The sequence below is a fragment of the Phyllostomus hastatus genome, unplaced genomic scaffold, assembly GCF_019186645.2.
Source record: "Phyllostomus hastatus isolate PE091 unplaced genomic scaffold, TTU_PhHast_1.1 phas_contig_30, whole genome shotgun sequence".
Taxonomy (NCBI): Eukaryota; Metazoa; Chordata; class Mammalia; order Chiroptera; family Phyllostomidae; genus Phyllostomus; species Phyllostomus hastatus.
Genome location: NW_025333841.1, coordinates 1,199,872 through 1,271,960, shown reverse-complemented (window position 1 = coordinate 1,271,960; position 72,089 = coordinate 1,199,872). Strand labels below are relative to the sequence as shown.

At 39.0% G+C, this 72,089-nt stretch overlaps 1 long non-coding RNA gene and 1 pseudogene across 8 annotated transcripts; one reads left to right on the top strand and one right to left on the bottom strand.

Moving 5' to 3' along the window:
• Positions 1–15,126: 15,126 nt before the first annotated feature.
• Positions 15,127–20,106, bottom strand: LOC123819045 (annotated as a pseudogene).
• A 2,373-nt stretch (positions 20,107–22,479) lies between these two features.
• Positions 22,480–54,156, top strand: LOC123819030. 8 transcript variants are annotated; one of them, XR_006785766.1, is made up of 7 exons: positions 33,088–34,151; positions 34,826–34,904; positions 35,651–35,732; positions 40,809–40,942; positions 42,516–42,722; positions 46,221–46,349; positions 47,542–54,156. It is a non-coding gene; the product is annotated as an uncharacterized LOC123819030 (long non-coding RNA). The 8 variants fall into 8 exon arrangements; XR_006785764.1 differs by lacking the exon at positions 34,826–34,904; XR_006785769.1 differs by lacking the exon at positions 40,809–40,942.
• The last annotated feature ends 17,933 nt before the right edge of the window (positions 54,157–72,089 follow it).

Below are 72,089 nucleotides of genomic sequence, written 5' to 3'. Positions count from 1 at the left end.
ACGTCGCCATCTTAGGTCTTAGAAAAGGGATAGGGAACTCGAAGAGATTAGACTGCCCTGGGCGTCACAGCCAAATAGGCCCGCACTTAACAGCCGTGCACTACCCAAATGGCTCCGTTGGCAACATAACCCAGCAGCTTTGTGGCTCCTCCTTCAGTTTTCCTGACTGCTGGCGCTTCCTGTCACAGCCTTTATCTCCACTGAAATTCCCTTGTTTTTCCTTATCTTCCCCTTAATTTTTTTCTTCTTCCAACCCCAATATTTTTTAACTTTGCCCTGATTTCTTTCTTCTTTTCACATTTCTAGATCTCTTTTTTAAGTGTGTTTTTTCCATTAGCATTTATCACCCTTATACCCTCTACCACCTCCACCCCTCCCCCAATCACCACAGTGTTGTTGGTGTTCTTTTTCACTCAGTCCCACCCCCAACCTCCCCCCAGAGCTGTCAGTCTGCCCTGTATATATGAGTCTGTCTCTATTTCACTAGTTGGTTCACTGTGTGCATTAGATTTTACATATGAGTGAAATCATATGGTATTTTTCTTTCTGACTGGCTTATTTCACTGAGCATAATAATGTTCTCCAGATCCATACATGCTGTTGCAAAAGGTAAAATTTTCTTCTTTTTTACTGCAAGTAGTATTCCATTGTGTAAAGGTACAATGGCTGTTTTATACACTCATTTACTAACAGACACTTGGGCTGGCTGCATATCTTGGCTATTTTAAATAATGCCTCAATGAACATAGCAGGGTATATATTCTTTTGAATTAGTGTTTGGGGTTTCTTCTGATAAGTTCCCAGAAGTGGAATCCATAAAAACCCTAGAAGAAAACATAGGAAGTGAAATCTCAGACATTTCACACAGCAGTATTTTTTCTGATTGATCTCCTCGGGCAAGGGAAACAAAAGAAAAAAATTAACAAATGGAACTACATCAAATAAAAAGTTTTTTCACAAACAAGAAAACCATCAAGAAAATGAAAAGACAACCCACTGAATGGGAGACCATATTCACCTATACATGTGATAAGGGGTTAATATTCAAAATTTATATCCCTGGCTGGTGTGGCTCAATGGATTGAGTGCCGGCCTGCAAACTAAATGGTCGCTGGTTCAATTCCCAGTCAGGGCACATACCTGGGTTGTGGGCCAGGTCCCCAGTTAGGGGCACTTGAAAAGCAAACACACATTGATGTTTCTCTCCCTCTCTTTCTCCCTCCCTTCTTCTCTCTCTAAAAATAAATAAATAAAATCTTTCTTAAAATTTATAAAAAACTCGTAAATCTCAAAACAAAAAATAACAAACAATCCAATTAAAAAATGGGCAAAGGACCTGAAAACACATTTCCCCAAAGAGGACATACAGATGGCCCACAGACATATAAAAAGATGCTCAAAGTTACTAATCATCAGAGAAATGAAAAATTAAAACCACAATAAGGTAACTCCTCACATCAGCCAGAATGGCCATCATAAATAAAGCAATAAATAAAAAGTGCTGGAGTCCTGGCTGGTGTGGCTGAGTGGATTGAGTACCAGCCTGCAAACCAAAAGGCTGCAGGTTTGATTCCCAGTCAGGACATATTCCTGGGTTGTGGGCCAGGTCCCCAGCTGGGGGAGTGTGAGAGGAAACTGATCCACATATCTCTCACACATTAATGTTTCTCTTGCACATGGATGTCTTTCTTCCTCTCTCCCTCCCTCCCTTCCTGTGTCTCTAAAAATAAATAAAGTCTTTTTTTTTAAATGCTAGCTCTAGAGACCTAGGTGTAGAAAAGCTCTGTCCATTAAGTCATAGCCAAACTAAAAACTTTATATCCCTGCCTCAACCCACTCACACTTCCCCTACTCTGCCTTCATTGATTCCAACCAAGAAAAAGGCCTCCAGAAAACACGAGAGAGAGGTTTGTGACCAGGATACAATATTTGCTCTTCAAGGCTGATCCTCTTGGCTTTCTAGACTACTGGTCCAGTCAGAATCTATTTCATTTTCTATGACAGCCCAGTTTTCCCATTTCATAAGTAATTGTTCCAAAAGTAAGAAAACTGTCTCCTTCAAGGGTATAAAATCCAAATAGGCAAAATAAGATCTGGGATTTCACCGTCATCCAGCCATATTTAGCAGGCACTTACAAAGGGCTCTCAGTTGGAGAATTTACAAAGATTACTTCAAAGGCCAATGACCTCTGGGACAAAAGTTTCTGTTACCTTTGCATTCATAATTTAAAACAAATAAATGAGTAATGGACCTATAAATGACAGTCAAAATAATAGATACATATAGAGTTAGACTACAATACATTCATTCAAAACATGAGTTAGGGAAAATTACAATTTCACCTGGCAAATGGCGAAGCAGATCTAACATAGCATTTATTCATTCATTAAGAATTTACAGGTGGTTCTGGCCAGTGTGGCTCATTTGATTGTAGTGTCATCCTGTAACCAAAGGGTTGTGGGTTTGATTCCCCATTAGAGCACGTACCTAGGTTTTGGGTTCAATCCCTAGTCCAGGTACATAGGATCCTGTGTCCGGGCAAGTACAGGAGGCAACCAGTCAGTCGATGCTTCTCTCTCACTTTGATGTTTTTTTTCTCTCCCTATCTCTCTCTAAAAAGCAATGAAGAAAAAAAGTCCTCATCAAGGATTAAAAAAAAAACTTACAGGTGAAGAATAGGGCTACAGAAGGGCATGGTAAAGAATACAAATATTAACAAAACCCAGTTATTGTTCCTCAGAGAGATAACATGCAAGTTGGGTTGTGGAAAATAAGAAGAGTTATAAGCAATATTTTTGTATTGGGCATTGTACTTGATACAAGATGAGAATAAAAGTTAGGTTTGGGTATTGAAAGAGAATATGGGGATGAATCTATTATGATTCTTAGCCTCAGGGAATTTACAACCAATGGGAAAAACTAAAACATGAAAGTTGGGTAAAATTTTATATTAAGGGACTCAAGGACATGAAAAAAGTATTTAATACTTATTTGCCAACAATTTAAAGATTTATTAAGTCATACATTGGCAAGACACTGTACTATGTGATATAGGGAGTAGGAAAACCAACAACAAAATATATGAATGTACCACAAATCAAAGAGAGCAATATATTAGAATGAAAAATGTAAGGACTTCCAGCTAAGATAGAGATGTAGGTAGATACATTGTGCCTCCTCACACCACCAAAAGAAGGAAAACAACAAATTTAAAAACAAAAAACAACCAGAACTGACTGAAAATTGAACTGTATGGAAGTCTGACAACTAAGGAGTGAAAGAAGAAACATTCATCCAGACCATAGGAGGGGCAGACACAGGCTGCCAGATGGAGAAGACTCGAGGCAAGGCAGTGGCTGGAGGAATCAGGCAGGCAAGGCAGCAGCTCAAGGAAAGGGTAGTCCCACATTCGAGTGCAGATAAACCAGGAGGAACAACTGGGGAGCAAGACAGACCACACAACCCAGGGTACCAGTGAGGAGAAATAAAGCCTCAACGCCTCTGACCGAAAACACCTGTGGGGCTTGAGGCGGCAAGAGAAACTCCCAGCCTCACAGGAAAGTTCGTTGGAGAGACCCACAGGGTCCTAGAATGTTCACAAACCCACGCACCCAGGAATCAGCACCAGAAGGAACCAATGTGATTGTGGGTAGCAAGAGAAGTGAATGAAAACCAGCAGAGAGCAGAGCAAGCAGCAGCTTCCTCTCAGACCCCACCCCCACATACATGGTCACGATGCAGCAACGTAGGTTGCCCTGCCCTGGTGAACACCTAAGACTCTGCCCCTTACTACAAAACAGACATGCTGAGACAAAAAAAAAAAATGACCCAAATGAAAGAACAGAAAAAAACCTACAGAAAAAATAGAACTAAGCAATGACGAGATAGCCAACCTATCAGATACACAGTTCAAAACACTGGTAATCAGGATGCTCACAGAATTGCTTGAATATGGTTGCAAATTAGAGGAAAAAATGAAAGCTATGCAAAGTGAAATAAAGGAAAATGTGCCGGGAATCAACAGTGATGGAAAGGAAACTGGGACTCAAATCAACAATTTGGAGCTGAAGGAAAAAAGAAACATTCAATCAAAACAGAATGTAAAGCAAGAATTAAAAAAAAAATGGGGAGAGGCTTAGGAACTTCCAGGACAACTTTAAACATTCCAACATCCAAATCATAGGGGTGCCAGAAGGAAAAGAGGAAGAGCAAAAAAATTAAAAACTTATTTGAAAAAATAATGATGGAGAATTTCCCCAATCTGGCGAAGGAAATAGTCTTTCAGGAAGTTGAAGAAGCTCTGAGAGTCCCAAAGAAGTTGGACCCAAGGAGGAACATACCAAGGCACATCATAATTACATTAGCAAGATTAAAGATAAGGAGAGAATCTTGAAAGTAGCAAGAGAAAATGAGGCAGGAGTTCCTACAAAGGAGTTCCCATCAGACTGTCAGCTGATTTCTCAAAAGAAACCTTACAGGCAAGAAGGGACTGGAAAGAAATATTCAAAATCATGAAAGGCAAGGACCTACATCCAAGGTTATTCTATCCAGCAAAGCTTTCATTTAGAATGGAAGGGCAGATCAAGTGCTTCCCAGATAAGGTAAAGTGAAAAGAGTTCAGCATCACCCAGCCGTTATTATATGAAATGTTAAAGGGACTTGTCTAAGAAAAAAGAAGATAAAAAAATATGAACAGTAAAATGACAACAAACTCACAACTATCAACAACTGAACCTGAAAAACAAAAATGCAAACTAAGAAAACAACTAGAACAGAAATAGAATCACAGGAATGGATTCTACTAAAAACTACTAAACTAGAACTAATAAACCATTTTAATAAGGTTGAACAGTACAAAACCAGTATATAACACTCAATTGTATTTTATATACTTGCAATAAACAATTTGAAAATAAAATTAAGGAAATAATTCCATTTAAAATAGCACCAAAAACACTTAATAAATTTAACAAAAAAGTACAAAATGTCACTGAAAAAAATTTAAGAAGACCTAAGTATATAAGAAAGCATACATTCTGTGTTCATGGACTGGGAGACTTAATATTGTTAAGATGTCAGTACTCCCCACATTTTCTATACATTCAACATTATCTTTATCAAAATCCCAGCTTCATTATTTAAAAAATTGCCATGCTGATTCTTAAATTCATATGGAACTTAAAGGGACCAGAAAAGCTAAAACAATCTGAAAAAAAGAAATAAAGGTGTAGATTCACACTTTATTTTATTTAGTAATTTGAGAGAGAGAGAGAGAGAGAGAGAGAGAGAGAGAGAGAGAGAGAGAGAGAGAGAGAGAAACATTGATTTGTTGCTCCATTTATTTAAACATTCATTCATTGTACCTTTTTCCCTCATTCTCCTCCCTTCCCCTCCCCACTGATAACGCTCCATGTGATCTCCATTCCTGTGATTCTATTTCTGTTCTAGTTGTTTTCTTAGTTTGCATTTTTGTTTTTCAGGTTCAGTTGTTGATAGTTGTGAGTTTGTTGTCATTTTACTGTTCATATTTTTTATCTTCTTTTTCTTAGACAAGTCCCTTTAACATTTCATATAATAACGGCTGGGTGATGCTGAACTCTTTTCACTTTACCTTATCTGGGAAGCACTTGATCTGCCCTTCCATTCTAAATGAAAGCTTTGCTGGATAGAATAACCTTGGATGTAGGTCCTTGCCTTTCATGATTTTGAATATTTCTTTCCAGTCCCTTCTTGCCTATAAGGTTTCTTTTTGAGAAATCAGCTGACAGTCTGATGGGAACTCCTTTGTAGGAACTCCTGCCTCATTTTCTCTTGCTACTTTCAAGATTCTCTCCTTATCTTTAATCTTGCTAATGTAATTATGATGTGCCTTGGTATGTTCCTCCTTGGGTCCAACTTCTTTGGGACTCTCAGAGCTTCTTCAACTTCCTGAAAGACTATTTCCTTCGCCAGATTGGGGAAATTCTCCATCATTATTTTTTCAAATAAGTTTTTAATTTTTTGCTCTTCCTCTTTTCCTTCTGGCACCCCTATGATTTGGATGTTGGAATGTTTAAAGTTGTCCTGGAAGTTCCTAAGCCTCTCCCCATTTTTTTTTTAATTCTTGCTTTACATTCTGTTTTGATTGAATGTTTCTTTTTTCCTTCAGCTCCAAATTGTTGATTTGAGTCCCAGTTTCCTTTCCATCACTGTTGATTCCCGGCACATTTTCCTTTATTTCACTTTGCATAGCTTTCATTTTTTCCTCTAATTTGCAACCATATTCAAGCAATTCTGTGAGCATCCTGATTACCAGTGTTTTGAACTGTGTATCTGATAGGTTGGCTATCTCAGTCATTGCTTAGTTCTATTTTTTCTGTAGGTTTTTTTCTGTTCTTTCATTTGGGTCATTTTTTTTTGTCTCAGCATGTCTGTTTTGTAGTAAGGGGCAGAGTCTTAGGTGTTCACCAGGGCAGGGCAACCTACGTTGCTGCATCGTGACCATGTATGTGGGGGTGGGGTCTGAGAGGAAGCTGCTGCTTGCTCTGCTCTCTGCTGGTTTTCATTCACTTCTCTTGCTACCCACAATCATATTGGTTTCTTCTGGTGCTGATTCCTGGGTGCGTGGGTTTGTGAACATTCTAGGACCCTGTGGGTCTCTCCAACGAACTTTCCTGTGAGGCTGGGAGTTTCTCTTGCCGCCTCAAGCCCCACAGGTGTTTTCGGTCAGAGGCGTTGAGGCTTTATTTCTCCTCACTGGTACCCTGGGTTGTGTGGTCTGTCTTGCTCCCCAGTTGTTCCTCCTGGTTTATCTGCACTCGAATGTGGGACTACCCTGTCCTTTTGGAGTTGTATCTGTTCTTTCCTTTGGGCCGTATTTATTCATCTTGGCGTACCTGTTACATTTTAAGGGCCAGAGCCTGGCCTGGCCTAGCTGGCGTAGCTCAGTGGATTGAGCGCAGGCTGTGAACCAATGTGTCGCAGGTTCGATTCCCACTCAGGGTACATGCCTGAGTTGCAGGCCATGACCCCCAGCAACCACACATTGATTTCTCTCTCTCTCTCTCCCTCCCTTCCCTCTCTAAAAATAAATAAATAAAATCTTTTTAAAAATTTTATTTTAATCATTGTTCAAGTACGGTTTTCTCCCTTTTACTCCCAATCCAATAAATAAAATCTTAAAAAAAAAAAAGGGCCAGAGCCTTAGATATTCACCAAGGTAGGGCAATTAATGTTGCTGCATTGAGATGCTGTATGCGGAGGAGGGGAACATGCGGAGGAGGGGAACATGACGGCTTCCTTAGCTCTTGACCTGCCCTCCGTCACTTCCTGTGGTACCCACAGCAAATTGGGCCCTTCCGGTGCTGATTCTTGGGTGTGTGGGTTTGTGTATTTCTAATACCCTTTGTGTTTCTCCAACATACTCTCCTGTGAGACTTGAAGTTTCTCCCACCACCACTATCCCTATAGGTTTTACAGCCAGAGGTTTTGAAACTTTCTTTTCCCTGCATTGGAACCCTGAGTTGTGTGGTCTGTCTTGCTTCCCAGTTGTTACTTCCGGTTTATCTGTTCGCAAATGTGGGACCAACCAACGTGCTATCCACCACCTAGCCCACCCAGTCCTCTAACCACAGCCTTATTGCATGCCCTCTCCTCTCCAGCTGCTCATCTACTCACCTCCTATCAGTTGAATGAATATTTTGTCTTTAACTCTTTGGTTTTTGAACTTCTATACATTTAGATTTTTTGGCAATTATGGTTATTTTTTGTTTTTAAATTTGTTGTTGTCCTTCTTTTGGTTGTATGAAGAGGCAAAGTGTATCTACCTATGCCTCCACCTTGGCCAGAAATTTTAAAAAGTGTTTCAGAATTGGTGTATTAACTTCCTATTGCCACTATAACAAATTATTGCAAAGTCAGTGACTGAAGATAATGCAAATTTATTTTTCTTATTAATTCAAAAGGTCAGGAATCTGAAATGAGTTCCATTTAGTTAAAATCAAGGTATCAGAAGGCCTGTGTTCCATTTGGTGGTTCTAGGAAAGAATCTGCTTTCTTGCTTTTTCTTATTTTTAGAGGCTGTGTGAATCCCTTGGCTTATGAGCCCCTTTTCCCATCAAGTCTAGCAGTGTAGCATTATACTTCTAATCTCTCACCTCTGCTTCCTGTTTCATATCTCTCTTTAACTCTGATCCTCTGCCTCTACTTATAATGAATGATGTGATTATATTGGGCCTACCCAAATAATCCAGTTTATAATGCCCCCATTTTAAGACCTTAATCACATCTTCTTTTACCACGTAAGGTAACATTGTCACAGGTTTTAGGGATTAAGACAGGGGCCATTATTCAGCCTACCAAAGATGTTCTTTTTCAGTGGGAGTAAATTCCCTTATATTCCTACTTTGTTGAATGTTTATATCATGAAACATTTTGGATTTTGTTAAAGGATTTTTTTTCTACTATCTATTGAGATGATCATGCCATTTTTGTGCTTTCTTCTATTAATAGTATGATTGATTTTCATATGTTTAACCAATCTAGCTTTCTTGCAATGAATCTCACTTGGTCATGAAATGTAATTTTTATATATTTCCAGATTCAATTGGGTGGGATTTTGTTGAAGTTTACGTGTCTATAGTTGTAAGAGATATTGGTCTGTAGTTTTCACTTCTTATGTCTTTTTCTGGTTTTGGTATCAACATAATTCTGGTCTCAGAGAATGAGTTGGAAATTGTTCCGTCCTCATTTTTTTTTGGAAGAGTTTGCAAAGACTGTTAATTTTTCTTTAAACTTGGTAGAATTGAACCCAGGCTTCTCTTTATGGGCTTTTCTTTGACTACTAATTCTATCTCTTCACTTTTAAAAGTCTATTTCTTCTTAAGTAAGTTGCTAATAATTTGTGTTGTTCTAATTTTGCATGCTATTTAAAACTATTTGAGCCCTGACCAGTGTGGCTCAGCTGGTTGAGCTTCATCCCACAAAGTGAAAGGTGGCAGCTGAATTTTTGGTCAGGGCACATGATTTGGTTTCGGGTTAGGTTCCTGGTTGGGGGATTTACTAGAGGCAACCGATTCATGTTTCTCTCTTGCATCAATGTTTCTCTCCCCCTCTTTCTCCAAAAAAGTAAAAAAGAGAACTATTCGAGAAGAAATTTTTATAGGACTTAAGTTATCAAATTTTCGTGAACCAAGTCATTGGCCGCTTTTTGTAAATCAGAAGTGTTCATAGAAAGTAGTTTTTCTGATTAAAAATGAAAATTGTGAAGGTACTTTTATTAATTTTTTGTATCTCCACTTTAAGTGTAAAATTAGGACATCTATAATTTTCTTAATTTCTATTCGATACGTGTGTTCTCCAAAATAATTGATGCTCTCATCTAGTGATTTGTACATTTTTAATTATTTACTTTTATTTTTCATTTATTCTCAAATTTTTGAAGAATATTTGCATCTCTCTTTTTTTTTGCCCATTTGCAGGTAATATTTGTATCTCTTGATAAAGTTTTATATTTATGTAGCATACTTTAGTTTTTTAAAAAGATTTTATTTATTTTTAGAGAGAGGGGAAAGGAGGGAGGAAGACAGGGAGAGAAACATCAATGTGTAGTTGCCTCTCACATACCCCTACTGGAGACCCAGCCTGCAACTCAGGCATGTGCCATGACTGGGAATTGAACTAGCAGCCCTTTGGTTTGTAGGCTGGCACTCAGTCCACTGAGCCACAGAAGTCAGGGCAATAAAACATACTTTCTAAGTTGGTTTCTTTCATTACTATTAAAAATCATAAAAACATGTATATGGGAACACACGGTTCTTTTTGCTTCAGGCTCTAATATGGCTCAGCATAGCACTGCCAGTTTCTGTCTTTATTTAAAATTTTTGTTCATGTTTTTTTTGTATAAAACTTTTAAAAATATTTCACATATAATTTCACACCTATTTGAATGGGTGTAATCAAAAAGAAAAAAGATCATTGGCAAGAATATGGAGAAATTGAAACCCTCATACATTGCTGCTGTGAATGTAAAATTAAGAATAATTTAGCAGTGCCTCAAAAAGTTAAACCCAGAGTTACAATACCACCCAACAGTTCCATTCCTAAATATATGCTCATGGGAATTGAAAACATGTCCACACAGAAACTTGTTCATAACAATGTTATTTATAATAGCTGAAATGTGGAAATAATCAATCAACTGATGAATTGATAAACAAAATGTAGTGTATCCATACAATGAATGAACCTGGAAAACAGTATACTAAAGTAAGCGTATCACAAAAGACCACATATTATATAATTTCGCTTACATAAAATGTCTAGAATAGACAAATGTATAGAGACAGAATATAATTTTGTGGTTGCCTAGAAGTGGGAGGAGAGGAATTGACTGGAATGAGGACTGACCCTTAATGGTTACAAGGTTTCTTTTAGCAGTGATGAAAATGTTCTAAAAATAGATTATGGTGATGGTTGTACAACTCTGTAAATAACTGAAAATCACTGTGTTGTGTACTTTAATAAGTGAAATTTATGACACATATATTAAAACTCAATAAAGTTGTAAAAACTAAATAAGTAATTAAATTAAAATATTATTTATCTTGAATACTGAGGTTTTTATACCCTCTTAAATTTTATATCAAAACAAGTGTCATACTTTACCCTAATCTCGGTTCTGGGACTCAGTGACTTCCAAAAGCTTATTGCAGGAAAGCAGGCATTGCCCAGAGGCTGAAATTCCAATCATTAGAGATTGTTAGTTAGGTTTTCACTCCTATTAAAATGTTAATTCCCCAAGAGGAAGAGAGGCATAGAATATCCGAGTAAGTATTGTTCACCATTGATATCTTGTAAATGAAGTTAATGGTTCTTTTCTCCAGAGCTTTCTTTAGGAGAAAGTAGGAGACCCTAAGGCTCTGAAAGGGAGAAGCTAGTACAGATGGGGGAAATCAAGATAAAAAAGATTGAGTGTCATGGAAGCAAACTCTGCCTTTTTAATATGAATTTCTTATGATCAATCTATCTAATAGTTATTGAATACCTACTCTGTGTCAGGCTTTGAATTTAGTGCAGCGTTATAGCAGTGAAAAGGGCAGACATGTTCCATGCCTTCAATGATTTTACAATCTGGTGAGATGGAACAGTAAAGACCCGATTTTGTATAGAAGGCATGAAATATTACAGAGGCGGTAAAGTATTGGGTTTGCACAGCACTTATAGTTTAGAAAGCACCTTCTTATCCATGATCTCATTAAATCTTTACAACAACCCTTTGAACTTTGTAGAGCAGAGATTATTGGTATTCTCATTTTACACAGGAGAAAACTGAGGTTAAGGTAAATGGTAGTCAGGACTAGAATAAGTTTCATTTTTTCACTACATACTGGACTTGTCTGACAAGGACCTGCCTATTTTCCTTGGCTCATAGTGCTGGAGCTATAAGAGGTGTGAATAAATGAGCTACATTTTCTATCCTTCACATCCTTCAAAATCTACTTTCTTGAATATTTCTAAAAACTCAATAAATACTTTAAAAAAATTAGGGAGGCATGAGTGTATATATTAGCCAAACAATATATACACATTGTACAGGCACATATTAGAGTTCTTCATGAGTCTTTTGCCAGCCCCTTGCTTTAGCCAAGTAAAATAATAAATGGCATTATTGATCACTTCTAATAAAAAAAACTCAGTCTATTCAAATATGAACTAAAGTTCTCTGTTCCTGGGTAATTTCAGGGAAATCCAAAACATGTTTTTGATATACTTGCATTTTTCTCATAAAAATGTTTAGAAAGGGCTATGTGCTGCCCCAATGCCTCTTGTGGCTCCTTTAATAAGCTTTCTAAGTTGTCTTGCTGTTCTTAAAACTAGGCCCTTCTGTGTCAAGGATGGGTATTTGTTTTTCACATGGCAGAGTGCTACCCTTTAGCTCAAATACGCTATAAAATTTCATTAAGTTTGAAAGCTTTATCTAAAGAATGAAAGCAACATTCTAAATTTGGTCATAATAACCTTACTCAGATTTCAGGCTTCTCAATCAGATCACTGTCACACTTTGAATTTAGATTCTAGGCACACCTTTGAGACTGGATTTTAAACTCAAAGCCAGGTTAACTCTCCTTGCCTTTATACTCTTCTACTTAAAACAAACAAATGAAAAAACAATAATTACTCTTCCTTAATGACCTCTTCTTCACACAAGAAGATACTGGGCTTTTTTTTTTTTGTAGTGTATAAGATTTGGTCTAGATTTTTAAAAAGCATCTCAACTTGGCCTTAGAGTGGAGACTCTCTGGGTGGAGTGGTTTAAAGATGACCCTAATATTCCAAGGCTGTAAATGTCTGGATGTTGAAATAACTATAGATTTAGAGATTAACTGATTTAGATGAACTGGTAGGGCTAAGGAAGCTGACAGGCAATAAAGACTATAAGAAAGTTTCTGAGCATTTATAACAGTAGTAACTAACAGATAGTGTACCAGGTATTAGTCTAAGAGCTTTACATATATCTGCTCCTTTATTTGTGCAGCAACCCTAGCATATCAGTACTATTATCTCATTTTATAGATGGAAAACATAAGGCACTGAGAGGTCAACAGCTTGTCCAAAGTCACACAACTGGCAAGTGACAGAGCTAGTATTTAAACATGGACAACTAAGATCTGGATGTATATTACAGTATATAAGCCCTTAATAAGAGACTGGTTCCTTTTTCCCCCTTCTCTCTCCTAAATACCAGTGCTCAGGTACGTGAAACTCTATAGACATATATCCTTTTGGCTTAAGGTTTTATATTCTATTAAAATGAAAACAGATTATAGTCTGTTTTCAGAATGAATGGGTTTTGTTCCAAACATTTGCTTTTAAGTTCTTGGAAACTCAGAATGCATTTTCCCATAGAAACAACATTACACACAGTAATTAAGTTTTCAAATCAAATTGTGGAAATCTATTTAACTTTTGTAAAACTGAAGCATAGAAATAATACGACTGACCTGAGCTTTGGGTCTTAGAAAGGAGGTCCTGTTGTTCATAAGATGTAGCATAAAGGGAGGAAAGGAAGGGTTACCTTCCATTTCTTGACAGAGAACAAGTACATCAGCAAAATACTAAAAGAAATGTGTGTTTTCTAGTCTCTTGCTTTATAGAAACCCTCTCCCCAGACTCTCGAGTGCCAAAACCCTCAGACTTATCTTAGGAGATCACATTTGTACTAGTTTCTATTGCTACATAACAAAATATCACAAACCTAGTGGCTTAAAACAACAGCCATTTGTTAGCTCGCAGTTTCCTTGGTTCAGGAGTCTCCTATATGTTAGCTGGATACTGTGCTAAGGTCTTACAAGGTTAAAATGAAGGCATTGCCCAGGGCTGCATTTCTCATCTGGGCCCCAAGGTCTTCCAGGCTAATTCTGGTTATTTACAAAATTCAGTGCCTTGTATGCATAGGACTGAGGTTCCTGCTTTTTCGCAAACTTCAACCAGGGACCACTCTCAGTTCCAAGAGGCTGCTCACACTCCTTTCCATTTATCCTCCTCCACTTTTAAACCAGCAACACAAAGTTTCTTGTACATCCATCCCACTAGTACCTCAAACCTCTGACTTTCTGTTCTGCCATTAGATGGAGAAAACTTTCTACTTTTAAAGGTCTCTCTGATTAGATCAGTCCCACCCAGATAATCTCTCTATCTTATGGTTTATTTTCAGGCAGTATGACAAATTTATGAGAATAATTCAGGCTACTTAGTAAAAGATTTTTTCAGGGCAACGGACCACCACGTGGTCACACAAGACGTCTTTGGGAGCTTACTTCTATCCGTTTCGATGTCTTCTAAATTGTTCCTATTTATCACAGCTATTCCTCTTCCTCCCACAGATTTTCTGCAAATTAATTTTATTTTCTTCTCAATGGCTCAACTGCCAATGGCATTAGGGGCCTTGGAAAGAGGGAGGTAGGGGAAAGGAAGAGCAGAGATGACAGTAGATGGTTGGATGGAAGTATCATTTGTGAACTAAGCATTAAACATTTTAAGCTAAGGACTGTGAAAAATATAATTGCAGAGGTTTGTCAACCTAAAAATAAAAGGACCTTTCAAAGCAAGAGGCAACCAGCATTTATTGTATCAGTAAGTACAGCTATTCTGATGCAAATGTTCAGGCAGAAGCCCTATTAAGAGACAAAGGCAATGGGTATTTAGGAGAAAGGAAGGGAAACCACTGCATCAATAGAAGGCAGGCATATATGTAGATAATAAAACATGATGTTATTTCTAAGCAACGTTTTTATTTCAGTCCAGTAGTGATAGTATCTGCTTTCATGTTTTCTTTATAAACAGTTCTTTCGCAAGGCACAGGGTTGCTTAGGCCCAGTCCAAAGGTTATCTTGCACTATTTCAACATTCCAAAGCTCTGATGCATAAGACGTGCAGGGCAGTTCTTGTGGAATGGCTACTCCAACTTTGTTTTATGCATTTTTATTTATTTTACCATGCAAAGTATTTTTAAAATATTTTATTTTTATTTATTTTTAGAAAGAGCGTAATGGATGGAGAAAGAGAGGGAGAAAAATATCAATTGGTTGCTTCCTCTGTGCCCCCAAGGGGGAACCTGGTCTGCAACCCAGGCAAGTGCCTTGGCCAGGGATCAAACCTGAGACCTTTCAGCCTACAGGAGGATGCCCAACCCCCTGGGCCACACCAGTCAAGGCCATCTAAAGTATTTGTTTAACAAGGACAACAGAAAACTCTCCTCACGGAACTATTGTAAAACATTCTCAGTGGGTGATCATGGTGATCATTGTAATATACAATACAAAGCAATTTCCTCAGAAATCTGAGAAGCACCAAATGGGACCATTTTTTTTTAAATGTCTGCTTTTCAAACAAAAACCCCCCAATAACATGGTGGGGGAACTTCCCCAAGTCTTAGGTGGCTGATAGCTGTGTAGGGGAAGGTCGGCCTGTCCAGTCAGTTCCCCAGCCCTGGGCCGGATTCAGCCTGAACCCCTGAGCTGCTGATCTCAATTTTGTTCTTCTTTAACCGCAGCGAGGCGCTTGGAAGGACCAGCGAGCACTTACTCCCTCTCACCCCCGGGAGGGCAGGGGTCTGCCGGTCCTGGAAGATCTTGGAAGACAGAGGTTCAGCGATAGAAGATGTGATCTTTCGCTGAAACACAAGCTGCCTCAGCTGCCAGGGCCCTGATCTCATCTTTGAGAATGTGAGCAGAGTCCTTGCAGGGAGCCTCTGGCCCCTGGAAGGGTCCCGACTTGAGATTCTGAATTCACCTCTAATTCCAGGTGCCAGATATAGTCGGAAGATGTGCTGGAGGAACTCCACTAGTTTCATCTTGTGGTTTGGGCACAGGATGGGCACCAACTCCTTAAGGCGCGAGCAGCAGCCTTTCACGGTTTGTGTCGTAGAGCAGCGCATTGACTTGCTGTTCTTGCAACAGGGAGAACCACCTGCACACCGCGAGATGGCCACGCAGTGCTCAGACAGGACAGGCAGCGCAGCACCTCGCCTTGTCGGTGCTGCCCGCAGTCTTGTTGGCCTTAAGTGCTCAGCTGGAACCAGCAGGGATTGCAGCGTTGGCACTGGCAACGTTGATGATTCTGGCGACCAGGTAAGAGAGAGAAGGTAGGACCTGGGTTCGCAGAAGGATATTTAAGTGCTAAAAAAAAACCCAAAACAAAAAAAAACCCCAAAAAGCAGTTGTAGAATGTTCTCCAACTTCATTTTAAAGTGGTGCCGCCAATATTATTGTTTATGGGTTTCAGGTAGGTTCTTTACCTTACAAATGACTTCTAACAGTTCACTAATTGCCCAAGGAGAACAAATCAGGAGAACTCTCTTATCACCTTTAGTTTAGGGCCTTGGGAGCAGAGCTTGAATTCCTCAAAGGCACTAGTCATTCCTTGAAGAGACCTTGATTTCATGCAAATACAAGGAATCTTTCTTGCTCTCTCAAGTTCTACACAAGTTTTCGGTTTTATTCATTTGTTTTTCACTTACCTTGAATTTTCAAGTGGATGGTAGGACCTATTTCTGTTTCACATACTTAACATATGGCCACAAACAAAATGAGGAATTCAATGCATAAACCAAATGCCAACTCCTCCTTTACATTCCTGGTTCTTTCACTTATATTCCTGAACATTCTGGAATTATAAAAATGAGGGATACCAGTCTCACCTTAAAGTAGCTTGCAGTCCAGTAGAGGAGCTGGAACATATAGAAGTAACAGTGATATTGAGGCTGTAAGTACCAAACAGCTGCCATTGCTTCCTGAATAAAGTCCAAGTTCTTTGGCCTAGAAGCCAAACCATCCTCATCTGCCTATGTCTGCTATAGCCTCATCTCTTACCACTCTCCCTACTTCACCTAAAACCACTTTACACATTATCTCATTATACCCATTCTGTGAATATATACTCTTGGCTGGCCTTTGCTGGCACCCCTCCTTCTTCTTCACCACTCTAAATTTTACCCATCCTTCAAGGCCTTGCTCCTGAATGAAATCTTTTCTGACCACAGCAATCTTTTCCCTTTTCTGCACTATAATGTTGACTATCAGTACTGTTCATTTTGCCCTTAGAGTACAACTTCTTTGTGTGAAACCTGTTTTTTATTCACTTTAGTCTTTTTTCTCCCATCAAGACCAGAAGGGGTTTAAGGAGTCTAAAAATTTAAATCTCTGTATTTCCCATAAGGCCTGGCTCAGTACTCAGTTCAGATTTGGTTAATCTACTGATCAGGGTCAGGAAAGGGAGGGAGAGTGGTGTGAAATGACTTTGTAAAGGACACTCAGGCCTCTTAGAGAAGAATGTATTCACAGTTCACTCTAGCTAGCTATTTCATGCATTCATTCATTCATCCTTTTCAATAGGAGAACCACAACAGAGTCAAATTTTCCTCTCAAAAGAGTAAAGCCAATTTCTATAGTAAATCTGGCCAAGTTGTTTCTAGGAGGCTACACCACCAACTTGAGATCATGTCTTTTTTTTTCTTCCTTCCCTTCTGGTCCCCACCCCACCAACCCTATGTGGTCACTAATATTTTTGTCTGTCTCTGTCGATTTTCCCATTCTGAAATTTTTAATTTATTTAAAAAATTATATATATATTGGAGACCAAGTCTTCTCTTAAACTCCCACTTCCAACCCAGTGGAAAGAAAAAGCCTAAATTTTAAAAAGAGCTCATTTATGGAAATAGAAAGGCAATTTTAATAGAAATTCAATACTTTTTCTGCAATCAGAATAACTGGCAGAAATGGGTCCAACCTGATACTTGGGATGAAGGAGAGAGAACACGTTCCAAGAGCCTTCCCTGTGCATATAGAGAACTCTTGCCCTTCTCGTACTGTGTTACTTTGTGGGGTTGCTGCTTGCCACACTTCTTACAGAAAGTCTGGCAGGTTTTAGGAACGTTCACCATGTTTGTGAGAGCACTGTTGGCATGGAAATCTGTAGCTTTCTTTTATTTGTAGTATTTTTGTGTGGCTTTGGTATCATAGAATGAGTTAGAAGATGTTTTCTACTCTTTTATTTTTTGAAAGAGTTTGAAAACTATTGATGTTAATTCTTTTTCAAATTTTTGGTAGATTTCACTAGTGAAGTCATATATGGTTCTGGAGCTTTCTTGTTGGGAGGTTTTATGTTATTGACTCAATCTCCTTAATTTGTAAAGGCTTGTTAAGGTTTTCTGTTTCTTTTTGGGTCAGATTTGGTAGTTTGTATGTTTCTTGTAATTTGTCCATTTCATCTAGGTTATCAAATTTTTTGGCTTTCAATTGACCATAATAGTACTGCATCTGTGAAGTTGTAGTAATGTCTGTAACTTTTTAAAAAAATTACAGAACAATGTCAATAATTGTCTCCTCTTGCACCAGTAAAACCACAATAGGAGTGCAGGTTGCCATCCACAAAGCGGCAGCTCAGCTAGGAAATGAGGAGTGGTAGGTTGGTAAGCAAAAACACCAAGTCTTTCAGCAGTCTTTCTTCATTAAGCTCTCCTCTGCTTGCTCTAGTTATTTTTTATTAGTTTGAAGAGTTCTGAAAATGTTGATTCTGACAGTTTATTCCAGCTTAATGTTTGCTTCAGTGGATGATGAATCCTTGGAACCCCTCTTTCTTCATTCTCAGTGATGTCACCTGCCCCCAACATTTCATTTTGATTAGGGAAATTTTAAGTCCTGCAGTAAGGATGAAAGAATAATGCAGTGAGGACCCACCACATAAGTTCTACCATTAACATGCTATTATACTTGTTCTTAATCATATAGCCATTTATCTATCAGTTAACCTTATTCTTCGATGCATTTCAAAGTGAATTTCAGACTTCCATATACATTTTGACACTTCCATTTGTATATCATGAATAGAATTCAATATTTCTTTATAAGATTTTAAACTTTGATTTAATTATATATTATGCATAGGGAAATTCACAATTCAGAAGTATATGCTCACTGAGCTTTGACATGTATAACTCCGTGTTCTTTTTTTATAAGCATAAAAACCTCTCCCAACATTTTAATATATCCTTGAAGGACACCATAAATATGTGTGTGCTGGGGCAGCATTAGAGGAATTCTCCAAATACTCTAAGGAAGTTCATAAGACCTTGAGCTAAATAGAAGATTGTTACAGAGCATGTAGGCCAACTTTACTATTTGATGATAATCTCCATAGCATCCCCACAAAATCTACCACTGGCTTGCATACTTTAAGGCATTGGCCTCTCACCAGTTCTGAAGGTAGGCTGCTAAAACTTTGGATAGCTTAGAGTATTCAGAAACCCTTAGTTATATAGAGATACACACAACCAGGGTAATCATCTCTTTCTGCATTGCAGACTGTCCTTACGTTTGTAAATAGCCCTTCCTCAAGTATTTTTTTTTCCATAATGTCTTTGTTCCTTTAACTGCATTTCACTGATAATCACCGCCATTAGCTGCTAATGTGATTTTGAATGCTTTATCAAAGCCCTCTTTAAATGGCACTGTGTTGAAACCAAAGACAAACTTTCAGTGAGGGGAAGGGGGGTGTTCAAATTAGAGGAAGGTGAGTACTTTTTGTTCTTCTGGTGCTGAATTTGTGTTAAGGCCTTGGATTCTTCCCCACAGGCTGACTAGTTTCTTTAATAATTTCATGCTGCCATCTGGTGACTAAATCAGGTAATTCTTACCATTTGTTTTGAACTCCAGCAGAAAGGAAGCAGAGGTTAACAAAGTGACAAACTGGAGGTAAAGTAACTGGAATCTTCAACAGAGGACTTGATTTTTCTTCCTCCCACATATGCCATGCATTTTGGTTAAGTAAAGCCGAAGGCAATAAATGGCAGGAGAAGGCAGAGTTGCTCCAAGATATGATACAGAGTCCTAAGGAAATATTCTTTGGGAATCCCTTTCTGTGTAAGTAACCTGATTAAAATACAGTCATGGCTTGATACTCGTCGGCTTCAGAACTCATCAAATCCTGTATTTGTCATGTTTTGATGAAAAAAAAAAAGTTTCAGCACTCAACGCTTTGCTTGGATCACACTTGATACAAGTTGGAAGAGTCACCATGCTGCCCTGCAAGAGAAAATGCTTCATCCTTTGATACTCATGGGTTTTGGCACTTGTCGCAAGTTCCAGAACAAATTAACAAGGAGTACTGAGGTACCGCTGTATATTATGAAGTTCATGGGCCCATGTGAAGTGAGGTAATTTAACAATGAACATTTAGAATAATGAACTGAGAAGAGATACTTTATATATTTCTTTATTCAACAGTTCATGTGAAAATTATTTTGTTTTACAAAAGCACCTGTGATCATTTAATGAACTTTCCTCCATGTGGCTTTTCAAGCTACCAAGACACAAGCCCTATGAACACCCTTCATCTTCTCCTCAGCTCCTTCCTGAAGAACTTGGTCTTCATGATAATAGGCTGCTTTAAGAACTTTCCCTTCCCCAGAACTTTGTAGTAGCTTGATCGCACCACATCAATGATGGGAGCTGCTCCAGTCTGGATTTTGGCAGCATTTACTTTTGTGGCTGCTCACTGACCGAGGTCCACAGTTTATCAAGACTGACAGAAAGGCAGATCTGGTTCCTCTGTAAGTGGTAATGGTTCATACCGACTTCCCCTGAAGTAACCCGAATGATACACATCAAAGTTGATTCTGAGATGAAGCGTGCAACCAGTGCTACCTTGATCTCCTGGATGCTTTCTGTGCTTGCCAATGTGGCTGTGGCTGTTGCTCATATGGCCCCGATGTTTCCAGGCCTTCCTCAGTCTGGATGACTTATTGGTGGCAGAGATTCAAGAGCTATAATTCCTCATAATGTCCATATACCATCTCTTCCTCTGCAGTTCCGTTTGACTAGTTTATCGGCAGTAGACCGTGGTAACTAGAGCCCAAAAACGTATGTCCGAAGTAAGTGGGAATCACCCGAAATCGTCGTGTTATCATTTCGGTAGCTTAATCTTACTCGATCTCATAGAAGATATTATTGTGATAATCAATGGAAGTGATTTGCTACCCTGGCTGTTGAACCCTGGGACAACCTGTTTATAGCTCTTGTCTTTTCACCTTTTATGATGTTTTTGACAAACAATGTTTTAACTTCATAAAATAAAAAGTTTTTGGCAGTTGATTCTTTTTGAGTGTTGATATTTTCCATAACTTACAGTCTAAAAGTATAGAATTGTAGAAAATTCTATTCGACAGAGCTATGTTTGGCAGACCTAGTTACCTTAACAATTGGTAGCCTGTGTTAAAGACACAATAAGCTGAAATAGGTTAAATTCTATAGTGGGGTCAGATTCCTAGTGATACTATTATTTCATAGCCTAGAGAGGAGGAGTTTAAGACTGGTGCGGTGGCCTGATAGTATTGCTGCTGGCGGTAATCAGTTTGCTTTTTAGGTCTTCCTGGTTAATCTAGGCTGAGATCTCAGGTGTTGATGGAATACTACATATACATAATGATTTTTTATTGATGACTTAGTGATATCAAAGTAGTCGTAGCTACTACCTTTTACAGGTATCGTTGTTATTCTTCAAATACACCATGATCATTGCAGTGACTTAATATTCCATACAAATCCCACAGTTCTCACCAGAGAGATGTAACACACAAAGTAGTCTTGTCAACCAAGTTATTTCACTAAAGTACAGTTATCTGAATCCAAATATTTCTACTCCGGGATCCTCATGCTGCTACTAGCTTTTTAAAGCAAAATGAAAGAAATCAACACCCCTCAATGTCAGTTTACCAATCTATACAATGGAATAATTCTTTCCCTCTATTTGTTTCACTAGGAACTTGTAAAAGCTTAAATTGGGATAAAATCTTATAGCAAGGGTTGTTTATAAGCTTTTGCTCTCTAGTTTATTTTTTGGGTGTTCAGGAAGTCTCCTGTAGACAATTATCTTTCAGAATGACAATCTATTATTAACTTCTCTTTGTGTTAAGCATTGTCTTCTCAAGAGTACCACTTTTGTAACAAAATATCCTTCCTTTGGCAAGACAAGTCAGATTACTCTTTTGTGTGAACTGAGAGCACTTAGAAAATGGAGTATACCCTTTAAGAAAGAATATTTGCATACTTTATTATTTATCTGGAGACCGGAGGAAGTGTTTGCTTCATAGTATCATTTTCCAGTTCAGCTAGTGGGAGGGCAATGTATCCTTTGACTATCTAGGAGTTACTGTGTGATACTGATCACAAATAGTACTCCTTGATTATTTAGGAACCAAATAGGCATTCTGTGAGATTCCTTTCTTTCCATTCTCTCTCTTGCTCTCCATCTGACTTATAAGCACTTCCAGTATCTTATGATCAGGGACCATACAAAGACAGAGTACTGGATCAAGAAATACATTGACTCTGAATCATGGTGTGTGACCTCACGCACATCATGTAACATTTATGGGTGTCTTTCATAATCCATAAACAGGAATAAACCCTCACACTCACATTAGATAATGGAAGAGAAAGTCCCTTGAAGAGGGTTCTAATCTTCTAGCCCCTTCTTAGTTTCTTTGGTTCAGAAGTTTGGTGGGGAGTTTTACATTCTGGCTGAAGAGGGTATTTGGATACTTCATTAACATATCAAAGCTCTACCCCTCCCTATCTTCTTTTTCAAAACCAAACTAAAGTAAAACGTTTTCTTTTGTTATGTTGTTTATGGAGAATTTCAGCATCCGTTATGTAATTTTATTTATTCAACATCCCTATTTTATGGGTAACGCATTGAAGTGGTGGTCCCTAGAGTATTCATGAAGACTATTTACAGCCTATTCTTTTGGATATGTGTCTGTTTTCTTGTAATCTCCCTTTTTGTCATTTGTGAATAAATTTTAAGCTATCTAAACCACAGAAATGTCTGGCTTTCAATCTTCTAGGCCACGCCTCTTCCACTCCCTCCGCCTTCACTCTCCACCTCCCTTACTTTTTAAAGCGCTGCAGTTTGCTGCTGACGCCATTATTTCTTCTTCTTCTCTTGAGGTGGAATGGACTCTTGCTTATTAGCAGATGTCCTCACCCATGAGGTTCTTCTCTCTGGAACATTTTCCAGCTTGTACTGTTCTTTATGGCACATTTCTTTGAAAACAAAACAAAACAAAACACCGAGATTCTATAGAATACTTTAAAAATTCTAGGTTTTCTTCCAGTATTTTCTTGACAGTTCCCTATTTTTCATGTATTTGGAGTCTTTTTAGGCCACTCTCTATTTTAGAGGAATTTTTCTTTGCAACAATCTTTGGTTGAAGCTTTTTTTTTGGTCTGTTTTTTTTTTGTTTTGTTTTTCTCTTCCGTTTTCTATTCCTTCCACTTTTGTATGTTTTGCCTGTCAGGGTGGCGGACACCTGGTGGTATTTATTCGTTTTTAAAAGCTTGCCCATCGGGGCGGTGGATACCTGCTTTTAATTTTTTACCCCCCTTAGCCCATCGGGGCCTCGGATACCTGCTGTGTACCTTTCTCCCCCAAATATTCTGGCCCATCGGGGCAACGGATACCAGCTATTCAAAAATATTCTTTTTTGGCTCATCGGGGCCTCGGATACCTGCTTTTATTATTTTTTTTTTCCCTTGCCCATCGGGGCCTCGGATACCTGCTTCAATTTTTTTTCTTGCCCATCGGGGTCGTGGATACCTGCTTAGATTTTTTTTTTTTTACTCGCTCAAAAACTGATTGTTTTCTGTGGTTTGTCATACTATCTGGAATGTCTACAGATTTTTGCTGCTAATCGTTTGGTGTTGTGTGAGTGGATCTACGGCTTTGGCTGGGAGATGACTTTGCAGTTAGGCTAAGGGGCTAGTTAGGCTGTGGAGGAAATATGGCGACCTGCCACTTTAGGATTGCTATGTGGTTCGGCTTATGGTTGAGCTCAGTATCAACTAGGGAGGCAATAGGGAGACTGGGACAGGCAGAGGTAGTTAAATGTATTGCATATGCTAAATATTCTGAATGAACTGATTTGGGGCTTCTTTGGAGCTTAGCGTGAATAAGAATAGGGTCGTCCCGTGTCAGATTACAAGGGGCTAGTGAAAGTGAGGGAAAAGACCCGAGGGCAGGGTTTAAAATGGCGACTTGACTTTGCAGTATTGCTCAGCATGGCTGCCAGCTTTGTTAGTGTCCAAAATGGCGTGTGCAATTTTGCCGCAGTGCTCCAGTGGCGGGAAGGCCACATCATGGTGGTGTCTTTGTTCTAGTGCGCAGCGTGGTGGTAGAAATGCTCTGTTACAAGTTGTAAAATGGCGGCGCAAATATGTGCTGAAGTGTAAAATATGGCGGGACTGGATTTTTGCTGCATGCATTTCCTGACAGGTTTTGTCTCAGTGACAATATGGCATGTAGATATAATGGCAGTTTGTCACGTGGACATCCTGGCGGGGTTTTTTTTGCGCGGTACATTCTTGGCGGGCTTTCTCCAGGTGGGCCTGCAGCATTGTTAAAGATGGCGAACATTTCTGCATTTGCTGCAAAAAGTGAAAGTGGGATGGTCAGTGTTGGATTGTCACGTGACCCACCCAATCAGATAGGGTGGTACAGTTGGATACAGCTAATGAATGGAGGATGGAATTAAACCAATTTAGCGTGACTCCTCGAGGGCCATCTGTATTTAGCCAATCAGGAGGTAGAAGCAAAGGTGCCACTTTCTTAAGTCCGCTCCCAGCGGGTGGTGCCCAAGGTCTTTCGAAGGACATTTGGCCTTTCCAGCTCCCTCCCTTCTTACCAGCTCCCTCCCCTCTTACCAGCTCTCTCCCCTCCAGCACTGCCACTTGCCATGCTGGGTAAATAGTTGTACGTGTTGAGCCTCATCCCACTCCTCGGCATTGGTACTGTGGCCTAAGGCTAGTCTACTCCCTCTGGCCTCTGCTCATAACACTATAGGAGCAGTGCTCCATGCCTGCCAAGTGTGAATATGGCGGAGAGTCGTGGCAAGGACCAAAATGGATCTCAAATGATCATTGGCCAACAGGTGGCAGAAGAGGAATCCCTGCTTTCTTCAAGAGGAACACCTACCCCGTGGCTAATGCTGGGGTTGGAATTTGATTTCTACTTACTTTTTGGATGTCAGTCATAAATAGTTCCATTATGTGTTTTGCTATGTTTAGATTTAAGCCTCAAGAGACTATTATGGCTTTATTTGTAGAATTTATTTCAATTACATTTAATATGTAATTGTTCTTTAAAATTTTCAATTTCTTTAAATGTCAAACTTTTCCTTCTAATGATTTAATATATCCAAAGTCAAATAATTTGGCATTAAAATTTCTTCAATAATTTTTCTTTTACTTTAAAGTTGACTTAAACTATTTAACTTTGGATTTTTGAACAGTCTTATAGCACATAGTTAATTAAAAGTTAACTTTATGACCGAATACAAAACTTTATGACCGAATACAAAAAAAAACATTTGAAAGCCCATTCCAGTTTAGGCCTTGCTTTGTTCCCATCTTTAACGCTGCACAAATTGACTAACAACCAACCTATCAGGCAGGAAACTAGAATTGCTCTAGACTTGTTTCCTCTATTCAAACCTATGTTGGAGCATTAAATGTCCACATTTTCAATTTTCTGTGATGACCTGCCTCCAGAGTCCCGAGCCATGCCCCCAGAACTACTCCATCTAGCCTTAGTCTTTCCAAATCTGCCCCCACCAACCCCGGCCCCAGCCCCAGCCCCGGCCCCGGCCCCGGCCCCGGCCCCAGCCCCCGGCCCCGGCCCCAGCCCCCGGCCCCGGCCCCAGCCCCCGGCCCCGGCCCCGACCCCGGCCCCGACCCCTACCCGTCCCCGGCCCCAGCCCCGGCCCCGGCCCCAGCCCCGGCCCCAGCCCCGGCCCCAGACACGGCCCCAGACACGGCCCCAGACACGGCCCCAGACCCACCCCGACCCGGCCCCGGTCCCGGCCCCGGCCCCCTACCTCTCTCTAAATCCATTCCAATTATTGATTCAGTACTAAAAATAAGTCATCTGTCATCCATCCCTTGCTCATCCGTTAGAGTATGATGCCTTACCTGCCTCTAGTATTGCCGATCAGTGCTGACTGAGTCATCACTTTCAATTAATGTACAAAATTCCACTTGTCCATTGTCCCATGTTAGAACAAGGAGTCTATGCACCATTACATTAGGAAATGTTAATTAATCAAGAGTTTCATACTAGACAATTGCCCTTAATTCTAGTTACTACTCATCTTCTCGATCCTCTGCCCTTTAAGAGAGGAGAAACCATTCCTCTGTCATTGCTGCGGTAGTCACAGTACCAATTCTTTTGGCAGCGTTTATATACTGTGCTGACCACATAAACTCTTTGCACTGAGTGAAATTATAATTATCCTAATCGTGCCTGTCAGATTACATTCCAATTCGAAAAACTTGCATACTGCAGTGAACGCAGAAAACCCGTCTTTGCTCAACAGTTAACATGCTCAGTCCTAGTTGCCATAGCCTTGTCCAAAACCACCCTACTCACCATCTTTGCCCTGTGCCTGAGGAGTCCTGCTGCTCTAAGACAATTAAAAAACCAAAATGTAATTTTACATTGTCTCACCTGCAATCAGCGATCCTCCATACCTTTTGTATTGCAACGAGGCAGTGCCATCTGAGACCACGTTCCGTGAATAAGTAATCAGTAGAATTCCAGTTGGCCGTGTCGCTGGTAATTACAGAAATCCTTTGCAACTTCGGGCTATTGCAGAGATGTTAATGCTCAAGGCCGTTTACTTTGGAATATTAATGGATACAATTGTTCATGGTCTTGCCTAATAGGTAAGACCCACCCATGCTCTTTTCATTACTTACAAGCTTTAAGAATATGTAAAACACTCATTGCTCATAGTCCCTCCCACCCATTAGTTTAGGATATCCCTAATCTCTGTAGCATTGTATTTTCTCTTAAAGAGTTGATATGCATAATTGCATATATTCATACTCTTGTGCAATAAAAAAACAGGAATCCTACCCCATCACACCATCTAGGATATTACTAAGGAGTGATTTATTCAAGAAATTAGCACTTGAACAGTAAAATTTCAGTTACAGTTATCCAAAGTACTATTCATTTGAAAGGTCCACTGTATCCCATTTGGTAGCTATAATGTGGGCCCAAAACTCAAGGACCCTTCGCTTGAGTTAATAATATCCATAATTGCTTTTGCCCGTGTCTGAACTAGCCACAGCAACTCCCTTAGAATTCCAGCAGGAATTCTCAAAAACAATGTACGAGGAGGACAGATTACGTGCACAATTCTAATTGATTAGTAGTGACCATTGTATCAGGAATGAAGCACCAACTTTACATCTGAAAAGTGATACTTAAGGCTCTTACCACAAATTATGCACAGAATTGTCGGTCCCCGATTTCTCCTGTTAACTTCAATCCATTGTATACCTAACTCTCTTACATTACCACAGAGGGTACTTGGAACTGTTAATGTGCTCAAATGCCACTGCTGTACTCAATGTTACTAAAGAATCCACCCGTGATGACTTTGTACTAAAAGAGAAGGTCCTTGGGGCAGTTAATGTGTATAAATGCCACTGCTGTTCTTTTGTTACTTAGAACCCGCTAATCCTCGCTTTGCATTAAAACCGGGTCCTTGGAACAATAAATGTGCTTAACTGGTACTGCTGTACTTTATTGTTTTTTTATCCCTATGCAAAGACATTTTTTTGAATTGCTTTGAAAAAGAAAAGGAAAGAGAAACATCCCATGTGAGAGGAAAACATCAATTGGGTCCCTCCTGCACAGGCTCCAACAAGGGATCAAATACACAACCCCAGTATATATGCCCTGACTGGAGATGGAACCAGCAATCTTTTGGTTTAAGGGACTAAGCTCCAATTCACTGAGCCACACCATCCAGACACCGCTGCTGCTCTTATGATAGTACAAAGCCCACTCATCCTCACTTTGCATTAAAACAGGGTCCTTGGGACAGTTAATGTGCTTAAATGCCACTGCTGCACTTTATTCTTTTTTCTTTATCCCCGCTTGAGGACATTTTTTCATTGCTTTGAAAGTAAGAGGAAGGGAGAGGAAGGGAAACATCTATGTGAGAGAGAAACATTGATCAGCTGTCTCCTGCACACTCTCGGACAAGGGATTGAATACACAATTCAGGTATATATGCTCTGACCCGAGATGGAACCAGCAACATTTCTGAACCTCCAAACTAGTGAGCCACACCGGCCAGGGCGCCATTGCTGCTCTTAAGATACTGCAGAATCCATCCATCTTCATTTCGCATTAAAACAGGGTCCTTTGGGGCAGTTAATGTGCTTAATTTCACTGCTTCTCTTATGTAACTATGGACCCACCCGTCCTCACTTTGCATTAAAACAGGGCTCTTGGTGCAGTTAATGTGCCTAATGTCACTGCCTCTTATGTAACTATGGACCCACCCAATCCTCACTTTGCATTAAAACAGGGTCCATTAGGCAGTTAATGTGCCTAATGCCATTGCCTCTCTTATTACTATAGAACACGTATCCTCATTTTGTATTAAAATAGAGGGTCCTTAAAGCAGGTAATGTGCCTTCTGCCACTGCCGCTCTTATTTTACTATGGATGCTAGTCATCCTTGCTTTGCATTAAAATAGGGCTCTTGGGGCAGTTAATGTGCCTTATGCCATTGCCTCTCTTAAGTAACTATGGACCCAGCCATCTTCACTGTGCATTAAAACAGGGTCCTTTGGGTAATCAATGTGCCTTCTGCCATTGCCTCTCTTACATGTAACTATGGATTCACCCATCCTCACTGTGCATTAAAACAGGGTCCTTTAAATAGTTAATGTGCCTAATGCCATTGCCGCTGTTATTACTATAGAACACACATATCTTTACTTTGTATTAAAATAGAGGATCCTTGGGGCAGGTACTGTGCCTTCTGCCACTGCCACTCTTATTTTACTACGGACCCAAGCCATCCTCACTTTGCATTAAAACAAGGCTCTTGGGGTAGATAATGTGCCTTATGCCATTGCCTCTTATGTAACTATGGACCCACCCATCCTCACTTTGCATTAAAACAGGGTCCATTCAGCAGTTAATGTGCCTAATGCCAATGCCACTGTTATACTATAGAACACACATATCCTCATTTTGTATTAAAATAGAGGGTACTTAAAGCAGGTAATGTGCCTAGTGCCACTGCCACTCTTATTACACACATATCCTCACTTTGTATTAAAATAAAGGGTCCTTCAGGCAGTTAGTGTGCCTTCTGCCACTGCTGCTTTTACTATACACAGATCCTCACTTTGTATTAAAATAGAGGGTCCTTGGGGCAGTTAATGTGCTTTCTGCTACTGCAGATCTTATTTTACTATGGACCCAGCCGTCCTCACTTTGCATTAAAACCAGGGACCTTGAGGCACTTAATGTGCTTTCTGCTACTGCAGATCTTATTTTACTATGGACCCAGCCGTCCTCACTTTGCATTAAAACCAGGGACCTTGAGGCACTTAATGTGCTTTCTGCTACTGCAGATCTTATTTTACTATGGACCCAGCCGTCCTCACTTTGCATTAAAACCAGGGACCTGAGGCAGTTAATGTGCCTTCTGCTACTGCCGCTCTTAGTTTACTATGGACCTAGCCATCCTCACTTTGCATTAAAACAGGGTCCTTGAGGCAGTTAATGTGCCTAATGCCACTGCTGCTCTTACTACACACAGATCCTCACTTTGTATTAAAATAGAGGGTCCTTCGGACAGTGCTGCCGCTCTTATTTTACTATGGACCCAGCCATCCTCACTTTGCATTAAAACAGGGTCCTTTGTGCAGTTAATGTGCCGAATGCCACTGCTACTCTTACTACACACATCTTCACTTTCTATTAAAATAGAGGGTCCTTGGGGCAGTTAATGTGCCTTCTGCCACTGCCGCTGGGAGCCATCCTCACTTTGCATTAAAACAGGGTCTTTTGTGCAGTTAATGTGCCTAATGCCACTGCTACTCTTACACACACAGATCCTCACTTTCTATTAAAATAGAGGGTCCTTGGGGCAGTTAATGTGCCTTCTGCTATTGCCTCTCTTATGTAACCATGGACCCACCCATCCTTTGCATTGAAACAGGGTCCTTGAGGCAGTTAATGTGCCTAATGCCACTGCTGCTCTTACTACACACAGATCCTCACTTTGTATTAAAATAGAGGGTGCTTTGGGCACTTAATGTGCCTTCTGCTACTGCCACTCTTATTTTACTATGGACCCAGTCATCCTCACTTTGCATTAAAACCAGGGACCTTGAGGTAGTTAATATGCCTTCTGCTACTGCCGCTCTTATTTTACTATGGCTCTTATTTTACTAAGGACGAGCCATCCTCACTTTGCATTAAAACAGGGTCCTTAGTGCAGTTAATGTGCCTAATGCCACTGCTGCTCTTACTACACACAGACCCTCACTTTGTATTAAAATAGAGGGTCCTTGGGGCAGGTAATGTGCCTTCTCCTCACTTTGCATTAAAACAGGGTCCTTGAAGCAGTTAATGTGCCTTCTGCTACTGCCTCTCTTATGTAACTATGGAGCCCACCCATCCTCACTTTGCATTAAAACAGAGTCCTTGGGGCAGTCATTGTGCTTAAATGTCACTTTCCTGATGTTATTACAGAACCCACCATCTTGACTTTGCATTAAAACAGGATATTTGGGGCAGTTAATATAAGTAGTGCCTCTATGTCTTTTAGTTACTATAGAACCTACATATCTTTACTTTTTATTAAAGCAGGTGATATACTAATAAGTACTATAAAATAACATAGCAATGATTTATATCCTGAAAAAAAAAAAAAAAGAAAAAGAGGATCCTTGGGACAGTGAATGTGCTTATATGCCACTGTCGGCCGTTTTCTTAGTCTGGGACCTCATTTGTTTCCTGTATGTGCTTTATCACAGAAGGTACTTGGGACTGTTAATGTGCTTACATATGGTTACTGTCCCTTTTGTTACTCTGAAACCCTGTCTCCCATCTCTGTGTAGCCTGGGAGCAGAATTATTACTGAAATGTGCTTAATTGCAGCTGTGGTGCCTTCTGTTGTTGTCTTTTTTCCAGCCCTTTCCACTCTGCCTACAGCAGGGGATGCTTAGGCGTGTTAACAGGCTTCATTGCAGCTACTGTCCTTTCTGTTAATCTAGGGTCCCATACCTTCCAAGTCCATTTACATTTACTGGGAGTATATTTGCTTTTGTGAAGTAACTTAATTGCAGCAGTGGTCTCTGTTCTTTGTCTAGGTTCCCATCTACCTCCTACTCCTTTACAATACCTGGATGGGCATTTGGGACTGTTAATGTGCTTAATCGGAGCTGTGATCCCTTCCGTAATTCCAAGATCACATTGTGTCCTTTTCCCTTTACCTTACCAAGGAAGGTTTTTGGGACTGTTAAAAGTGATCAGTTGGAGCTGCTTTCCCTTCTGTTAGTCTAGGATCCCACCCCCTCCAACTCACTTTGCATTACTACAGTAAGTAGTTGGGACTGTTAATGTGCTTAAAGGCAGCTACAGTCCGAAGTCAATGCTCTTAAACATCTTTTGGTTAAATGCAGGTATAGTGTCTTGTTAGTTTAGCAACATATTACCTTTAACTTCCATCGTTTGGGACTTACAATTTTAATTGTAGCTGTGGTCCCTTCTGTTAATCTAAGATTCCTTTTCCTCCTACCATGTTTCCTTTACAATACAGGGTACTTGGGACTGTGAAGGTCTATCCCTCCCTGTTACATCTGTTATCCTTACAGAAGAGGATCTGAACACCAAGACTCCTACTTTTGCACTGTTGATGTGCAATATTGCTTTTGTCCGTCCTCCTCTGCAGGGGATATAGACCTAACTCATTTTCCTTGTGTTCAGCAGTGGATGCCCTTCACTAAGGACCTTTGTACTACCATAGTTAAAGTGAATCTTGATAACTGGCCACAACTATGTCTTTCATTTATGACCTCTGTACCCTCTTCATTGTACAAGAGAGTGTGTTAATTACCTGTTACTTTTTTCTGGGACTATTTATGTGCAAAATTTCAATGCTTGGAAAGTTTATGTGCACAAATGTAATTTTGTAAGCATGTCTTATACCAGATTGACTGGACCCTCTTTGCTTTAGCACAGTGAGATGTTCAGCTAATAACCCCTCTTTTTGGACTTCAGTGTTCAAAATTGCAATTGTCCTTCTCTTGTGTTGGAGTACAGTTATGTCCCCTTATTCCCCCTTTGCATTAGGGGCACATTAACCATGAATGAGCTCTTCTCTTGAGATTATTAATGTGCATAATTAACTGTATTTGTCTGTGGACTTTGGCAGTAGGAAAGGATGCTCTGTGCCGCTACCACTGCCTTTGAATTACTGCCGAGGAGTGGTATTATGACATCAGCTCTTGAACAGTTATCCAAAGTACTGATTATTATGTAGGACCCTATACCTTTGTATACATCAGGGATACTGACTCACCAAGGCCCCTTTTTTGGACTGTTAATTTGAATATTGGCAATTACCTATGCCTTTTTCTATTAGAGTAGGATACCATTCCCTTATACTCTCTGCATTACTGCAGGGGCTGCTGACCCCACAAAACTTCTAGGAATATTAATAGGCACATAGCAATTAGCAATGGGTTTTTCCTCCCTGGCCTTGTTAGGAAAGCACCCCCAGCCCCAATTTCCCATGGCACCATAAAGTATAAACATTACAGTATGCTCTGAACTTGTCCTTCAAACAGCAATCCAGACTCCCCCTCCTTTTACATTGTTCCAGAGCATAAAATTCCTAGTAGTCCTGATGTTACCCTTCCTCTCCTGACCTCTTGCCTGTCCTTGGACCCTAATGGACTATTAACCAGTTTCAGGTGTCCAGGCATCCAGCCATTACATAATATTGTGGGCCCTGCCCCACCCCACCCCGCCCCACCCCACCCTAGCCCACCCCACCCCATCCTGCCCTGCCCCATCCCTCCCCTCCCCGCCCTGCCCTGCTCCTTTTGTATTATTGGTGAGGATTGTTGACTGGTCAAAGCCCTTTCACTTGGACTTAGATGTATGTTGACAATCCCAGATGTCATTGGTTTACCCAGTTTATATTTCTCTGGTGCTTCAGTTGCACTTTCCTTGGTTCCACCCATCTGACATGAACCCCTCCACTTCCTTTTTTGCATTGCTTCTAAGCAATGCTGACTACCTCAAGGCTCTTCTGTGTTGTTAATTAACACAGTAATGATTGCCCCATTTTTTCAGCCCATCAGCCCAAGCTCTCCCTACCACTTTGATGTTTTGTTTGTGCAGTGTTGATTACCAAAAGCAGGCCTGAACTAGGTACTAGGTGGGCCTTCACACCTTTTCTTGCATTTGTTAATGATCTGAATTCCAATTATTATCCCATTCTTGGGGACAGGAGCTATCCCTGCCCACCTCTGTTACTGGTTTACTGGGCAAAATGTTCAAGGCAAATCAGGCCCAGGGAGCTGGATGGCCACCCTTTATATTTTTGATTTTTAAAAAAATTAAAAGATTTTATTTATTTGTAGAGAGGGGAAGGGAGGGATAAACAGAGGGAGAGAAATATCAATGCGTGGTTGCCTCTTGTGCGTCCCCTACTGGGGACCTGGCCTGCAACTCAGGCATGTGCCCTGACTGGGAATCCAACTGCTGACCCCTTGGTTCACAGGCTGGCACTCAATCCGCTGAGCCACACCAGCCAGGGCTATATATTCTTTATTTTGTATATATATGTAAGTATTAGTTGAGAGTTGTCTGCCCAGGAAGGAACGTTAGTGCTTTCTGCATTCTTTGTTCCAAAGCAGGTTGTGTGGCTAAGATTCTCTACTCTCCCATTGTATGTTGTTGTTCTGCAGAGTCAATTGCCAGGGTACAATAAAAAAGTTCCTGTTAATTTTTTATTAAGAAAGACATATGGATTGCAAAGTGGCATTGATAACCTGGTCATTAAATTTTTGAAGTTAAAAACATATCATGTACCTAATGACCAGTGTCTCTCATTTTACTAAGGGTGGTGGGTCTGTGGATAGACCACTATGACACTTAAGACCAGTATTTTTGGGCTCTACCACCATTTTTAAAACATGCCTTGTTTGGGCTACACAACCATTCACTTGTAGAAAAACTACCTAAATTTTCAAATCCTTTAATTTCTTCATCTGAAACACCAACCAGCCCCTACTTATTTCAAGAAGATCAGTGTAAAAGAATGAAATGAGACAACACATATTGAAGTGCTTTTGAAAACCATCGATAACCTTATTTGATTAACATATTACATGAAATACACCCTGTTTAATTGTGTTCATGTAAAGTATTCTTAAGCACCACACTGAAGAGAGGACTTAAAAATGATGGCACCTGTTTCCCTGTTTTATATCACAAGAAAAATAAGCCAAGATGTAATCAGTCTTGTGGATGTAAATTTCAACAGTGAGCCGCCTGGTAAAAGTGAGTAGCCTAGCCTCTAGTGTGCAGGTTGTGGTGGCAGAGAAGTATTTAATAAGGAACTGCTGAAGCAAATAACTAGTTATTGCAACAGCAGTTCTTTGTAATTACTGAAAAAGGGTACATTCCTCTGAAAAGGATGTCGAATGGTCAGACCAGGTTAGGGTGCAGTTTGCACTACTAGCTCCTTGGACAGCTGTAAGAAGAGTCCCTGGCTCTTTAGAATACTGTAAGTACTACTTTGTAGTTACGAAGTAATCTTTTCCCTATTCTGTTCTCTTTCTCTTAGATGCTACCCATTAGAAAAGTCAGAAGTTTCCTGTTAAGTTTCCTTTCCCAGTTCTCACGTCATCTTCTATAAATATGTATCTTACCATATGAGTTAACCAACAGAATTATAGCATTACTGTTGTGTACCTGGCTCTATGCTAGGTTACACTTAAGTGATGTAGTGCTATATTTAATCTCATCCCCTACATAGTTGTATTGTTGAGGTAATACAAGCACATTTGAAATAATTTTAGGAAATGATAATCATGTGCTGTCTTGTATGAATTATAAATTAAAATTTAATAAAGGGAGCCCACCAAGGTTTGAAGTTTATAAGATAAACTTAAGAAGTTGGCTTTATTTTTTCTCTTTGGTCCAAGATGTGATTAATATTGCAGCCATCTGGGTAGTCCAGTTGGTTTATTTAATGCCATTTGTTTTTTCCCTCTTTTGGAGGCATGGAAATCGATTAAAGAGATAAGGCTTAGTCATTGTGTTTGGCTACATGCCAGGGCTGGCAAATTATTGATTGTTAAATCTCATTATAAGCTTGAGCTTTACAGGGTTTGTGGATTTGGGATATAAATCTGATACATTGGCTCTTTGTACATTTTTATTCTATCTCTACCCAAGAACAAATGAGAGTGGTGATGATGCCTTTATAGTCTGAAATATTTGTGGAACCTGTTTGACAAGAGGGCAATGGAGAAATGTAAGTTTTATAAGAAAACCGTGACCATGCCCACTTTATGAAGTTAATATACCCTCTTCCCCTTTGCCTTTTTCAACAGGTACCTTGGCAAGCAAAAAAGCTTAGCCTCCCTGGTAAAGGTACAGCTAAAAATATGAATATCAAATTTGAAACATTTTTGTGTACATCAGTGCATCCTTACAAGGAACAAGAAGCACAATAATGAGCTGGGCTTCTTTTACTGGCCCCTTTTACTTGATATCCATACTTCTTCACAGCTTGTCGTGTGTCCCCACCCATCCCCACCAAGTGCCTAATGACATTATTTGTCTGACTGACTGGGTAATATACAAATGGTCCTGAGCCTTCTTAGAAACATGTTCTGTGCCATTGTTTCTCAAACCAAAGTAATTTGTCAAAATGAAACACTTTTTACAGGAACAAAATTCTTTGAGATCCTAAAGAACATGTGTTTTGAGGACCATTGACTTAATAAAGTTATTTGAAATATAAACATGTTTCCCAATTTCAGTATATCTCTGTGAAAGATATATATATATAATATATATATAAAATATACGTAATGTTTTATATAATTTACATAGGACTTGGGGACCATGAAAATATATCCACAAACCTCTAAGGTTCTTATCACCCCAATTTGAGAAACACTGGTCTATACTCATGAGATCTTTTATTGCTATTAATGAAAATGTTATTCATTGTTAACATACAACTCTAACTATTTATTGGAATTTGTTTTAAAGGGATGAATTTAGAGCCAGTTCTGAATCCCCAGCACAAGTCAATTTTAGGTGGATTGAAGTCTGCACTAGAAAGCATCCAAAGGTGAATTTGGGAGTTGTATTTCAATTCCTTGCTCAAAATAAAATCTCTAGCAGGTGTAAAAACAGGTACTCTGGAAATGTTGGCCTCCTCAAAATCAAGATATCTTTTGTTAACTCAGCAAATAGTTATTGGGCCAGGTACTAGAATAAATAGCAATACCAAAGACATGATTCAAGTGAAAGAATTTGCTCTCTCATGGAGGATGCAGAAGTGAGCAAGTCATGGTATTGGGCAATTTGATGAGTCCCATAAAAACTTTGGGAAGTTCTGTGGTATATGCAGAAAGAAGAGTGGATGGAAACACTCTTACTGAGCCAAGTGATGTCAAGGGGAAAATGTAAGGTGTTCCTAGGGAGTATCTTGGTCAGTAGGCTCAGGGAATGTGTAAGCTGAAGGCTTACAGGGCACTGCTCCATTATTACTTCTTGCAAGTGTGTTTTAATAAAGCACGTGTTCTACATCAGGTAGATTGCTGTTTTTCACAGGTTTTGGGGCAGAAGAAGTGAGATGGTGGTAAAATTATTTTTAAAAAGTTGTGAACTGGGAATAAGAACAGCTAAGCTTTGGTCCTGTCTCTAACCTTGGATTGGATCACCATCCATGTCAATCTCAGTGTCTAAGGACTAGTGATGAATTAAGACAGGGACTTGAATTGGATCCCTCAACCCCTGAAAATATTTTTGTCATTTGCAAAATTTTCAAAGGATCAAAAAAGAAAGCACTTAAAATTCTCTTGCCATTTCTCTAAATGGTTATTCTGATTTTCCCCCCTGACTTTCCTCCTTATAGAACCTTAATATATAGGATTGGAGGAAGTTTCCTGACCCCAATTTTATGCATCTTTTTCCATATTCCCCTTTAGTTTTTCCACCTATCTTTCTGTGAGTTATTTCTCTAATCACACCCTGATTCAACATAATTTCTTTTCAGGGTATCTGGGCCCTGGTTTTCAAATGTACATCTGGATGGGAGTTTGTTACTTGAAGTAAAATAATTAAATGTTGATCTGTGGTGGCTGCTAAGATATTCTTATTTTTGAAGGCATTCTGAAAAATATTTTACTGGCTTTAAGAGGAGTAAACTGTTATTAGAACTGAGCTGTTTCCCCAAACCTTATATTCTTGGATGGCAAAGAGACTGCCATGTATGGTTACACAGAGGTGATACCTTCCTCTGCCTCAAATATTACAAACTGAGTTGGAAGAAAACTTTAGTTTCCCACTAACATATTCTTGACTACAGACAAGTAGCACTTAACACTGGCTGCCTTCCAAATCCAACTCAATTTGGATCTCAAGTATTTGAGACTTAGCTAACCTGCTGAGTTAGCAAATGAAACTTCAATGGCCATGTACTGTATGTATCATTGTATTGGTGCCATTAAGAAAGAGAGAAACACATCAGTTGGTTGCCTCCTGTACTTGCTTCCAACACACAACCTTTTGGTGCACGGGATGATGCTTTAACCAACTGAGCCACCCAGCCAGGACCAGTTAATTAGCTATATTTTTATTGGTAATTTATATTATATTTTACTCGATTGCTCTTCCTAGACGGCTCCAAATTAGAGCTCTGAGACATAGAATGTTAGTTAGGTTCCTTGTGCATCCTATAGAATTAAGTTCAATAAAGAACTCTTCACTGTTTTGATGCCTACTTTGGAAATGACTTTGATTTCCTGAAAAAGTTAAGATGTGAAATTGAAGCAAAATTTAAATTTGACCAGTGCTAGATTTCTTTTTCTTGAAGATTTTATTTATTTATTTTTAGAGAGGGGAAGGGAGGGAGAAATAGAGGGATAGAAACATCAATGTGTGGTTGCCTCTTGTGCCCCCCTACTGGGGACCTGGCTCACAGCCTAGGCATGTGCTCTGACTGGTAATTGAACCGGCAACGCTTTGGTTCACAGGCTGGCACTGAATCTACTGAGCCACACCAGCCAAGGGTATTGCTAGATTTCTTAGATAATGTGTAGGCTTAAAGTATTTTCTTTGACCAACTAGAATACCATTCTTTTGGTCTGTCCAGAAATATTTGAGGCTATGAAACAGAGTAAAGTAATACCCTCTTATTGCATAAACTAATCACATGCTTTTAATAAAATAAGGATATGACTGGCAGATCACTGTACATTATGAGATTCATAAAACATATACCTGACTTTAAGCCACGGCTTTGAAAAATTTTGGCATACTGTATTTTATGCTGTATTTGTTAGTATGACCGCCATTGTACAGTGTTGGTGTGCAATTACTCTATGATCTGTACATCATTAAAATTTTCCAGCCTTATATACTCCCTTTGATTGAAAATTAGTTATTAACGCACTACTTTTTTTTTTATAATGGATTGACTAAGTCTTTCCAGGAAATCTGTTGAGTAATAATAGGAAGAACTTAATTGCTAAAGTCTTTTAAAATAATGTTTTGATATTATGGATAATTGAATGGGCCTTATGTATTTCAACTTTAAAACAAATCCTTATAAAGAGAAACGAAAGAGCAAGTCTATTGGCCAGATTTACAAACAATGATTGTACAAATGAAATTCCATTTTGCTTGCTTTTTAAAAACTGTGCATTTTATAAGCCTTCAGCATCTGGTTGGGAGAGTTAAGAAAAACCCCAAAACTTATTTTAGAACAGCTTTAGAGTTTTATAGAATAATTCTAAAGCTATTACAGAGAGGTCCTATGTACCCCATACCCAGTTTACTCTATCAACATCTTACAGTACTATGGTATGTTTGTCATAATTAGTAAGCAATATTGAAACATTATTAGGGAAATCTCATACCTCATTCACTTTTCTTCTATTTTCCTCTAATGCCTTTTTGATGTTCCAGGACTTTATCAGAATACCACACTGCATTTAGTAGTCATATCCTTCTTGGGCTCTTACAAGGTTTGAGGACTAATGGTCAAGTATTCTACAGTGTCCTATTGAGACTTGTCTGATGTTCTTCTCATGGCTAGACTGGGTTTGTGAATTTTGGGGAGGAAGACCACAGAAATAAACTGCCACTATTATTTCTTAGGAGTTTATACCATCAACATAAGACATGACATACCACTGTTGATGTTGATTGTGATTACTTAGATTCTACAATTAATATTTTTGTTATATTTGATTAAACTCTTGAGAAAATTCATATGCATACTTTAAATTCATGGAAGTAATTTTTAAGTTAAAGGGTATGAAAAAATAACTTTTTGGCTTAGATCTATAATAAAACTATAACACACAGCAAGTGTACAGAATAGTAGTGAATGAATGGCTATTAATATGTAAAAATAGTACTACTCTTATGGTGTTGCTCCTTTGCAGCATGGTATGTTTCCACTGTTAAATGCTGTGATAATGCACTTAACCAAATTGCTTTTATCAAGCTGCTACAAAATCTTATTATTATAGCACACAGCAATAGTATTTGTTTTTTATTAGGCACAAAACACATTGTTTTCCTCTGTTATGTTCTTTATGCTCCAGGCAACAAAACTAGTTCCATTTGCCAGCAGTCTGGCAGTGCAATCCTCCATTATGAGGCAGTCATCTAGCTGATTCATGATATACTTATGGTGAAATAAATATAGTAAAAATTCTGTAGAAATCTGTATCTCTGAGAATACTTGCCCAGACTCCAGAGTGAAAATACCTTTGAATTGAGAGAAGATACGGGTTTACTTATCACTCTACCACCCATTAGTTGTATAACATTGAGGTTGTCTCATCTATTGCCCTTCCAGTTTCTTTGTGTGGAGAATGGAAAAGTACTGGAATACATGATTAGTAATATTCTTTCTAATGGTGATAATTCTGTGATTTGTCTAGTGTTGGAATATCTGAACCAGGTGGCTGCCTATGCCACTTATTTTTTATGTCTCAAGTACCTTGACATTTTACCGGGCTAACGAATAATGGATCAAGAATCTAAAAATTCTTTTCAGTGAATATTGAACCCTAATGAAATGTATGGTTCTGTACTAAATCGAAAATGTAACTACTTTCTCTGGTCTTAGAGTCCCTTTAAGGGAAAGGGAATTCTCCTTGTACATGTCATCACTATAATAGCATAGAAAACTATAAGCTTTTGATGCTAAAACAGCTACACTCAATAAATATGGTTAGAGTAGCTCAGAGATCTTGGGAGATGAGTAAAGTTGTTTCCTTTCAGGTACCTTAAGTAGACAGTGTATAAATGAATTTGATCTTGGATCCATTTAAAAGTTCTTTGGGGAATTTTGCTTTCACATGGTGTCCATTTATCATCACTCCTGGAGTCTCAGGAGGGAGCACAGTAAATATGTGTAATGTTTAACTGGAAGCCTGTATTTAGGGATGAAGTATCTAATCTTAGGTTAAATAAGGATGGGGAAAGATTTGCCAAGAGAATTTTAGCATGTTCTGCTTTTATTGAGAAAATCATACAATACCAGTTTGGCTTCACTGGACATTATCTAGAGAATCCAGTGCTGAGTAAGTGATCTTTCACATACTACTATGAGATTTTGTTTTTGATATTGACATAAAGCCCCTTATAAATAATATGGTAATTCCTGATCAGAAATCTGTACTCCATATCTGGTTCTCTCCATACCATACCATACCATACCATACCATACCATACCATACCATGTAAAGTGCTTTCAAGATTGCAAACCTGGCTTAGACTTGCTTCAGTGAGCTCCTGTACTATACTTATACTATACTATTGCAGCTCACCAAATAGTAAAAATGGTCAAGGCAATTGTAATTTCAGGAAGTAGTAGCAATTGCTCTGTTACCTTGAGTATCTTAAAATATTTGACCTTTAGGCCACAAATTTAATTAGCCCTTAACATGGGTATTTGTTTGATCCATATTTTTATTTAGTTCTTTTCTTATACACTTGCCTAACCTTCTGTGATAGTGCCAGTGCTTGACATCATAGGACTTAGGGGAGACTGGACAGGCTAGAAATAAGAGGCAGGACATACTTATACCTAATGATTTAGGTTAATGCTTCCTAGTTTTTGTTGTTGAAGTTTCCTCAATAGTTTTGGTATCCTATCCTACTGAGCCTTGTGTTTCTCCTCAAGGACATTAAGAGCATGTAAGACCTGAGAAATTCAAGCAGTTTTAAGAAGCTGTATATTCAGCAGATCCTTCTTCTGAGAATCTGGATAAGCTTCATCTAATCTAAAGGTGCCTTGTAGGTCACCTGGAGAAAAAGGTAGTTTGGGGAGTTTGTTTTGTTGTGGGAATTCTGTCTTTGGCATTAAGGACTTTCAACTTCTTGTAGGTCTCTTTTTAAAAACAGAACAAAAGCCGCTTTTCATTGATTCTTACAGTTTTTTTCCCCATATATACGTGCATTTTAACTTTCCAGAATGAATTTGGCTTATTATTTTATTTATCCTTTAGAGCTAGGTTACAGTGAGGTCTATAAGGGCAAGCATACTTGATCCCCATTTCATAAGTGAAGAATTAGAGATACAAAACAATAAATTACTTACTTTTAAATCTCATAGCTATTTAGGAGAGAGAACAAACTTATGCCTTCTGATTAACAGCCCTTGACAATTATTTCTACTTTCCTTTGGCATACTGGTAGTAAGTCCTGAGGATTCGTTGTGAATAGTACCAACTTGATCTGTGTCATAGTCTTATTTTGGCAGGCTTAATTATATTGTCACTGTCATTCCTTTACTATCTTATGAAGTTGAAAGTTTGTTAGTTTGAAAAGTCATGAAATTGCTAAAAGTAAAATAACAGATATCCAAGGGCCTGTGTTACGCTATTTACTGGATTCCTAACCTTCTATATTTTGTTTTTCCTTTTTAAAAAATATTTTATTTATTTATTTAGAGAGAGGGGAAGGGAGGGAGAAAGAGATGGAGAGAAACATCAATGCATGGTTGCCTCTCACATGGCCCCCACTGGGGACCTGGTCCTCAACCCGGGCATGTGCCCTGACTGGGAATCGAACCGGCAACCCTGAGGTTCACAGCCCGAGCTCAAGCCACTGAGCTACACCAGCCAGATGTTTTTCCTTTTGTGTAGATTTGCTTAGCTGTCACAATAACTGTCACTGTAAAGATTCTCAATTTGAATATGGTAGTGTCCCATCTATGAAAGTTGTTTAAGGAATATACCATGCGGATTGAGTAGAAAGCAATTCTGTTTACCATGGCAGTGCTCTAGCATATGACTACTTAACATACAAATTAAAATCAAGGAATGCTACAAAACTAGCATTATACCATTGTGGTATAATGTTCTGCCATTAAAACAGTGATTTATAAAAGAAACCTGAGGCAATGTGAAGAAGAGTTCTTATAGAACTCAATAAGATCAGACCATACTGGAGCTTTTCTAAGTAGCTTGATAGCTCTTTTGGTTAAGAAATCTTTAGCTTTCCCGTCTATTAATTTCTTGACCAGTCACTATATTTTATGGTGGGAACACCAGAACATAAATAATTAACACTATAGAAGATTGTTCATTAGTAGAGACTGGAAAATAAAGCACAGTAGGGGAATTTTGGTAATTATTCAGCTCTAAATTTCTCTTTGAGATAGATGAAGAGAAATTCAAGGAATGGAGCTGGAATGAGTAGAAAAAAAATTTTTTTTAAAGGCTGGTATCTAGAATATAGAACTCTCTACAGTTCTCAATCTTTACCCCTCAATCCATATGAAAAAAGGGGTAGACATCATTTAATTTAGCCACAAGTTGCTGTTTGAGACAGACTTTCATAGTATACTGCATTAAAGTAATTTATTTTTCTCTCATCTCTTCTCCAGATCTTCCTCAGAAGAATAGGCTTGTTGCTTTACAGTGTTAGTGACCCATTCCCTTTGACGATCCCTAGGTGGAGATGGGGCATGAGGATCCTCCAAGGGAAAAGCTCACTACCACTGGGCAACAATCCTAGGCTAGGAGTTTCTATCAAGATTCTTTCTTGTGCCCAGATAAGAAGGTGGAAACTCAAGATATCCTCCACGTTAGAGGTGAGTAAGCTGTCTCCAAAAGCACAATAAGGATACCATCTTTAATTTTTCAGTATACATTGTTTTTAGCTTTCCACTGAGATTGTTTTTATCATTATCAACTGTCTCTGCTTTGGTAAAAACAGCTTCCTAACTAACCTGGGTAGTGACTGTGTATGTGATAGGTGAAAATGATGTGAAGAGAGTAGCAGGCTGCAAAACTTAGGGTGTTTAGACTAGGACTATAGTATGTTGTATAGGTTTACAGCTAAATTGTTCCTTTAGGAGAACATGGACAACAGCTGCTACATCTGCAATATTGATCATAGGCAATTCATCATTCTGGACCCTGTGGTCCTCAAAGTCCCCCTGAGGCTGTGTTGTGGAATTTTGGAAATCATTCACATACTTCAGGGTGCCTTGGGATGTCTGTTGGATAAAACAAAAAAGAAACTGTTTGAGAAGATAAGTAAGAGTTGTATCTTTTTATTTTGTGTTTGATTGATGGAAGCTTCCGAAGTACAAATAAGAACCTGACCAGAAATTGCACAAAGTCATCTATTGTGAGGCAAATCTAAAAAACCAGAACCCTGCATATACTCTAGGTCAGTGAAGTGAGAGGCTGATTAGGGGGCTGCAGGTTGAGAGATGGAAGTAACTATTCAGTGTACTAAGTCCTGATTGTAGAACTTCTGGTCAAGATGGCCATGTAGGTAAACATGGCTCACCTCCTCAAATAACCACATCAAAATTACAACTAAGCTATGGAACAACCATCATTCAGAACCATCTGAAATCAGGCTGAATGGAAGTCCTAAATTATAGAATTAAAGGAGAAACCAACTATGGAATTAAAGAAGAAGCCACATTGAGATTGGTAGAAGGGGCGGAGACACTGAACAGCTGGTGCCACATCCATATGTGGCAGATAAAAATCAGGAGGGATACCTCAGGAGCAAGGGATCCCAGCCTCACACTAAACTCCTCAGTCTAGGGTTACAGTGCCAGGAAGATAAGTCTCCATAACTTCTGGCTGTAAAAACCAGCAGGGATTGAGGCCGTGGAAAACAGAAACTGCTGGAGTCTTAGGCAGTTCCTCTCAGGTCCTATGCACAGACTTATTTAGATACATTTCCACTGAGTTCCAGTGTTGGGGCAGCAGACTGAAAGGCATCAGAGACATATGAGGAGGAATGGAATTGTCGGGCATCAGGGTGAGAGCTGGGAGGCAGCTCTTTCCTAGACAGAAGTGCTGGTAGAGGCCACTATTCCTTTTCTGAGCTCTCCCCCAACAGAGCTGGCAGGCGGGTGCCATGTCTTGAGTCTCCGTCAGCCTGGCTCATACTGTTTACCCCACCAAGATGATTCCCTGAGGCCCTGCCCCATCCAAAGTTCAGGCCCACCCAAGCTGTTGCCAGTAGTTTTTCCATACAAATGGCTTATCTCTGCCCATGTTTAAGATTTTCCTACATTCTTCCAGACAAACAGAATCTGGCTTTAGTGAACCCTGTATCTCTCGCTGAGTAACCCCAGGCTTGGCACTACCAGCCGCTGGCCTTGGTTCATAGCTTGGCATCTCCTGGGCACCTCTAAGCCGAGCATAAGTAACAGCCATCTGCAGATCACTTTGTAGCTTATGCTGTGTGATCCCGGATGAAACACAGTTGGTGGCTGACCTTGGACATGCCAACAGTGATTGAGGCTCAACCGCAATAAGAGGGTATACACAGTCAGCTGGTGGGTGCATCTTGAGTGCTCAGCTTGGGTAATAGGGGAGGGGGCCTGTGGCACTGGACTCTACAGGACACCTACTACATTAACCACTATACCAAGCCTGGGAGACATAGCAGCTCTGTCTAATACATAGAAACAAACACAGGGAGGCTGCCAAAATGAGGAGACAAAGAAACATGGCCCAAATGAAAGAACAGATCAAAACTCCAAAAAAAAAGAACTAATCAAAAATGGAGATAAGCAATATATCAGATGCAGAGGTCAAAACATTGGTTATAAGGATGCTCAGTGAACTTAGGGGAACAGTAGATGAACCCAAAGAGAACTTTGACAACATGAAAAAGGACATGGAAACCATAAAAATGAACTAGACAGAAACAAAGGGTACACTAATTGAAACGAACAATTTACAGGGAATCGACAGAAGAGTAGATGAAATTGAGAATCAAATCAGTGATTTGGTATATAAAGAAGCAAAAAACAACCAATCAGAACAGCAAGAAAAAAGAATCCCCCTCCAAAAATGAAGAAGACATTGTAAGGAGTCTCTGGGACAACTGCAAGCAGACCAACATTCATATATCATAGGGGTGCCAGAAGGAGAAGAGAGCAAGAAATTGGAGACTTAATTGAAATAATAATGACAGAAAACTTCCCTAACATGTTCAAGGAAATAAACATGTAAGTCCAGGAAGCTCAGAGTCCTAAACAAAATGAAACCAAAGAAGCTCACTCCAAAGCACAGCATAATTAAAATGCCAAAGATTAAAGACAAAGAGAATCTTAAAAGCAGCAAGAGAAAAGCAGTTAGTTACTTACAAAGAAGCCCCCATAAGGCTGTCAGCTGATTTCTCTGAAGAAACTTTGCAGGCTAGAAAAGATTGGCAAGAAATATTCAAATTGATGAAAAGCAAGGACCTGCAACCAAGATTACTGTACCCAGAAAAGTTGTCATTTAGAATTGAAGGACAGATAAAGAGTTTCCAAGAGAAGAAAAAGTTAAAGGAGTTCAGCACCACCAAACCAGTATTATATGAAATGTTAAAGGGTCTTCTTTAATAAGATAAAAAATATGAACAATAAAATCGCAATACATATATATCTATAAACAATTGAATTTAAAAAACAAACAAGCAGAACAGAAACAGAATTATAGATACAGAGAACATATTGATGGTTGCCAAATGGGAGAGTGGTCAGGAGGCTGGATAAAAAAGGTAAAGGGATTAAGAAGTACACGGAGTTACAGAATGGTCATGGGGATATAAAGGACAACATAGGAAATGGAGTAACCAAAGAACATATATGAATGACCCATGGACATGAATAATGGTGTGGGGATTGCCTGAGGGAGTGGGTGGGCTATATGGAGAGGGGGCAAAGAGGGAAAAATTGGGACAACTGTAATAGCATAATCAATAAATGATCATTTAAACATTTTTAAAAAATATAAAAAGTAAAAAAAAGTCTTGATTGTAAAGGCTTTGTACAGATTAGTATTCAACTAAAGAAATAAGGCTGTGGTTAATGGTGGTATTTCCAGCGTCTGACCAAATATTTTTATGCAAGACACTTTCCTATTTATGCCATAGTTTCTCATTTTGTTGAATGAGGAAATTGTATTAATTTTATCTCTACAGACCTAAAAGCTTGAACTTTATACATTTCTAAGTTCTATAAAGACAGTTTCTTTAACTCATTAATTTGAATCTTTCCATAACTTTAGCAAGTACTCGATTAATGTTTTTTATGGCATTTATATAGTTTCTCTCTCATTTTTTGTAGCTCCTGATTGTTTCCTTCATATCTACCAAGTTATCTTTCTCAAAAGCAAGGCAGAGGACAAGAAATTGGAACACACCAAAAGAAGATCAACATGCCTGGCACTCGAACACTTTAGAACAGCAGAATGAAGTAAGTTGTTGGTGGTGTAATTTCGTGAGGATTACTTTAGAGATAATAGCTGGTTTTTGGTGTTTTTTTTTTTGAGATAGGGTATGGCAGTCTTATGAAGGGAAGGGGCCCGAATGTGAGATGGAAAGATGACCAGTAACCTGTACAGGCATACTTTGGAGATAATGCAGTTTGGTTTCACACCACCGAAGTAAAGCAAGTATCACAATAAAGTGAGCTGTAAGCTTTTTGTTGGTAGAGGATGCTGCTTTTAATTTGTTTAAAAAAATGCAACCTCTGTGAAGCACAATAAAACCAACTGAAATAAAATGAGGTATCCCTTTATTACCAACTGGGTTTACTGAAGCAACTCAAACATATTAGTCACCACCAATATGGTCAAGGTTATTGTCACCATATCTATTATTTATCGTAACTGCATGAATTCTTTGCCATTCTTAGAAGTCTAAACATTTAGAAACTTAAAAAAGTTTTTGTTTTTTTGCTGAAAGGATGACTCTTTTTTTATCTCCCTGTGGGAGAACCTATCTGTAGTTAACGTTTAGTGTTACAGGAAAAGCCAGTGTTATAATTGTTAAGGGTGCAAAAATCAAGCCAGTTCCCTAAATGCATGGGGAAAGGTGAAGATATAAAATGAGGGCATTGACTCGAGCCTCTTAAAGAGCCCTTTATAATAATCACTCATCTGTGGCATCTTGTTTGGCTCTTGGAAATTCTTACAAACAGTGGTAGTAGAATGTTAAAGAAGCACACATATTCTGTGTTTAAATCTTTTGCCACTCATTAAGTGTATGGCCTTTGACAATTTAGAGTTTCTGATTACACTTGTCTGTTTATGAAGGTTAAGTGAAATACTGTATGTAAAGTGCTTAGTATGGTGCATGGTACAGGGTAAGTACCATGTACCAAGTAGTTTGTTTCTTAAGTTTATTTAACCAATATGAGTAACAACTACTACCATTTAGTGGCAAGTAGAGTTGGCACGTTTCGGTTGTATGTAAGAAATTTCTAAGGTAAAAAAAGTCTGTCAGTAGAAGAACATCTATGTTGGTGGGTGGTTGTTGTTATTATAATCATTATTATTCATAATGATATAAGTAGTATTGCTACCAATAACAGGTTATTAATAGTTATTAATGTACTTTCTGGTTTTCTTTTGTTCTCTTTTGTTCTCTTGTGATGTTTCTCATAGCTCTTGTGCCCCTCAGTGTATGTTTGCTCTTTTACTTCTTACCCATTTCTTCTAAATGTCTGCCTTGGCTTATCTCTTTCATTTATAAGTGTGTATTTCTTTGCTTGTCTATTTCTTCCTTGACTGTCCTTGGTCTTTGCTCTCTGAAGTGTGTCTTACCCACTTCCATGTTCATCTTGCTTGTTTGTTCTCTGTGTATCTTTGTCTGATTTTCCTTTTTGTCATAACTTGTTTGTGTCTTGTCTTAGATCTCTCATTTTTTCAATTTGTTACCGATTATTTTCACTCTCCCAGATCAGGTTCTTTCATTGTTCTTACCATTGTGTCTGAGTCACATGCTGTGTGCTTTTTTCTCATTCCTTGTCCTATCTACCTCTGTCTCTTTTTTCCTCTTTGTGAATTGTTATTGTTTGTCGCCTTCTCCCCTTTTGTTGGTTTGACATTTTACCTTTTTCTGATTCTGGTCTCCCTTCTACTGTTTCTACTCTTTATCGTGGATTTCTCTTTTCTATATATTCTTTCTGCCTCTCTTGGCTCATTTTCATTCTTTTGTCCTGCTCTGGGTGCCTCGGTGTCTCTTTGTTCTTTGTGATCTTCCATTTCAGTGCCTTTCCTCTCTTTGTTCTCCTGTTTTATTGCTTTTCTTCTTCTACTCACTCTTGGGTTTTTCAGCATCTTCATGAGTCTGTGTCTCCCTTTTTCATATCCTGCAATCATCTTTCCTTGCATATTTTTTGTGAACATGTGCATATATACCCATGTGTGCATGTTTGTGTATGTTTGTGACAAAGGGGTGTCCTAACCCCTTCCCAGTAGGTGCAGAGTATCTGCTATCAAAATAAGCATTGCAGAGCTGTTCCTGATGCCAGGCTCTCCTGTGAAATAATCCAAAATTAATAGAAGGCCCAAGGATCCAAAGACCTAAGGGCAGAAAATGGAAGGCCCATAATGGATAGAGGTCCCAAAGTAGAAGACAAGTGAGCTTGAGACTTGAGACCTGTGAACTACAATGGAAAACCGGTGTCCCAAAGTAGATGGAAACCTCAGGCTCAAGACCATCAGAAGGCCTGAGAGTCATGACATACATACAGAAGATGGCCCTCTGTTGGAGAGAAGACCTGACTCAATTGGATAGACGTCTTATGTCTTCAGTCAGACAGAGGGCTGAAGACCCAGGATGAGTGGCTGAAGGCCTAGGAGCAGGGACACATGGAAGACCTGAGATTTGAGACACAATGCTCAATGACAGAGGAAATGCCAATATGAGAACCCTAAACCTCAACTCTTTTCTACTCCTATCATCCATACTCGTGAACATTTCAGTTCTCTCTTTCTAGTTTTTATATCTCCATTTAAGCTCATTTTGAGATGCCCTTTTTGATGTTATTATCTTGAAGAGCTATCTTTAGATTGGAAATATTATGTTGGGGCCAGTGTAAGCCAGGATTTATCACAGTTTTGAGTCATTTGTTAAGGTCGATATATATTTTTAACTTCCATTACTCTTGGCATTCACTCCATTTGGGAGAGACTTATTGATGAAATTGTATTTCAGTCTTACTTTTTCCTCAGAAGCTCTAGGCTGATGAAAAGAGGAAAGCATCAGGCTACTGAGGAAAACATGCCAGACTATGTAAAGAAAATGTAACGGGATGCTCCTGGGCAATGAGAACGATTAGAGAAGAAATACACAGATGTGCCAGCCTGTTCAGAAGCACTAGCCTGTAAACACCTGACTTCTTTGAGCTTGGGTGAGCAGGATTCCTGGGGTTTGGAATTCCTAGTGATGGTTACAAAAAAAAAAAAGAATAAGTGGGCCTGGAACAGAGTGTGGCCCCAAGGAGATAGCCTGAACTCTCTGCTCATAGTAGTGGCCTAATAATTTGGTAGTCTGCACTGATCCTGCCTTTGGGTTTAATACCAACCTGTAGGCTTAAAGGTGAGAGAATTTAGACGTATTTAGGAGGCTTAATCCTTTCCTTCATTTCCCCCCACCCTCTTACCACGAGGGAAGATCATTTAAATGATTGAGATTATATATGAAAGCAAGGTATTATCATTAATACTGTATTGGCAGCCATGCATTGCCAATATTTGAAAGAGCACTGTCAGTTGTGAAGCATTATGTACTTCGGGGGTTATCATACCCTTTCTGTAAAGGGTCAGATGTTAAATATTTTAGTCTTTGCAGGCCATATGGTCTCTACATTTTTTTTACAATCCTGTAGAAAGGAAAAACTATCCTTAGCTTCTGAACCAAATTGATTTGGCCTGTGGGCCACAGTTACCTCTGATATAAATGCCAGGCTCTGTGCTGAATAATATTAATTTCCTTGTGTGAGCCTGTCCTTGTGCTTGGCACTGAGGAATTAATGATTATTTCTGATCACATCCAGGTGACCTGAATAAAAATGCGTGAATATGGTTTTAAACTATGACAGTGCTTAAAGACTTAACAAATTTCAGAGTTGATGAATGAATATTGATTACGTAGTATATTCATTCCACGGCATAGGCACTGGATGCAAGGATTAGAAGAAGCATGAATAAAGTGTTTTGTCAAAAGTATGTAATACTATGCAAATATTAGAAATTAAGTGATTGATAAATGAAAAATTGATATATTTGTATCCATGATGTTTCTGCTCCTTTGATGATTTTGAGTAAAAATATAGTATTCCAGGTAGCAGAAAAGAAAACACATGGAAACTGCTTTTAAAGTTATAAAATACACAGCGAACACAGGGACTAATCTATTGTGATGACTTATAATGTGCCAGATAACATGCTAGGCACTATGGATAACAAAGGGGGGAAAAAGTATATTCTCAATATAGAATTAAAAGTTTTAGATGAGGAGTACATTTTAAAGTGCTTTGTAAACTAAAGCACTAAAAACCAATGGGTTAAATGTTTATGAATGAATAAATATTAATAGCCTTTTATGGGCCAGCTATTGTTTGGGGCTCTGTGAAATCTAGAATAATGCTCTCAAGTAATAAGGGGAGCTCTGCATTATTAGATGTAAGGAATTAGATACTGCTTATTTTAATCAGTCAAGACTTAACTGGTGATGTCAAGTTATTTCCAGTATATTTTCCCATGTAACAGGAAAATGTAATGAATGAGATTGAGGCTTCTAAACTATAAAATGTTACATAAACACAAGAAATTAAATGTTATATGTGTGAATAAAACTGTGAGATAAACATTGTCTATAAAATTCTCACTGTGTGCTTGACCCACTATGAGAAAGCTAGTATAAATAATTATACAAACTGAAGGTTTCAATTCTTGTTAAGTGAATGAATCTCAGTTGCCTACTATGTGAGCTCACTGTTGTAGGCACTAAAGAGATACACACATTGTCATTTCGTTGTGCCTACAGTTGAGATAAAGGCAATACATGTTAGCATTTTGCAAAGTCTAAAGCACCATATAAATGTAACTACTGATTTTCTTATTTGTTGCTGATACTAGACTTATAAAATTGTATCACAGCTACAATGCTGTGAAAAAAGTTGGAAAAAATTTGAGGAAGTATTGTTAAGTATTGAATACTTTGAATATAATATGTAAAAGATTATGTTTATGATGAATGCAAGACTGGATAATAATTATCTATTATGTGCCAGTCTTTTTGCTAGGCATTGGGGGTCTGAAGATGAACCATCTTTATTGCAATTCATAAGTCTTAAACAGCCGTGCATATATAAGCAATATCTGCTGAATGAATAAGGATGATTTACTCCCTTCATTCCCAGAGATAGCAACTAGTAATGCAAAAATTCATTACCCTTATTACTGAACCTGTTACAGAGACTTGTGTGTAAATATAGAAAACCTAGTATTCTATACAGATATAAGGAATTAACTTGGCTTAATTAATAATGACTGATTACTTTCTATGAGGCTCAAAATTACATATGCCCTAGTATATAAAAATCATTTTATCCTTATGGAATGTTCACAGGAGGAAATAAAGTAATATGTGTGAGATCCACGCTAAAAGGCACTTAACCACTGCTAGGCATATTTAATGATGAAAACATGGGAAAAACAGAATTACGCAATGCAGTATGCAGTAAAGGCCGGGCTAGGTGGAAAAATACAATCCAGACTGAAGTGCTATTTACTCCTTGTTAGCCTGAGTGAAGAGATGGGAATTCTTTTCGAAAAAAGCAAGGCATCTTGGTTCTCCATCAGTTTTTTTAAATGCTGAATGCTGAAGATGGAGGTGAATTAGATCCACCCCGGCCTTGCTTAGACATTTAAGGATTAAAAATACATGACTCAGGTTTGCTTTTAGATTCATTTGACAAACATGTCATGTTTTATGTGGAATATATAATTCTAAGTCCTGAACACAAAAAGTGAAATGGGCCTGGTCAAAAGGTCTTTAGATCACAGGTCATAGTTGAAAATATGAAAACATCTTTGATTTTGAGTAAGTATTTGTGGGCCTGTTTTCTGGGAAGTACTATGCTTACTTAATTAGTTGTGTAAGTATAGTTCAGAAAAACTATTGACTTGCCTTGGGAATTAAAAAATAGCAAAAAAAGGGACATGGTTCTTTTAATATAAAATGAAGACATGTTCTCTAGGCCTAGTCACAACTTCACTTGCTCATTGGCCTAAGTTGAAGCCAGAAAACTTATTAAAAGGCTCATGGTTTGTCCTTTAATTCATTAATTTAAGATTGTGCTTTTATTATAAACAGTTTAAGATGAGAATTGAGATAAAACAAGTGGTTTTGTAACTATTTGCTCATTGGATTGGCTTAAAATGAGGAAACCTTTTGAGCAATAAAATTGTTCTAGTTTTTCCATATATTTTAAACACTTATTTACTCTGATTAAAGTACTGTCCTTAAGTGTTGAGGAGAATGAATAGATTCAAAAGACCAAAATGTACTTGAATCTCACTTGCTTATGGTTGAAATATAAGAATAAATTTTATGACTGCAGGTCTTTTCACTAGCTAAAAATTCATTGAACAGCTGTGATAGTAAGATATACCAAGAAGGAATGATTAAATAGATCACCTTTTTGGCATCTTTTATAGAGTGGGAATGAGAGCTTTTTATTTATTCATTCATACAAACATTGGAGAAGGTGATGCTAAATGAAATAGATCTGGCACAAAAGGCACTTTGTCTTGGAGATGCAATAAAAAACAAGGAATGGAATGAAAACTCATTAAACAGAAGTGTCTATTTCAAGGCAATGTGCTATTTACCAGACAAATCAAAAAAGCTCTTAACTGAAAGTAATTTCTTTTTAACTGGTTTGGAGACTACATATAAAAGAGTTTCCATTCACTTTTCATTTGTTCATTCATTCTACAAGTGTATTTGAGGACCTATTGTATATATGATTCTTTGCTCTGTACTCAGTTGACCCCAGAAACATAAAAACATGAATGTTTTCCGAGAGAAATTTTAAAACTTTACTTTCGGGTTTTCTTTTTAGGAGTATGACTTAGCCCTTGAATAACATTGTGTGGTTTAATTCCTACTCCATATTTCTTCTCTCACTCTGGCCACTACAATAAGCAGGGTTTTCCACTGAGCTTCCTCCTTAAGTTGCATGAACCCTTCTTATAGGCACTTCATTTTTCCTCTCTTGTCTCATGAAAATGGCTGTGGCCACTGCTAGGCAGAAGGAGGGGTGACAACTAATTCCCAAACCCCAGTCTCAATGGTACCAGCCTTGGTGAACCACTCATACTCAAGTTACTACCTTTACCATTTAGTCTATGTTCAATTCTTTACATTTTACATTCTGATAAGTATATACTGCCTAAAGAAATCTCTGAAGAACAATCCCCAGGTAGTACATAGCAAGATTGGAGATGGAGACATGATTTCTCTTGCAACAGATTTTATACTTAAACCTTAGGTACTGCCTTATCAGCATCAAAACTGGCTCATGATTAATTAAATTATTGTAAATGATAAGAAAAAAACCCTGCTCATGAAAGGACTTGTTATGATAGAATAATGTCGGAATGAAAATGGCTTAACAATTTTTACATTGCTTAAATTTTAAGAATAATAAGAATTGGAAGTAATTGGCAAACAAATCTATGCCCAAATGGGCTTTGACCTTTTCTATTTTGAAATCACTCACAGAGGGTGGGATAGGAGGAAGAGTGAAAGAGAAGGTCAAACCTGTTTACAAGGGCACCCTGCCTTTGTTTTAGATTGGTTAAGAAACACTCCTTTTTAAGTGGGGATTGGGTGCATTATTGGAAAATGCAGTGGAGAAAGTAACTACAAGCCTTCTTTTCGCAGTCGCTGGTATCCTAAGACTACCTACCACTACTGATAAAACAAGAATAAGAGAACATGGTACCATCATCTGATTTTTGTGACATAATGAAGTAGTGAACAAATTCGTTTTTGTAAGAAATGGCTTCATCTCTATTCTACCGCAAAGGGAATATATATGCCAAAATGGAAGAAACACTTGGACTGGTGAACTGATGTGAATTGTAAAATCTCTGAGCTTTGACTGTTGAAAATGTACAAATCATGCTCAGCATGGGTGACCATCACAACTAAGATTAGGGAGTATGTTTTCTAATGTCAAATAAAATGTACTGTTTTGAAAACTTGGTATTTTGGTGTAATAAGTTCTACCTCATTGTCTGTTATACACTAGTTATTTCTGGGCTTCTTTTTTTTGTTTTGTTTTTACTACCTTAATCACCCAGCATGGGTAAATCATTTGCTGTCTCATTTGTTTCTAACTTCATTTGCTTTGGTGAGGAATACTGAGAAACAAAGCCAATAAAATTGAGAAGCAAAAAACATTTCAAGAAAAAAGCAAGATGTGAATAGGGCATGAAAACTATTCCTAAGTTTTTGGTAAGTAGGATATATTCAGGAAGGAAATCACTATAATTAAAGAAGTGAACAACCCCAATCCCTCTGTTGGTGATAAGATCATTGGTGTCCTTAGAATTCTGGATGAATAAATACCCAAATTTTAGACTGGTGACTTTACAGACATATGAGTTAGTGCAGTATTTAAAGGCAAGAGTTTCTGTTCCTTTCCTGGCAATTATACTAGCATGTATTGCTTTTAGAAGAAAGACTAAAGCTATTGTGGGCCAAGTGATTATCCAGTACACGTGCTTTTAGTACTGGTGTCCAAAGAACTCTTGCCTTACATGTTACAATCAAATCTTGTTATTATAAATGTGTAGAATATGATGTGATACAACTGCCTTATGATCTGGTGTGTTGCTTCTAAAAGGGAATGGGCCTATGTTCCCATTGCTACTTATTTCCTTTTTTTTTTTTTTTGCAAGGGTAGGTGTGGGACAGGAGTATAGCCCATGAGGAGAGAGGGTAGAGAGGTTAGGAAAGAGTTCTTAAGTTATTTTTGGGTGTCCTCCATACCTCTGATTCTTGACAGCTTGTTTCCTTGGGTGGAGTTCCAGTCTTGTCATTTTATGCTTATTCTTGGGTTTGTGGTACCTGTGGTCCTCAAAATTCTCATTCAGTTGTAATCCTGAAATGGAGAACAAATGAAAAGTACCATGTTTTCTGTTTAATGAGGAAAGATCAGATAATGGAAATTTTTAAAGGGCAGCAGGAATAATTAGAAAATATTTGATAGTACTTTTTAGCTTTTGTATTTTCTGTGGGGTAAGGATAGGGTGACCATCACTTCTAGTTAGGATGTTTTCTCCATGCCAAGCTACCACCACAGATTAATTTGTGCTTCCTGTCAGATTACTATTCTACCCTTGGTCATGGAAGGTTTTTCCCTGGTTTCATTGGGAAAGGTAATGTTAATGGTACTAGCAGAGTTAGGCAAGCTAATACAATTTGAATTTGAAAGTTGTGTAATATAAATTGGGTCTAAGATTGAGCCAGCCATTTTGTTAGCTGGGCATCTGCTAGGTGTAGATGTAACTTCTAAAAATGATGAAGGGTGTCAGGAAAACAACTGAAAGACCTTAAGACAATTTCTAGAGTTCCTACCAAATCAGGGAGCACCAAGACAGTTACATGGTGCCCTGGTAACCATATGAGTATGTCTCATACCTTTAACCGTTCAGCTGTACTGCTTCCCTTAGCTTGGTAAAAGTGAGTTTTTGAGGGGTTCTTAGTGACAGTAGTTTCTGTGTTTGCCATAGTGTTTCTCCCAGTTACCAGTATTCCTAATGATCTTCCATTTACACAATCTAGTTTCTTTCACATATGTACTCTGAATCAAAATCATAACTCCACTGGAGCGAAAGCCCTCATTTGAATGCGTAAATAAAGATCAAAGCAATGTGTAAAGTACGTTGGAAAAGAGAGTTGGATTTGAGAGTACTTGGAAATAGATTACTACTTAGTGCTTGTCACTTTGGTAAGCTCAGTGATGAAGCAGAATTTGCAGGTAGGATGAAAAACGAGGGAAAATGTGGAAGAGGAATGTTAAAGGTAGGGTGGGTTGTGAAGACTTCACTTTATAAGAACTATTTAGATACATCTTCCAGGCCTAACATAAATCCCCCCCTTTCACAAGTTGTTTGTTTTTTTTTTTAAACAGTCAATGATTCTGACAATACCTCTAGAAGGTGAATGGCATTATAATGAGAATAGAGAAAGTTATGCGATCCACATATGGCAATGAGCTATTGTGCCCTCCCCCTACTCCCAGAGGGCATTTGGCAGTAGTTGTGGAGCTTAACAAATTGCTCTTCAATTACTATGCAGGTGGTCTCATCTGCATAGTGTGATTTTACTACAGTTAAATTCCATTGGACTTCGTTTTGGTGCATATAGATGTTAGCCATGTACTTCTTATTAGGGTAATTAGAATTATGTATGTAAATATACATGATACAGATGAGGCACATGAAGTCTGTAGAACATGACTTGCTCAAGTGTCACAGTGCAAACATTGCTGAGGTGAACCCATATCTAAGATCACTTAGTTTCAAAACTGCTTTTTTCACTATAGTCTATAGCCTCTTTTATAAGACAGGGTACATGCTTATCAGGAAGGAGTGGGTTATGAGTACCTGTTATTTGGGAATACCTCTAATCATAGATAACCTTCAGGAGACTACTTCATATTATGCTTATGGAATGTGCAAAGGCATGGATTATAATTGCAAGAACAGCCTTGGGAATCACTGACTGAGATTCTATATTGCTATCACCACTTAAAAAAATATTAAGTCACCGAATCTCTTTGTTTTTGTTTCCCAGTAGTAAGTGGGGATATTGACTATCTCCTAGAGTTGTACTGGGTTTTAAAATAGAATATACAGGTAAACACAATAGTGTTTGTCACATAGTGAACAAATTAATGGTAGATATAATTGCTAGTTATGTGGTTGAAGTAAGGCCACCTTTTGGTGATTTACCCTGGCTCATTATAAATGAGTTTCTTGGGGATTTGGGGTTAGAAGACATGTGGTTTGCATTTTCCTAAAGAATTGGCCAGGCCTTGACCAGTGTGGCTCACTTGGTTAGTCGTCCTGCAAACCAAAAGGTCTCCAGTTTGATTCCAGGTCAGGACACATGCTTGGGTTGAGGGCCACATCCCTGGTTGGGGGTGTGCGAGAGGCAACTAATTGATGTTTCTCACATCAGTGCTTCTCTACCTTTCTCTCTCCCTTTGCCCTCTCTAAAATTAATTAATTTAAAAAAGGATTGGCCAGAAAGCTTTGGGGAAGTGACAGTTTGTCCATAATCTTAAGACTATTTTTGTGCTGATGGTCATCATGGACCTGTAAGGAAGAACTTACCATCATTATTGTAACTACATGGTTCCAAGGGAACAGAATCTATTCAAGTGAGAGAATTATGAAAAATATGTGATTATTCCTATCAAGAGCAAGATTTGACTCATGGAATTTTTAATACGCCTCCATATGTGAATAACATTTTATCTCAACTCAAAGCAGATGCAAGGGGCTGCTTAATAAATCCTGTATGCCTTGTCTGGCACAGTAACCCATAGTATTTAGTGTGTGGACATAGGATAGTTGAAACCTGAGTCTGCAGGGAGGTAGTAAGACCATGAGAGGCAGTTGTCAGGGTACTTTGAATGCTACTATTTTATTCCAAATCCATCTTCTCACTGTCACCCCTTTGTTGATTGAATAATCATTGGACAGAATGCATCTTACCTGGGAATTCAGTCTTGAGCTGAGAGAAGGGAAAAGATATAGAAAATCAGTGATCCCTCACCTATTACAGGAGTTATGTTCCAGAGACCCCCATGATAGGTGAAAATCCGAGAAGTAGCGGCATTATATTTATTTTATTATTTATATTTTAAGGCTTTATAAACCCTTCCCACACTCCTATAAACCTTTCCCAGACTCTTATTAACCTTTCCTACACTCTTATAAACACTTCATATGCTCTTAAACACTTTCTATACTCTTAAACCTATGTAATTTTAACAACATAAAAAGTTGTATATGGGTGCCCACCAGTGAAGTATACAGTCGTCCCTCACTATATCGTAGTTCACTTATTGCGGCTTCACTGTATCCCGGGTTTTAACTGCAATACAGTTCAATAAATGAACCGTGATATAGTGAGGGACAACTGTAGATTTGAGGTGTCCTCTCTTATACTAAGCTGTTGCCTTCAAAAGGAAGAGAATAAAAAATAATGTAGCTGGCACTGACTAGTATTGGCTCAACTACACCCCGTCAGAAGAGATTTTCTGTAAAAGGTACTACCTATTCTTTGGTATATTAATTAGACATCTATTTGGGGGTTTTAAGACAAGAGCTCTAGCCATGGGTGTTAGAAATGCATGAGAGATTGAGGCGGGAGAAACTGATGATCTAATTCAAGTGCCTTTATTTGATGCTGTGCTTGCAGGCAGGCTGAGTTGGGGACAGACTGAAGCCCTGGGGTGGGTGGGGAAGGCAAGAGTGGGGTTCTTAAAAAAAGCACCAGGTTTGGGGGGATATGGGGGTGGTGCTAGTCTCTTGTTCTGGGGTCTCAGGGTTTCAGAGCCAAGACAATAAGTTAGGTAAAGGGCCTGACTGTTCCCAGGTACTGGAGGTTCAGTCTGACCACCAGCCATTGTGGTGCCAGATGTCTGCTGTGGGAATTGGGAGAGTTTCAGTGGAGCTGCGGGCTATCAATTGACTTGGGATAACTGAGTCATGGGTAGTCCAGCGGGTTAGAAGACTGGCCTGACCCTTTCATCAGGCATCTAAGGGGTTGAGAAGCAGGGCCTAATATATAGAACTTACTTTAACTGTAGCCAAGTGGAAATGATCACTGGTTACTGTGGATGGCATTTGGCTTTGGAAAGAACCCAGAATAAATCATAAATACCACAGTTTCCAGCACAAAGGGAGTATGCTGGAATTGTACAATGTTCACAGAAAATAGCTCTAGAAGCAACAGCCTCATTAGGCACTAGATTGGTTACCAGTTCCAAAAGGTACAATAATCATACCATCAGCTATTCTGGAAAGGCTAACTGAGCAAAAGCCAAAGAAAAATCCCAACCAACTATGAGTTTCTTTCCAAATCTAGTCTGGAATCAGTCCCTTTATTTCTTCTCTTCTATCTTTTATCTTTTCACTACATTGCTAGGAGAATATATTGGACAGAATAGAGCACAGGTGGCAAACACAAGGCCCATAGGCCGAATCTAGCCCTCCACCTTGTTTTATCTGGCCTGGCACCTTGTTTCTACCCAGTGGCAGTGCCGAGCTCCTTACCCCTGGTTAAGGAGTAGTTACATTTATACAGTCCTAAAATTACATTCAGCCCTTTGAAGGCAACCACGAGGCTGATGTGGCTCCCGGTAAAAATGAGTTTGACACCCCTGCAATAGAGTCTGGATGATCTATGAACAGCTCATAGATTAAGTAGTAAACAAATATAGCACATTGAAAAAAAGATAATTAGAATAACCCCTTCTAGTAATAGCAGGATTATGCTAAGTCAAGCACTTGAGCCATTTCATGCCATTTTTTTCTTTATTGTTTATAAAGAACAGAAATTTCTTTCTCACAGTTCTAGAGTCTGGAAGTCTGAGATCAGGATGCCAACATGTGGTGTTGTGCTGAGAGCCCTCTTCTGTGTTCTAGGCTGTCAACTTCTAGTTGTAATCACATGGTGGAAGGGGAGAGGAAGTTTTCTGGGGTCTTTTACCTTGAGCCATTGAGCCACTCAACTCCCTCTTTCCAATGCTGATCCTTGTGCACTTTTTCCTCCATCAAAAATATTTTACCTGTCAATCTTCAGAATGAGACAGGCTGGATGAGTAGCCAGTGTTAGAGGAAATAAAACTCTAAGAGAAGGCAAAGAAGAGGCCACAGGATTTAGGATAACAAAAGTAGGGTTTTATTAACCTAAAATAATACAGTAACTAATAAATACTACAATAAACTTTTACATACTCACAACTGTAAACCTACTTTTGCCAAACCCTGTGTGTGTGTGTACTGAGAGAGAAAAAGAAGAGCTGTATAGTGCTTGTGTGGTGCGATTTCCCAGGTACAAGAAAATCTTAATTGTCAGACCTGTATTTCTGTTTCTTAGTAGCTATTGTCTTAAATTACATTATCTAGAGTTGAGTCTTTAATTCTTTAATGTGTGAAAAAAACAAGGATTATGTTTATTTTATTTTTGTACTTGCACAGAACTTAACAACAGTTCCTTACCCATAGGAAATGCTGAACAAATATCTGTTGACCTGGATGTAAACTTCAGAACCCTCTATAAGAGAAAACATGACTTTCATTCCACACATAAGACTAAATCAGATTAGCTCATACATCACAGTCTCTTTCAACCCAATGCAGATAGTATTAGACAATCCCAGCACTCATTTTTGCTAAGGGTAGTCCTTAGAGACTGCTAGTTGCCGCCCATCATCTCTTCTTTAACACGTGTCTGCCCAGCTAGACTATATTTCCCAATCTCTTTTGCAGTTATGTAGCCAGATGATTGATATAGCCAATGAAATATAAAGGGAAATGATGTGTGCCATTTCTGGGACTGGCTCCTAAGACTTTGGATATGATCACCTCTCTACTCTCTTACCCCTTTCCAGCACCTACAATCTAGATGTAATAGCTACCCATATTCAACAGCACAGATGACAGTAATTCACTATGAGATAGAAATACAATGACTTGGAAAGAAACCAATTCTCTCAATAAGTGTAAAACAGAGTTACCCCTCTGTCCTCAACTTTTTACATTAAGGTGGTCAGGTAAGAAAGAAATAATATTTCTTTTTTTTTTAATTTGAGAAGTTTTATCAAATTTCTTTTTTTTAATTTTAATCATTGTTCAAATACAGTTTTCTCCTTTTTACTCCCAATCCAGTCCACCCTCCCACCCTCCCCACTTCCCTCCCATTACCACCCTCCTCTTAGTTTATGACCATGTGTCCTTTAAGTTTGTTCCTGTGAACCCTTCCCACTGTCCCCTTAAATTCCCTCTTCTCTCCTCTATGGTCACCGTCAGCCTGTCCTCTATTTCAGTGTCTTTGGTTATATTTTGCTTGTTTCTTTGTTTTGTTATTTAGGTTCCTGTTAAAGGTGAGATCATATGGTATTTGTCTTTCACTGCCTGGCTTGTTTCCCTAAGCATAATGTTTTCCAGCTCCATCCACGCTGTTGCAAAGGGTAGGAGCTCCTTCTTTCTTTCTGCTGCATAGAATTCCATTGTGTAAATGTACCATAGTTTTTTGATCCATTCATTTACTGATGGGCATCTTGGTTGCTTCCAGCATCTAGCTATTGTAAATTGTGCTGCTATGAACATTGGGATGCATAGGTTCTTTTGGATTCGTGTTTTAGTATTCTTAGGATAGAGTCCCAGCAGTGGAATTGCAGGGTCAAAAGGCAGATCCATTTTCAGTTTTTGGAGGAAGTTCCATACTGCTTTCCATAGTGGTTGTACCAGTCTGCAGTCCCACCAGCAGTGCACTAGGGTCCCCTTTTCTCCACAACCTCTCCAACACTTGTTGTTTGTTGCTTTGTTTATGATGGCCATTCTGTCTGGTGTGAAGTGGTATCTCATTGTGGTTTTAATTTGCATCTCTCTGATAGCTAGCGATATTGAACATCGTTTCATGTGTCTTTGGATTTTCTGTATGTCCTCCTTGGAGAAGTGTCTGTTCAAGTCCTTTGCCCACTTTTTTAATTGGATTCCTTGTCTTCTTAGAGTGCAGTCTTGTAAGTTCTTTATATATTTTGGAGATTAAACCCTTGTCTGAGGTATCATTGGCAAATATGTTTTCCCATACAGTTGGTTCTCTTTTAATTTTGATATTGTTTTCTTTAGCTGTGCAGAAGCTTTTAATTTTGATGAGGTCCCATTTGTTTATTCTTTCCTTTATGTCCCTTGCTCTAGGGGACACATCAGTAAAAAAGTTTCTTCGTGAAATATCTGAGATTTTCCTACCTACGTTCTCCTCTAGGACTTTACTGGTGTCATGTTTTATATTTAAGTCTTTTATCCACCTTCAATTTATTTTTGTATATGGTGTAAGTTGGTGCTCAAGTTTCATTTTTTTGCACGTGGCTGTCCAGTTCTCCCAACACCATTGGTTGAAGAGGCTATTTTTATTCCATTTTATGTTGCTGCCTCCTTTGTCAAATATTAATTGACCATAGAGACTTGGGCTTATTTCTGGGCTCTGTGTTCTGTTCCATTGGTCTATGTGCCTGTTTTTATGCCAGTACCAGGCTGTTTTGATTGCAGTGGCCTTGTAGTATAGTTTAGTGTCGGGTGTTGTGATCCCTCCTACTTTACTCTTCTTTCTCAAAATTGCAGCAGCTATTCGGGGTCGTTTATAATTCCATATAAATTTTTGAAGTGTTTGTTCTATGTCTGTGAAATATGCCATTGGTACTTTAATAAGTATTGCATTGAATGTGTAAATTGCTCTGGGTAGTATGGACATTTTGATGATATTAATTCTTCCAGTCCATGAACACGGTATATGTTTCCATTTGTTTGTGTCTTCCTTGATTTCTTTCTCCAGTGTTGTGTAGTTTTCTGAATACAGGTCTTTTACCTCTTTGGTTAGGTTTATTCCTAGATATTTTATTTTTCTTTTTGCTATTTCAAATGGGATTTTTTTCCTTGATCTCTGCTTCTGCTGTTTCATTGTTGGTGTACAGAAATGCCTTTGATTTCTGGATATTGACTTTGTATCCCGCTGTTTTGCCAAATTCATTTATTAGGTCAAGCAGTTTTTTGGTACAGTCTGTAGGATTTTCTATGTATACTATCATGTCATCTGCAAACAGTGACAGTTTTGTTTCCTCCTTTCTGATTTGAATGCCTTTTATTTCTTTTTCTTGTCTGATTGCTGTGGCTAAAACTTCCAGTACTATATTGAATAGAAGTGGTGAAAGTGGACAGCCTTGTCTTGTTCCTGATCTTAATGGAAAAGGTTTAATTTTTGCCCATTGAGAATGAGGTTGGCTGAAGGTCTCTCATATATGGCCTTTATTATGTTGAGGAATGCTCCCTCTATTTCCACTTTGCCAAGTGTTTTTATCATGAATGGGTGCTGTACCTTGTCAAATGCTTTTTCTGCATCAATTGATATAGTCATGTTTTTTTTTTTGTCTTTGCTTTTGTTTATGTGATGTATTACATTTACTGACTTGCGAATATTGAACCATCCTTGCATCCCTGGAATGAATCCCACTTGGTCATGGTGTATAATCTTTTTAATGTATTGTTGGATGCGGTTTGCCAGTATTTTGTTGAGGATTTTAGCGTCAATGTTCATCAGTGATATTGGCCTGAAGTTTTCTTTCTTTGTTGTGTCTTTATTTGGTTTTGGAATTGGGATGATGTTGGCTTCATAAAAAGAGTTTGGGAGACTCCCATCTTTTTGGATTTTTTGGAATAGTCTGTGAAGGATAGGGGTTAGCTCTTCCTTAAATGCTTTGTAGAATTCTCCTGTGAAACCATCTGGTCCCGGGCTTGTGTGCGTTGGGAGTTTTTTGATTACTGCTTCAATTTCTTTTGTTGTTATTGGTCTGTTCAGGCTTTCTGCTTCTTTTTCATTGAGTTTTGGAAGATTATATTTTTCTAGAAAGTTGTCCATTTCACCTAGGTTTTCAAATTTCTTGGCATACAGCTCTTTGTAGTAATTTCTTACAATCCTTTGTATTTCTGTTGTATCTGTTGTAATCTCTCCTCTTTCATTTCTGATTGTGTTTATTTGGGTCTTCTCTCTTTTTTTCTTGACTAGTCTGCTTAAAGGCTTGTCGATTTTGTTTATCTTTTCAAAGAACCAGCTCTTGGATTCATTGATCCTTAGAATTGTGCTTTTAGTCTATGTCATTTAATTCTGCTCTGATCTTGGTTATTTCCTTCCTTCTGCTTGCTCTGGGCTGTCTTTGTTGTTGTTCCTCGAGTTCTTGTAGATGTAGGGTTACGTTGTTTGTTTGGAATGTTTCTAACCTTTTTAGGTGGGCCTGTATCACTATGAACTTCCCTCTCAGGACTGCCTTGGCTGTGTCCCATAAGTTTTGGGTTGTTGTGAGTTCGTTTTCATTTGTTTCCAGAAACCTTTTGATTTCTTCCCTAATATCATTCTTGACCCATTCATTGTTTAATAGCATGCTATTTAATCTCCATGATTTTGAGTGTTTTTGGTTTTTTCCCTTCGGGTTGGTTTCTAGCTTCAGTCCCTTGTGGTCTGAGAAAAATGCTTGGTATGATTTAAATTTTCTTGAAATTCTTGAGGCTTGTTTTGTGTCCTATCATGTGGTCTATCTTTGAGAATGTTCCGTGTACATTTGAAAAGAATGTATATTTAGCTTCTTTTGGATGGAGGGCTCTGTATATATCAGTAAAGTCCATTTCATCAAGGGTATTGTTCAATGCCACAATATCTTTGTTGATATTTTGTTTAGAAGATCTGTCCATTTTTGATAGTGGGGCGTTAAAATCTCCCACTATAATTGTGTTGCTGTCCATATCTTTCTTGAAGTCCTCTAAGATTTTCTTTATGTATTTCAGTGCTCTTATGTTGGGTGCATATGTATTTACAATATTTATGTCTCCTTGATGGATTCTTCCCTTGAGTATTATGAAGTGACCTTCTGGGTCTCTCTTTATGGACCTTTTTTGGAAGTCTATTTTGTCTGATATGAGTATTGCTACCCCGGCTTTTTTTTCCTGTCCATTTGCTTGGAAGATTTGTTTCCAGCCCTTCACTTTCAGCCTGTGTAGGTCTTTTATCCTAAGGTGGGTCTCTTGTAGACAGCAGATATGTGGGTCATTTTTTCTTATCCAATCAGCTATTCTATGTCTTTTGATTGGAGCATTTAATCCATTTACGTTTACGGTTATTATTGATAGGTACTTATTCATTGTCTTTTATATACGTGTGTTCCTCTCTCTCTCTCTCTTTTTCTTCTCTCCTCCTTAAAGCAGTCCTTTTAGAATCTCTTGCAGAGCTGGTTTGGTGGAGGTGTATTCTTTTAGACTTCTTTTGTCTGGGAAGCTTCTTATTTGGCCTTCTATCTTGATCGAGAGCCTTGCTGGATATAGTAGCCTTGGTTGCATACCTCTGGTTCTCATTACCTGGAGTATTTCTTGCCATTCTCTTCTGGCTTGAAGTGTTTCCATTGAGAAGTCAGCTGTTAGCCTTATTGGGGCTCCCTTGTATGTTACTTCCTTTTTCTCCCTTGCTGCCTTTAAGATTCTCTCTTTGTCTTGAAATTTTGTCATTTTAATTATGATGTGCCTTGGGGTGGGTCTCTTTGGGTTCCTCTTGATTGGGACTCTCTGTGTTTCCTGGATTTGTGTGACTTTTTCTCTCATCAAATTTGGGGAAGTTCTCCTTCATTACTTGTTCAACTAGGTTTTCGATCCCTTGCTCTTCTTCTCCTTCTGGTATCCCTATTATACTGATATTATTATGTTTCATATTGTCTTGCATTTCTTTTAAACCCTCTTCATTCTTTCTGAGCCTCTTTTCCTTTTCTTGCTCTTTCTGGATGCTGTTTTCTACTTTGTCCTCCAGCTCGCTAATCCAATCTTCTGCTTCATCAATCCTGCTTTTCATTCCTTCTACTGTTTTCTTCAGTTCAGAAATTGTATTCTTCATTTCCTCTTGACCTTTGTTGAGAGTTTCTATTTCCTTTTTCATGTTTATATAGTTTGCAGTGAGATTGATGTAGTTTCCCTCTAATTTCTGAAAGCTCATTGTGAGTTCATTGAACTTCCTGGTAATCATTGTTTTGAACTCACTATCTGATAGTTGAGTTGCCTCTATTTCATTTAGCATTTTTCCTGAGGCTTCCTCGTTTCCCTTCAATTGGGGATTGTTTCTTTGTTTTCTCATTGTTCGTGGGTTTCTTCTTTTTTCTTCTTGTTTGTTAATTTGAACTGTTCTGATTCCCTGTAATTATGGTGTGAACTTCTGTGGCAGAATATTTGTGTGTTTCAGTGGTGCAATCTCCTTCGTGTATCCTGGTGTTCACAGCTTCCCCCTACTCTTTTTTGTGATCAGTTGGAGGAGTAAGGCAAAATGGTTTAAAACAGCAAGACAGTATACTATGATATTTACTTTAGCAGCCAGTAGAGAAGAGATGGGTTATCCTTTGCCTCCTTATAGTGTTAACCGTGATCCTCCACCCCACTATCCATGTTTTAGAAAGGATGGAAAGAAAGTAAGACTCTTATTGGGGCCGAGAGGATTGTTAGTTGGATCTAGAAAGCTGTGAGGCTGTGGGAGGTCAGCTTCTAAGGTAGGGTTGGACTAAAGATTAGTATATAGGAGTAGTGAGTAAAAGAATAGAGACAACACCCACAATAGTATAGTTCAGAAAATTGCAAAGTGGTCTGAGATCAGGTAGGGGTATTGAGAAGCATTTACAATTGTATAGACTAGGTCTTACTAGCAGTAATAGTAAAGTGACAGTCTTGTGGCAGAATCGATGAGGTCTAGATAACAAGAATAAAGAGTATAGAACCTTGAGACTTATATTAATGGAACACAGATGAAGGATATTTACTTATCAATACCTTGTGACTGAGATACCAGGGGAAACCTATCAAATGACAGTATAACCAGCCAAGCAAAGAAGATTATACAGAAAGAAAAAGAATACCAAAATATTAAAATAAAAAATGTCAGAAAAGTGAGAAAAAGATAATACAAATTTACAATAACTTGCAAGATTAAAAAAAGGAAAGAAAAGCAGAATATGTAGTGCAGGAGAGATAAATTTGGAGTAGAAAGAATAATATTAGGTTGAATGGAAGAGAAACATAAGGGATTGCGAGATAAAAATAATAAGAATTGAAAAAAAGTCACATAAAACACAAGATAAAATGAATCAACCAACAACAGCCAGAGAAACCAAACAAAACCAAAAAACAACAACAAAAAAAACAACCAAACAAACAAACAAAAACCTCTTGTTGGTTTCTAACTGGCCAGACCAGTTTTTCTGCTCTTGCTGGCTTCAGCTGGCTGAGGGGCCTTTGAAATGCTTCTCTCTCTCCCAGCCAGATCTCAGCAAGTCTGTCAGGTACCCTGGGCGCTACCCAACACACTGGCGCGTGAGAGTCAGTCTTCCTGAAGGTGCGTGAGCCCAGCCGTTTCCAGCTCCGTGTTCCCCGCCGAACCGCACTCCGACTGGGTGTTGGCGCCTTCTTGGCTCCCCCGGTTGGGCTGGCTGGAAATTTCTGAGCCACTACTGTAGGAACGCACCCAGCGCCACGTCCCTCCCGGGATCGCAGGGCACGATTCCGGCCTCCCTATGGGGCACAAGCTGAGCGCGGCCCGGCTCGTACTCTCCACTGATCTGCACTTCCACCGGGCTAGGGGTGCAGGTGCTTTTCCAGGCTGCTCTCATTTCTCCCCGGTCTCTGGGCGGGTGTTCATATTCCCTGGGCGATTTTTTCTCTGTCCAACTGGCCAATCTGTTCCTTCTAGCAATCCATTCTCCCCTGGAGTTGCTCACCCCCCGTATTCGGGGGAGGGAGGGAGCAGTGACTTCCCTCTCCCGGTCGCCCTGGGGCAGACCCCAGAGCACCGGGCGGGCCTGGGGTCTGCACACCCCTAGACCCCGCGCTGATCCCTGGGCCCCTTTTGTCCTGTAGCAGACTCCTTATCATCTGGTTTTCCAGTGAGTGCAATAATTTTTGATGTCCTGCTTTCAAAAGTGATTCGGTAACCTAGCCCACTTGCTCTGTTTCTCCACCGATCCACGAGTTTCCCCCCTCTTCACAGAAGCCGAGAAAAACGCTGCCTAGAGTAAAGCCACCATCTTCCGTCCTCAGAAATAATATTTCTTTTAGCTATGAATTGTCTATTCTCATTTTTATAGTAGACCAATCTTTTTCCCCACAACTAAAAACAATTATATGCATTCCCACAATCTTTTTTTATAGAGCATTTCAGTCAGCTACCACTAATAATTTAGAGTTGGAATGCATATGAAAATTTATTTACCATCCTAGCACTAAGGGATAAGTTATTCAGAGCAGATCCTATTTTGAAAACAGATTGTGAAGAAGCCAAGGAACAAAAGGCCTTCAGTCTCTGATAAAAAAAAGGAAAAGCTATTAAAAGAGAGTGGGACAATTCAGACCAACCTTACCTTTATAATCTTCCATCAGGTCTGTTCTATGGTTCACAGTATAAATGGGAAAGATGTGCTCAGAGAAGTAGTGCCTTTAGTTCTAGCCCAGTGGCTAGAGGGAAAAGAGAATTTCAAAAACAAAAGTATCACCCTGGCCAGGTGGCTCAATTGGTTGGAGCACTGTCCCCATACACCAAAGGGTTGTGGTTCAATCCCTGGTTGGGACACAAAGCTAGGTTGCAGGTTCCATCACCAGCTGGGGCACATACAAGGAGGCAACTGGTAGATGATTGTTTCTCACATCAATGTTCCCTCTCTCTCTAAAATCAGTAAGTATATCCTTGGGTGAGGTTTAAAAAAACGGGATATGCATGCTTATAAAAATAACCAAAAGAATCATGTAGCATCTGTTCAGGAGGAAAGGATAGACTGATCTTTGAAAAAAGGTCAAGGTGAGTTCTAAAAGTTTGGCTTGTTAATCTTTTAACAACTTTGGAATATAAGAATGGGTACTAGTTCATGCAGTCCAGTACTAAATCTACATAAAACCTGTCAGGGGAACTCATGGAAACAAGATCATGGGTTTAAAAGAAATAGGATATACTGTTTATCTTTAGTCTTTTTATGTTTGTTTTTCACAATGTTACAGAATGCATATTATCCAGGGTGAGAATGATCTGTGGGCCATTTTTTTGTGGTACAGTTTAGCTAGAAAACATATTAGATTGTAAGCAAGTCATAGTGTACCTCTATCTGTGAAAATGGAAAGTAGGAAGTGATAAACATTGTTAGGGTCAGGGGTTTCACTGGGAAATGTGGATACAGAGGAACATAAATTTCATACTTTGTACCCACAAATTGTTTCACTATTGGTGGTAATATTCAATACTAAAACCAGCAATCATAGTCACAGGTGATCTTGGTAACTAAAGGTCAACATAAGGATGTGTGATAATTTTGCCAGACATAACATCCACTGCTTTGGTATGTTGGTAGTCAGTCCCTAATGAAGATATAAGACATCAGTCTGAAACAGGTTGGTTGTCACAATCAGATTCCTTATTTATGCGATGCCCAGCGCCATATGTATAACCTCTTCAGTGGCAGTATTGGCATTCCCATGGTTAGCTATTTCTTTCATAACTTCATTTACCTTGGATTTGAATTTCACTTTCAGTATTACTACTTTTAATTTCTTTCCTGAATTTTCATTTTTATTGACTAGTTCCCTCCTTCATTGTACATTCTTGTTAAACATCATGTGTGTTTATCGCTAGAGAACAAACAACAGCACAAAACACATGCTTTGCTCTCTGCATGTGAACTGAATAGAAGCTCAGTGACCAGTAACCAAAAGACTGAAAAAACTGATGTGATTGATTGTTGTCAGTGATGTACATTTGTTATTATATAGTAATTTATGTACTGAAGAGCTAACAATAATTTTTGTATCGTATTCAATTACTGACAGTCAATATACCATGGTAAAGGAGAGTTAAACTGTGTTGTTGGAGGATTGGTATTATTGAAATAAATCAAGGCAACTGAAATCCATGCATTCTGTAACAGTGCAAAGAAGACTACCTGTATTTTTACTGTTTGTTTTGAATATTGTACATTTTAGTATATATGTGAATGTATATGTGAAATTGTTTTAAACAGTGAGATGTCAATGATAAGTTTTCTTTTTTTTAATATATTTTATTGATTATGCTATTACAGTTGTCCCATTTCCCCCCTTCTCTCCCCTCCACCCTGTACCCCCTCTCCCACCCACGTTCCCCCCTTTAGTTCATGTCCATGTGTCATACTTGTGAGTTCTTTAGCTTCTACATTTCCCATATTATTCTTGCCCTCCCCCTATCTATTTTCAACCTACATTCTATGCTACTTATTCTCTATACCTTTTCCCCCTATCTCCTCCTCCCACCCCCCTGCTGCTAGCCCTCCATGTGCCCTCCATTTCTGTGGTTCTGTTCCTGTTCTAGCTGTTTACTTAGTTTCTTTTGGTTTTGCTTTAGGTATGGTTGTTGATAATTGTGAGTTTGCTGTCCTTTTACTATACATGTCTTTTCTTTATCTTCTTTTCTTAGATAAGTCCCTTTAGCATTTCATAAAATAAGGGCTTGGTGATGATGAACTCCTTTAACTTGACCTTATCTGAAAAGCACTTTATCTTCCCTTCCATTCTAAATGAGAGCTTTGCTGGATAGAGCAATCTGGGATGTAGGTCCTTGTCTTTCATAACTTGGTATATTTCTTTCCAGCCCCTTCTTGCCTGTAAGGTCTCTTTGGAGAAATCAGCTGACAGTCTGATGGGAACTTTTTTGTAGGTGACTGTCCCCTTATGTCTTGCTGCTTCTAGGATTCTCTCCTTCGTTTTTACCTTGGCTAATGTAATTATGATGTGCCTTGGTGTGTTTCTTCTTGGGTCCAACTTCTTTGGGGCTCTCTGAGCTTCTTGGATTTCTTGGAAGACTGTTCCCTTTGCCAGATTGGGGAAGTTCTCCTTTATAATTTTTCAAATAACTTTTCCACTTGTTGCTCCTCCCCTTCTGGTACCCCTATAATTCGAATGTTGGAACGTTTAAAGGTGTCCTGGATGCTCTTAAGCTTTTCCTCGATTTTTTGAATTCTTATTTCATCATGCTTTCCTGCTTGGTTGATTCTATCTTCCTTCTGGTCCACTGTATTGTTTTGAGACTCAGATTCCTTCCTTTCATTATTGGCTCTCCGCGTATCTTCCTGCATCTCTTTTATGGTAACCTGCATCCTTTCATCTAAATTGCGCCCAAAGTCAACCAATTCCGTGAGCTTTCTGATCACCAGTGTTTTGAACTGTGCATCTGATAGATTGGTTATTTCTTGGTCGCTCAAAAGGATGAGTCCTGGGGGACTGATCTGTTCTGCTGGAAACATGTCTTATGTCTTTCCCTGTCTCCCTTTTTTTTTTTATTCCGGTCTGGTCGCTCTTGTTACAGTGGGGGGCGGAGCCTTAGGTGTTCACCGGAGCTGGGCACCCCAGTCGCTAGATTGTGACGTTTTTTGTGGGGGTGGGGGTGGGGGCGGGAGCGGGGATGGGCGGGAACAAAGGCAGTAGTTCCGTTCTCCTGGGCTCAGACACCTCTTCGGGATCCTGGGCCACGAGCTCCGCCCTGGTCCACAATTGCTGTCTCACTGGGTCCCCCAGCTGCAGCTTGCGCACTCAGGGATCACCGCTGCGTTCTTGCGCCCCGGATGGCTATTGCGCCAATTTTGCGCCAAATTTTCCCCGACCTCCATGCACCGCCGACCCGCGCCAGCCCCGCGCCCGCCCGGCTCGTCATCCCCTACCAGTTTGGATGTACGGGTCTACTTCAACTTCTTGGCTGTCCGACTTCCATTCAGATAAATCCTCTGCCAGTTCTGAGTGATATTATGACTGTAAATTATTGTTGTTCTATTCTTGGTTGTGCGAGGAGGTACGGTGCGTCCACCTATTCCTCCATCTTGCTGAAAGTCCTCAAGTTTTCATATGTTTACTATTTTAAAATAAACCTTCTTTGGAGAGTAATTACTTGGAGATTTCAATAGATGGCTCTATTTACATTGCACTAACACATGCTAGATACCTGCTGAGAGAAAGAACAAGTGTTATCTGGCTCTTTTAGGGATGCCGAAGCCAGTGTTGCAAGGGAGAAGAGTATGAGCTTTGTAGAAGTGAAACAGGGTGCAAAGCAAGGAGACCCTGATAATAGAGCATAACCCCCACAGCCCATGGCGGGGGAATGGGAGAAGGGAGAGCATCCAATAAGGCATTTGAGGTACTTCGCATAACTATGGCAAGTCTTTCCTGAAGGGAAGCTGTGCTGCCACCCGGGTAAAAAGTCTGTGAGACTTTCTGAATATATAGTGTTGAGTATGAAGTCACATAAGAAGCTCTGGGTGAGGATTTAAAATAAGGGCTGTTTGAAAGAGGAGATTTTCTGCCATGTTGCC